Here is a 72,089-nt window from a genome sequence, read left to right as displayed (position 1 = left end):
TGAGATTATTTTTTGAAATGAATCTAAACCCCCATTTTCAAAAATACCTGTGTACATGTGGACACTGCCTGAGATTGACAGCAGGCAGAAGCAGGAGGCGTGACACAGAAGCCGGGTTAAAGTGGTTATTGAGGTGCTTCTTTGTTTGTTTAAAACAATTTTACCTCACTGTACCCCAGTGGTTCCCAAACCACGCCCCCCTTTTGTTGATTTTGTTGAGTATTTTGAAGCCCTTCCCACACACACACACGCACACACACAGAGTTTAATTTAAATATCGTCTGTAATACAGAACTGCAACTTCAGTGTTCAGTGTCTCACTAAACATGGACTACTTCGACGCTAACCTTATACTAATTCTAAAATAAAACCTGGAATTGCTCATCCTAGCTCCTTTTTTCTAATCTTTAAATCCATAATGACATTTTGTCCTCATGGGGATAAAAACTAGAAGGACCGACACTCGTGTTTTCAGAGATCACTCCACCCTGTGTCTGCCCGCCCACCAGCTACAGTAATTACATTGAGCCAGAGCAAACTCCGAGGGAATCTTGGCAGGAAAAAGAAGAAGCAGTTTGAGTTTTTGATTTCAAGGTCAGCCAGTAAGGTCTGAGTGAAAATCGAGGCAGCCTTGCAGAGAAGTACCATAGAGGAAAGAGTGCAGACAACCCTCTGAGCACTGGGACCACTCTATAATGAAACACTATGTGCCTTTGAGGCCCATTTCAGCTGGGAACCAGCCAAGCTTAGCAGCAGAGGTGTTACATTGAGGGATTTTCTGCATAACTGTATTCTTATTTGAAACAGATCTACTGAAGGTGCGGGCAGACAGCAGTGTGCTTTTCTGCTCCTGAAAGTGTGAGTGATGGTCGAGGCCACCCAGACTGCCTCATATCAGGTGCTTTATGGACCACCACACGTGAAAGAGTGTCCTCAGCCATGCATGAAATGGAGACACCACGGACAGCTGCTGACAATGCAGAAAGAGTGAAGATGGTCCCTTTTTAAATGTTCTGATTGAAATAATTTAGCAGCGGTGAGGATGAATCATTGTGTTCAGCTGTGGACACGCACACACAGTCAGTCTGAGGCTTTGTCAGAGTGCAGAGCAGCAGTTTCTAACTATTGATTCAATACTGCTGCTTTCTGCTGAATGTGCTGCTCTATTTTGCTTTGGACATAGAAATGTGTACACCATGGATAACTTACATTATAAAATCACAAATTTTGTCTCATTTAGTCACAGCCCAAAACAAATCTTTTTATTACTTCTGCTACGGTGAATCTTAAATTATAATATTTAGGTTCACCCTGATAAATTCAGTCACTTTACGCATTACTAGTTTACTCTCGTAAAGTCTTCCTTCAGAACACTGGGGTGAAGGGGTATAAGCAACCAAGAATGATATCTCAGTTTGGACTGTTAACAGCAATAAACACCACTCAGTTCTTGCATTAAGTTTGACTCAGTTTGACACTGCTCTGGGGCTGTACATTTTCAGAAAGTTTGCAGAAGAAGAGAATGATTGAATGATCAACAAGTGCTGCAAATATTTACACAAGGGAAACAGCTTCTTTCTTCTGCTATTATTACCCTGAATGAATCTGTCTCTACCACTACTTAGTATATTCTATATTTCTGGTTTTGCTGGTGACTAAGAGGCAGGCAGCTGCGGGTGGCAGCTGTTCTGCCTACACTATACTGGAAATAAAACAATGACATTAAGCAGAAAGCCATCACAACATCATTGTTAACTGCAGGAATCTGTCAGCCTTCAGTTATTTATGTCTGTCACAATCTGCCTCTTGGTCCCTCCATTCAGTCACATTCCCACCTCCTCAAACACACTTACAGTCGTTCTTCATTTGTCCACCAGTGTCCCCACACCTTCCCTCCTCACCTGATCACCTGACCAACATCACACCTGTTCTCACTTCTTTCATCAGCCCTGCAGGTACCTGGCCTACTCTGCCCACTCCCCCAGCTGTCTCCACTCTCCTTCATCAGCCCTGCAGGTATTTAGCCAGCCCATTCCCACTCACACTCTGCCAGTCTATCCATGTAGCCCTGTTGGGTTGTATTGTTTTGGCTAGTATTTAAGTTTCTCTAAATGGACCTGTTTTCTGTGAAGCTGCCTGTCTGCCTACTGTTCTGCATGTAAGCTTTTCTGCAGTAACACCTTGTCCACACGTACATGGGTATTTCTGAAAACGAAGCTTTTTCTATACATTTTGGCCTTCCATACACACGTAAGTGGCGTTTCAGGTCACTGAAAACTGAGCTTTTGGAAAACTCCTGCCAGGGTGAAGATATTCAGAAATGCCGTTGTTTATGTGTAGACAGGAAAACCAGGTTTGTTTTGACTTGTCTCCTTTGTTTGACATAGGGGATGGCTGCTCGCTGTGGGTGTGATTCCCTCGTGATGCCCCTGCCTGGCGCATTTCCTCCGCGGCGGTAGACACCAGCACATGTTAGTTACAAAAACTATTAACACATTATTGACCTTTTTGACCTAATGTTTAGAGGTGATTCTGTACTTTTTACACTTGATGTTCCTTTGTAACAAGAGACAATGAAAGCGTATTGCCTGTTAAAATTCTTCTATTACTGTGGTCAACAATATATGTACAAGCTCTGTAAACCAAATAACATGTTCTGATAAAACAAACCAGTTGGGTGGTATTGTGGTATTTACTCGGTTTGATTCATTCGATTGCACTGTGCGACTTTTATTTTCACCCATTTGTATACATATACTGGGCTTGTTTAAGATGAGCTGTGAGCGGCCAAGCAGACGAGAAAAAAATTTAGTTGGGGGATGTATCAAAAAGGGTGTGTGAAGTCAAACATCTTGGAGTTGGCTACTGATGTTCTGGACTTACGATGGCCGAAGCAGTACTGGCATTCTTCTTTGCAAATGAAGTGGATGCAAGTTGAAATCCCCAAATTGTAGGAGATGGACATTACGAGCACTGTCCATAGAGGTAATTACTGGCAGTATCAGTATATATTTAAAAGTATGATGTTATTCCTTGTCTGATTAATTGACATTACAGATCACTGTACAAGATCAAATTGTACAAGAAACATGCAACACATCTAATTTTTCTGTAATTTCAAATGGGTCAAAAGCTATTTAATTTCTAATAAGTTGAAGTAGCAGATCCAAAAGCAACCCCAAAACTGAGATGCAGTTTACTTCAGAAATGTAATTTGTGATCTGTTTTGTAAAGTTGAAGTAGTTGCATATGAAATGAAAATTATAGTTGACCCTTTAATTCAGTGTACAGGACATGTTCAGGCAGTGAAGCTTTGCAAACAGATTACAGTCAGCTCCAGTGATTGTAGCCACATTATTAAACAAAGGTCTCTTCTCTTTCCAGAGAAATGTTCAAAGAAAGGGAAAAGACAGGAGTGTGGCTCAACACAAAGTTTCAAACATCATAATGGAAGAAAGGCCTGTGTCCCAGGCCTTCATGTTCCCAAGCTCTACAAATAATCATGCTCCTGTAATTCCACTGGGTGCACACATGGAGCAGAGAGCAGCTCTGCCAGTCAGCTTCGTTCCCACCCTCACTGGACGTGGTGGAACCACACCAATGTCTCCAAAAATCATCAACAGAGTCAAAGATGTCTCCCGCTGTGAGGCAGATGTTGTGAAGCACTGCACAGGTGGTGATGGCACAGTGGACAATGGTGGTTGACCTCCAGAATCCTGGTGTCTTGATGTGGACATGGCAGCCATTGATGACACCCACACACCTGGAGAATACTGGGCTGTTGGCCAGCTGTGCAAATGTCTAGCCAACCTCATCCAGTGCTCCAGGTGTGGGCAGTTTGATGACCTCCTGGCGAAGGACTGCAATCTTTTCCACTCCAGTGTGCACCAGTCTGCAGACTGTAGACCTGGGAACATCAAATGCCCGGGACTGTATGACAAGCCAGGTGCCAGCCAGTAGACAGTTACCAATATACGCACCTCATGTGATCAGCCTTGTGTGTACTTTGATAGCAGAAACCCAATGAGCGCCTCCATGGACTGATACCCCTCTGACCATCAAAGTACACATCAAGGATTTTCAGGGGCTGATGATTTAGTTTTAAAGAACATTTGGTTCTTTTTTTTTTTTTTTTTAGTAACTAAATTCTACAGACTATACAGGTAAATGATGGTTATGCCCATGCTTGACTTATGAAAAATTGTCAAAGGCTTAACAAAACATAGAGGCCATCCAAAGACTCCCGTGGGAGCTAGATTCGAGGAGCTTGGAGGTGTTCCTGCTTTTTTTCATTTTCTCACTGTCTGCACAAATTAAACCATTCAGACATGCCATATTAAAAAGCTATTTCTGTTCCTGCCTCTTCAACTCTGCCACATTTATTCGCTATTCACTCGTTTCTTTTAGAGGGGAGGACAACCTTCCTGGAGACAGTTTTCATATCAGCCACTCAAAAACAACTGTGGACATAATAAAACTAAAGAGGTGAAAAATAAAGATGGGAAAAGATCAAATGATAAACATTTACTGGAAACAACACATCCACCAGTTGTGTGTCAGCATAATGTAATTGCAATAGTACTGTATGTAATTCCTTTAAACTGAATTTCAACCTGACATTCACAGAACTCGGGCAACTGAACTTTCCAACATGGGTTGGAAATAAAAATTCAATATACTTCTGGACATTAAGTTGGCTCTCTTGTTCTTGGGACCTTCCCAAGAACTAAATATAAATATGTTGGCTTGGACAGTCTAAGGGCCTTTCTCAATATGCAGTCTTGTCTGTTCCTGCGGTCTCGCCAATGACGGTTAAATTTCCCGAAGTGTTCTTGACACACCCATTTTACTGAGGATGCATCGGTTGGTAAGTTGTGCGAACTTGCCAGCACAATATCCCAGAATTGATTTCAGCCTTCGAGCGAGAAGCAGAAAGCCGCTGAACAAGAGGCCAACAACAAGAAGTTTTGAATAGTTTTCAAATGTTATCTCATCACGAAATTCATTCTTATAACTTTTTTTGTGAGAAATCTATGGTGTAGATTTGGAGAATCATAAATGTGCCCCAACATTTTCAGAGTTGGGAAGCTCTGGCGGGGTCGTTAGCCTCTTGGCAGAGTCGACAGGCCAGGCACGCCCACTGCTGCTTGAGTCCATTGCAGGTTATTTTATTAACATGTTCCTCAAAGATTAATTATTTCAATGAATTATTTTACCCACCCACACCCCATCCCCTATTAACCAGAATGATAGTCCTTATGACTTGTCCTGCCCTCTCAGCAGTCTGAGATTTGCACACCACATTACGCAGACAGAGACGCACCACAGCGCTCCTCCTCCAGTTAAAGAGAGCATTTTGCTCATATACAGTCAAACAGAGTTGTTGTCGTCATCTTTATTGATTATTGATCACTATCAAAGTCAAACTCCATGTAGAGAGATAGGACTGTCTGGTAGCTTGTAGCCACAGTGCCTCCAGCTGATTAACGAGAAATGACGCTACCTCCAGAGGGACGACTGATTCTTTCCACTGTACAGCCCCATGCATTCTAAAATCCTCCTTACTGTATACATACTGATTACAATGTCACCCAAGTGCTTAGTAACAGCAAAATCTTGCTGTGTCTTATTATATTACATCACATTATAATGTGATAGTGATTTTTCCTTGTATGGCAGCAATAGGCTTCCATATAAAGGGTATTAACTGGACACACTGAAATCTTAAAAGTAACTTAGTAACTACAGCTGTCAGACAAATGTAGTTGGGTAAAAAGTTTGCCCCCAAGATGGAGTGGAGTACAAGTTCAAAGTTGCATAAAATGGAAATGCTCAGGTGCCTTAAATTTGTACCTAAATACAGTACTTGCATAAATCTACTATGCGCGCAATTTAGAAAATGGAGAAAAGAGGAGCAAGAAAAGAAATCCCAAGATAGAGGTATGTCATCTTTTATGTCATTAAAAACAACACCATGTTGTATAAAGACGTTTCATTTGTACGAGCTAGCTTAAATTAAGCTAGGTGCTGCTGCTGTTCAGTGTTCCTCCTCCTACCTAGAGTGTTTGACATTGTGCTGAAATTTGCTGACCAATATGGACAAATAATTCTGTCAGGCATGTGTAACTTTTTAATTATAGTGCAACCATCCAAATCCTTATCTTGCGTAGGGCACCAAAATGGCTAGAGCCGGCCCTGCATGAACATAATACTGTATGATGAATGGACAGTACCCACATGTGGTGAGGGTTGGCAGGATGACAGCTGAGGTACAGGCAGCAAACAGCAATATGTTTAGCATTAAGGCAGGTAAAGTCTTTGGCCTGATGTTGCTGCTAGATGCAGCTTTTAATGCAGGCATATGGCAACTCTGTACTGTATGTCATTGAGGCAGCATTGCTGATCACACACCAGTCAGGCAGAGTGGGAGGAGAAGGAGACATTTTGTCTGAGTGAGGGTTCATTTGCAACGATAGATCCCCCTGTAATTTGTTTCTTTATATGAGTGTGTGTGTGTGTGTGTGTGTGTGTGTGTGTGTGTGTGTAAAAATCAGGAAATATCAGACAAACTGGTGTTGGATGGTTGAGATAAGATGTGGTGTTGGTTTATTAATTTAAAGGATAACTACCGTTCTTTACAACCTGAACCTTATTTCTAGCATAAAATACGATTATTTACTCACCCAGATAACTTTGGTTTCATTTGTGGCTTTGTCGTTCGGACGAAATTAGATCCAGTGTAGCGCTGCGTATATCCATATAATGCAAGTGATCCAGGCACCGAAGCGCAGCCTCTATGAGCATTATCTGCCGCGAAACTAGTTCATTTCACCAATATTTTGTTACGATATGCTAGTGCTATTCCCCTCTGAGTCCGGGCTCGTCTGTTGTCAACATCCGGGGTCTGTAGGTTGACCTACTACCTCTGACCTGGAAGATGTCGTCTCTGAGCTGCGCGCGCACCCGCGACAGCCCGGCTTGTTTACCTGTAGCTGCTACTGCTAGTTTGACCCCGGATGTTGATAACAGAGGAGCCCGGACTCAGAGGGGAATAGCACTAGCGTATCAAGACAAAACATTGGTGAAATGAACTAGTTTCGTGGCAGATAATGCGTTATATAGAGGTTGCGCTTGAGTGCCTCGTCACTCGCATTATATGGATATACCTTTGCTACACTGGATCTAATTTCATCCGAACGACTTCAAATGACTTCAGTTATCTGGGTGAGTAAATGATCATATTTTATGCTAGAAATAAGGTCCAGGTTGTAAAAAATGGTAGTTATCCTTTAAGAATGACTTTTATCCATCTTAGCAAACAGACCCTTCATTTAAACATAGACACAAAATCTGGTAACCACCTCCACCTTCATGGAGAGGAGGATGTTTTAAAGTGTAGCTTGTGAAATTGATTACAAAGCATTTAATGTTTAAATGAGAGTTTAATGACACTGTTAACAACACATTATTTATCCATTGTTATTAGATGTTCACTTGTGGGGGAATTGGATATGCGATGAGCCTGAACTCCTTCTGCTCAACAGTAAGCATTCAAGAATAGATTAAGATACAAAAATGATTCAAAACTAAATATGTAATTGCAGTCAATTAAATGGATTCATATTTGTGTCATGTATTTGCATTCAGTATCACATTGTGTACCAGGGGTCATCATGATGGATTCTGAATTTTCACATTATCCAGAAATATCTATATTTATCATACTATAAATGGGTATGAAATTTGATATTCATGGTTTCTAGAAGACAAATCCTACTGCCTTTCATGATCCTCATGAAGTGCCACCTTGAGGTCAACATGGTTGATAGTGAATTGTCTTGACAACTAATGGAGGAAGTGCCCTAAAATCTGGTACATATACTACACATATATGTTCCCAAGAACAGGAATCCTATGACTGGTGACTATTCCCTGACTTTTCATCGGGTCTCATTTTAAAATTGCCCATTTGGTTTATGACTGAAAACTTGACATGTAAATATCATAAGGTGTACTTGGGGTTTAGTACTGATTAGCATACTATGGTACACTCAAGATTGTGAACATGGCACACAATACTTGCTAAATATAAGCATGTTAATGTTGTCATTGTGATCATGTTAGCATGATGACATGTTGATGAAGGTTCTCAGTCATCCAGGTCATGGTAATTCTAAATGCTATATCATAGGCAACTGGACTTATTTCAGTTTCTTGAAGACCTTTCACCTCTCGTCCAAGAGGCTTCTTCAGTTCTAACTAACTGGAGGGGAGTTGCTGGCTTTTAAACTGTGTGGGAGTGTCCTTACAGAGTCGTTAAGAACACGTGTGAGCTCTGAGTTTCAGAGTCGTTAGGGCCACTTGTGGGTTGTTGACCCGCCCAGCCTTAATGTGGGTTGCTAGGGCTAGGAGAGCCAAGGTGTGAATGGTTGTTAAGCTGTCTTGGGAGGGAACTCAGTACTGCATTTTAGGTTTTCTTTACTTCATTCTAGTCTCTCCTGATTGAAATGTTGTTACCATCTGATGTCCATATGAGAGTATCCGAGTCTGCAAATGCAGACCCCACCTCTATAATAGTATGAATAGAACTGCTTGTGCATGTGCTTTCTACTGTCCACATCTGTGTCCACGTCTGTGTTGAACAATGATCAAAGCCTAGGCTGATGTGTTCATTGTGAGATCCCACCTTCTCTTTTTATGTATTGGATTATTAAACCAATTATTGCATTTATAAGAACTTGCTATTTTATACAATTCTATCCAAAGAAATCTTAATAAATCTTATCTTAATTTACCATTTACCATCAGTATAATAATAATATGTACATTGGTGTGTCCAAATTCAAAGGCTTTACAGATACTGAGGGAGTCTACTGTAGGTGGAAAATTCATATCACAGCCACCTACAATTTCAATCCCCATATGATATTCCTATAATATCCATATCAGGTGCTCGTTCTGTACACATCAGATCATTTATCACACCACAAGATTCATTCTCTTGGTCTTCTAACCTGCTTCTAGTCAATGGACTGTTTATCTACTCCACTCACACACGTTACTACAGCATTTTTCATATTCTCCATCATCCAGTCACAAGAGGCCTTTTTCTGGATGACACACACACTCAGCCATCTTGCATCTGTCTAAGAAATGCTGAGTTATCCTTTCCTTTCCAATAGTGTGTGTGTGTGTGTGTGTGTGTGTGTGTGTGTGTGTGCGCGCGCGCGTGCGTGCGTGCGTGCGTGCGTGTGTGTGTGTGTGAGGGCAGAGGGTTAATCTTGTTGGCTGTGAATGCTCTGCAACCTGCTGCCCCCCTGGGACGAGCTGCCAGCCATGTCAGCAAACACTGTGTGTGTGTATGTGTGTGTGTGTGTGTGTTGTTTCAGAGCAAATGTAAGATACAGTTCAGTTTGAACCCAATCCACGAAGTGCTGGTTTCTTTTTACACAAACATTTTTTTCAGTAATGTGTAAAAGCAACCAAGATGGTATCATCAAAAGCAACAATTCTGCCGTTCTGCCAGACAGCCCATCCTCATCAGAAAAATGGCTATATACAGAAAGATGACTTTAAAAGCATTTTTTTAACGATGTTTCAGTTTCTTGTTAGGCAGCGACTTCTAGTGGCTGTAGAAATGACTACACCAGCAAAAGAAGAAGTCAGGTGCCTTGAGTGGTCCACAACGGTGTTTGGATGGGTTGGTGTGTGGGTGGATATCACTATGAACAACATGACCGTTGCGGCATAACAGGCATACCGGACCTTTGTGTCCTGCCCAGTGTGGTTAGGATAAGGAAGGAAAACTACTTTGTTAGGTTTAGGAAAACATTGTGGTTTGGGCTGAAGTTACTTCTGTAACTTCTGGTACTAATGTACCTATATTACCTTGGTTATTTACTTTACATTATGTATGAGACGTTCATGTAAGTTAAAAGAACTCACCCTGTACTTCTGGTTTCATACTGGACACGAAACATCTGTCCACCATCCCCAACCTCCTCTCTATTCTGACTTTTCACTCTTTATACTACTTCTCCTCACTTCCTCCTCTGCAGTCGTAATAATTCATACATCCACGCTAGAGGGCCACCTAACAACAAATGTAAATATGGATTAATGACCTGCTTGAATTTTTGACCTATGTGGTCATTTTCTTAGTACTGACAAGGCTTTTCCTACTCAAAGGTCAAAAGTCCATAGAACAGTGTTGCCAATGATAAATAAAAAGAAAAATGTACTTTGAGTGTTCATAAAATTGCACTTGTCTATATCTACCACTTTAAATGTGGTAGATATAGACAAGTGACAGTTGTATCTGTCTGATACAGTTGTATCTGCTTGGGTGCAGACGCTTTTCCGCTTGCTCTCGCTTCTGCTTGCCTTTTTTCCACTATTATTCTTTTTTTTCTTCACTGAGAGATTACAGGCAGTGACTCCTGGATATTTAGAAACCACTGGGAGCATAATTTATTGGAGATAAAGTACATTGCTGGCTCATTTCAAATTTTTTTTCCGAACTCTTCAACACTTTCTGAACGAGGCCTAAGAGGTAGCACAAGCCTGTTAGCAGCTAACTAGCAAGCTAACCAGCAACAGGATGCCACCCTTCACCACTGACGATTTCCACAAACTCATGCAGAAGATCACTTTGTTGGAAACTAAAATCCACAGATTAGAAGTTAATGTGGAGGTTAACGGACTGTGTGGAAATGAAACCACTCTTCCTTTCAGCGGAAAAGAGAACGCTAACACACAGCTACCTAGCACTGATAAGAAACGGGAGAGCCGTGATCTCCGCAGTAAATCTCCACATGGAAGTCCTCCCTGGAACACTCTTGGGGCAAAGCCAAAGAAGAACTCTGCTCCTTGGAACATGGATGGAAGAATAACAGGAAGAACCGTCCACCCGGAGATCTCTGATGCTACCGGCTGGCCAGCACTACCATCCTCCTCCTCCTCTACTCCAATGCAGAGCAGGACACAGCCGTGGTCAGCTGCTAAAGGAAAGACCAACAGCAAACATCCCGTACAACAAACTATCAAAGTGCAAAACAGATTTGCTCCACTACGCCGAGATTCCGCATCTCCATCTGATGACCTGTACCACTCATCGCCACAGAGAAGGGTAAGGTCTGAACGTAAATCAGAAGCTAACAGGCCACAGGCAAAGCTAACGACTGGGCCCCAAACTCTGATTGTGGGAGATGGCACTGTTAAAGATGTGAGATTCATGTGCGGTGAAAACATGAAGGTTCTCTGTTTTCCAAAGGATATGGTTCCTGACATGACAGCGAGAATCCCTGGTATTGTTGCAGCAAATCCAACTGTCAAAAAGATCATTTTGCATACGGGGATGAATGACATTGTGAAGCAGCAGTCTGAAATGCTCAAACAAGATTTTACTGATCTGTTGAACACAGTCAGCTCCCTGGATGTTGAGGTTTTAATCAGTGGCCCCCTTCCACCAGTCAGAAGAGGTGCTGAGAGATTCAGCAGATTGATGGCACTGAACACATGGCTTTCCAAAGCATGTAATGTCCATTCTATGTATTTTTTGGACAACTTCAATTTCTTTTGGGACCGCAGACATCTTTTTAAGCAAGATGGACTCTTCCTAAATAGGTCAGGAATCAAACTGTTTATGTCCAACATATCTTTCTGCCTGCGTCACCAATCTGTTCCCTCCACCAAGGACAAGAGGCAAGACAGGCCGAAACAAACAGGAGATAATCACAAAGGAAACCGAGCACAACCCCCAGCTGAAGTGAGCTCCACTCATGACAGATGTCAGGACAAACAGGAAGAGGATTCTCTCTGTGAGGTTCAACTGTCTACACCACCCCAAACCCCACCCAGTTCACCATCTACTGTGGGCATGTTGTCGCCTTCGTCCCCCCTCATGGAGTTCACCGACCAAATGAACAAGCTGGTCATCGCTGGGACACAGTTTACCCCCCGCCCTACTGCAATTTTCTCTCCTCTCATTCCCCTGAAACACCCTCAGCCTTCGGTGAAGTTAAGACACACACCACCCCCACCCTTTTCACACAGGCATCATCCTCCCCAAGCTGATAAGAGCTCAGCACACTTAGATCTTTCTGTCTCTTACTGCTGATGTTTTATGGGTCCAGGCTCTAAAGATGTCACTCCTGACTATTCCCAGCGAAAGTCGGGGCCCAGTGTACTGGAAGCTTCTTCAGTTCATGTTATGATCGGTAATAGAAAAAGAATGTTTAAATTGCCAAGAAAGAGTGTAATGTCAAATTTAACATTCATTCCGGGTCCAGGCTACGAAGTTGATATCTTTAATGTCTTCCCCCCAGAAAAGCCGGGGCCCCTTGGAGTTCAGGTAGTCTCCTCGATTCCTGTGTTTACAGGTAATAGAAAAATGGTAAATTTGCTGAGACACAGGAAGTGCCTTAATAAATCTGCCAATCTATTAAATTTAGCTCCCATTCCTCGTCAGCCACAAACTGTCACAAAAGATTGCACAGCTGGTTTTGACTCTTTTAATTTAGCTTTATTAAACATCAGGTCTCTGGCAGGAAAATCTTTTTTAATACATGATTTTATCATCAAACACAATCTTAATTTTATGTTTTTAACTGAAACCTGGTTAGACCAAGACAACAGTGCAGCTGTTCACATTGAATCAAGCCCTCCAAACTTCTCTTTCATAAGTGAGACTAGAAAGCATAAAAAAGGAGGAGGTGTTAGTATTCTGTTTAATGAGTTACTCAAATGCAAGCAAATGTTTTATGGAAATTTTACTTCTTTTGAATATGTGGCTCTTCAGTTAAACTCATCTTCTCGGGCTATATTTCTAAACATCTACAGGCCACCTAAATACTGTACAGATTTTTTTGATGACCTTGTTGAGTTACTGTCTCTTATCTGCACTGACTTTGATTGTGTGTTAATTGTTGGTGACTTTAACATCCATGTCGACAAACCTGAGGACAGATGGACTAAAGAACTGTGTCGTGTCCTTGATAACTTTGGACTCACTCAGCATGTGATGCAGCCCACACACAACAGGGGCCACATCCTAGACTTGGTTATCTCCAAGGGTCTGAACATTCCTAAGGTTCTGGTATCTGATGTTGCTCTCTCTGATCATTACTGTGTTCTCTTTGAGAGTGATATATGTGTGTACACAAATGTTCAAACTGAGGTCGTCTCAAAGCGTTACATCACTGAAAACACCAGTGACATATTCATTGAGGCTTTCTCCTCCACACCTCCCCTCTCCAGGTTCTCCGTCAATGACCTTGTAGATCACTTCAGTTCTAAAGTTACAAATGTTATTGATGCCATTGCACCCACTAAAGTGAAGGTGGTCTCTGGTAAGAAAAAATCTCCTTGGAGAAATGCCACGCTTGTCAAAATGGAAAAAAAGGAATGCCGAAAGGCAGAGCGCAGGTGGCGCAAAACTAAGCTCCAAGTTCATTTTGACATTTATAAAGAGAGACTTTACATTTTTAATTTAGAACTGAAAAAGTCAAGGCAGTCCTTCTTTTCAGACATTATCACCAAAAACAATAATAATGCACGTGCCCTGTTTGCTACTGTCGACAGGCTAACAAACCCTCCTGTGCCAGTAGCCTCTGAACATCTATCTACCAGGGCCTGTAATGAATTTGCATCCTTCTTCACTGACAAAATTCAGAAAATTAGACAAGCGGTCTGTGCCACCGTACCTAGTACAGGAGGCGTGTTATCCATGTGTCCACCGAAAACCAACTCTAACACCATGACACAATTTGACCAAATCAATGACAAAAACCTGCAAGAGATAATACAACATTTGAAATCTTCCTCATGCTGCCTTGATATTTTACCAGCAGGGTTCTTCAAAAAAGTTTCAGACTGCATGACTCCAGATCTGCTACAGATTGTCAACATGTCTCTACTTTCAGGCGTCTTCCCCCAAGCCATGAAAACTGCAGTTATTAAACCACTCCTGAAGAAGAACAATCTAGACACATCAGTAATGAATAATTACAGGCCCATATCGAACCTCCCAATTTTAAGTAAAATCATTGAAAAAGCTGTTTTTCAACAGCTGAACAATTACTTAATAGTAAATGGCTGTTTTGATGTCTTCCAATCAGGATTTCGACCACATCATAGCACTGAGACTGCTCTAGTCAAGGTCCTCAATGACATTCATTTAAACACAGACAATGGCAAAATTTCAGTCTTAGTATTACTGGATCTCAGTGCTGCGTTTGACACAGTCGACCACAACATACTACTGGACCGACTGGAAAACTGGGTGGGACTCTCTGGTACAGCACTAAACTGGTTTAAATCCTATCTAAATGATAGAGACTACTTTGTGTCTATTGGTAATTACACATCTGAAAGGATGAAAATGACAAGCGGAGTACCCCAGGGCTCCATTCTGGGGCCTCTACTATTCAACATTTACATGCTTCCTCTAGCTCAGATAATGGAAAACAACAAAATATGTTACCATAGTTATGCAGATGACACACAAATTTACATAACCATCTCACCAGGGGACTACAATCCCATACAAACGCTAAGTAGATGCATTGAACAAATCAATGATTGGATGTGTCAGAGTTTTCTTCAGTTAAACAAAGATAAGACTGAAATAATTGTTTTTGGAGCCAAGGAAGAACGACTCACAGTCTCTGCTCAGCTTCAATCTATAATGTTGAAAACTGCAAACCAAGCCAGAAACCTCGGTGTAATAATGGACTCAGACCTGAACTTCAGCAACCACATTAAGTCAATTACAAAGTCGGCCTACTATCATCTTAAAAATATATCCAGGATAAAAGGACTTATGTCTCAGCAGGATTTAGAAAAACTTATCCATGCATTTATCTTCAGCAGACTCGACTACTGTAACGGTGTCTTTACAGGACTCTCTAAAAAATCCATCAGACAGCTGCAGCTGATTCAGAACGCTGCTGCTCGAGTCCTAACAAGAACCAAAAAAGTAGATCACATCACTCCAGTTCTCAGATCTTTACACTGGCTTCCTGTCAGTCAAAGAATAGATTTCAAAATCCTGTTGTTGGTTTATAAAGCACTGAATGGTTTCGGGCCAAAATACATTTCTGATCTGCTACCACGTTATGAACCATCCAGACCTCTGAGGTCATCAGGCTCAGGTCTGCTTTCAGTCCCTAGAGTCAAAACTAGACATGGAGAAGCAGCGTTCAGTTACTATGCGCCACACATCTGGAACAAACTCCCAGAAAACTGCAGGTCTGCTCCGACTCTCACCTCTTTTAAATCAAGGCTGAAGACCTTTCTGTTTGCCACAGCCTTTCACTGAAACAATTTTAAGTCTTTGAACTGCACTGTGACTTTTATTTTTTCTCTATTTTAGCCTACTTTCCTATTTCTTAACTTGTTTTAATGTTTTGTTTTAATGTCTATTTCTTAACTTGTTTTAATGTTTTGTTTAAATGTCTATTTCTCAACTTGTTTTAATGTTTTGTCTTAATGTATCTTAAATGTTTTACTGTAATTGTATGCGCCTGTAAAGCACTTTGAGTTGCCCTGTGTCTGAATTGTGCTATACAAATAAACTTGCCTTGCCTTGCCTTGCCTAAATGCTCTAATATGAAGTTTATTTGTGCATGCACTGGTTTACATCTTTGACCCTTATTTCTCTGCCATGGAAATATGTAACAACAAACATGTAAGCAGAAGAAAAGGAAATGTAATGTAACATTAAACATTATATTCATGCCATATATTTTCATAGATGAAGCAACATACCTCATGACTTTTACTTTGACAGGGAAAGTGATTAATGCTTTACTTGCTTCAGTTTGGAAACGGTTTTGTGAATTTAGCATGAAAAGAATTCCTACCCCAGCACTGTTTACAGTGAACAGTACAGTCACACTTCAAGTGAGCACTGGTGTGTCGGTTTTCATCTTGTTTGGATCTCAGCACAGGGTGTCCAGATATTAAGTTAATTGCACATCCTGCATCTGCATCTGTGGCTGTAGCAATATAAATGAGAGAGAGCGTGTGTGTGTGTGTGTGTGTGTGTATGTGTGTGTGTGTGTGTGATGACATAATCCAAAAGTCTCTCAAGAGCAAATCTTACATTCTCATAATGTCCTTTTACATTTCTTGCGGCGTGGCTTCTCCCTCTGTACTGTAGTACATTTAATATGGACTCTTGAGATAGTCAATGGGACTGAAGGCTGCAGGTGGGTTGACAGCCTTGCAGAGAGGCAAAGAGGGGAAACTTGGCAAACTGCAGCTTTGAAATCTGTGAAACAAGTTTCCTGCCTCAGGGCTTGATGTGATCACATCAAAGACAAGGCTGTATCCACATTCTCTCTGTGGGGAGTTAAATATGCCCTCTGAGAACGGAAGACAGAGAGACCATAATGAAAAAAGCCACCCAAGAGGAAGAAGTTAATCTGCTACCATACCTCTGCTATTCTGCTTCCATCCTTTCCCCCCAAGACCCTCTGGGTCCTGCCTCACTGAGATGTGTGTATTGTTTCATTCGACACAGGAAAGATGGATGATGATCCAAGCACTGTAAAGTGACCATGAATTGTATGACTACAAGGCTACACTTACTGTATATAATACACATCTCCATCTGTCCTTGGTTGATCCTCAGATGTAAGTGTATCCCCAGACTAACAGACATATTTACTGTGCTGTGACTATGGCAGAAAGAAAAAATTACAGAGAATCATTATCATATCCCCCTGCAGGGCCCAGGACCCCATGGTGCCAACTTCAACAAATTGTCATATCAAGTATGTTATAATGACATATTTAAACTGTTTTTAATAATATATATTTAATTTAGATTTACCAAGCCTAAAAATCATTTTTATTATATGAATCTCAGCTAGGTTCAATCAGCAGAGCTCATTCATTCACAATTCTCTCTCTTACTCTTTCTCTCTCTCTCTCTACCCATTTCCTAATCAGCTGACTATAGGCATTTAATCTTTCAGTTAAACCAACAACATTTTGCTACGATATAAATCAACCAACCGATTGTTACTGTCAAACTCTACATGTGTTTTTCTCTCTGCTGTTGTCAGCTGTCATTTCAGTGCAAAGTTGTCACAACCACTTCTCTACCCCATTCCCATTCACCCCCAATTCATCTTATCCATTGTCCACTACCCAGGTTGAGCTCATTAGAGTCCAGTCCTCATCACATCCAGATCATCAGTGGTTCATCTTCATACCACCACCACCCCCACCCCCACCACAGTCTAGACTCCATCTGGGGATTTTCTATACTACTCACAGCTTCACCTCCCCTCTTAAAATATACTGGACATCACAATTGGGCCTAATTGCGAAAGACTCATTTCTCATCTGTTGTGCACATGGCAATGAAAATATAATTTATTCACTCAGAAATCTCTCCTGATTAAAATGACTGCAGTGGGAATCAACTTGAAGACTCGGTCCACATGTGCTGCATTACAAATAGTCTAAGAGTGTGTATGAGGGCAAAGGCAGTTAGATTAAATCTTAGATGGAAAGTTTATATAAGCTTATACACATAAAGTAGGTGTTTAAGCAGGTAAACACTGGTCATAACCCCAGAGCCCTTATCCAAAACCATCAAACCCATAATTTACCCTCTTCTTAGTTGGGCTGTCACACAAAACTGACAAATTTGAAATGATGCGCAATTTGTTTCAATTGTGCGCGACTGCAACAAATCCTTATTTTCAATACTTTATTAACTTTACAGCCTAACATCACACCAATCAAATGGTTTTTTTTTTTTTACAGTTGTATTAACTTATTGTTTCCTATATGCCTTTCCCCTCTACCTTGCCTTACTTTCTATCTCATCGGTGATGGTCTTTATACGAGTTTCTGGGAGGGGGGCAAGTCTACCAAAACAAGGTTGTACACACCTTTGCTCCACTTGCCTGTTGTGCCTCCGCTCCCTTAGTTGGGTGCTAACCAAGCAGGTGAGTCCGCAGATTTGTTGTTGCTGAAGGGTAAAACAACTACTTTTTACAGTCGACATCATTATCTTTGATTGTGACTATGCCATCTACGGAGTAGAACCCAAAATAATTCCACACACTGTTTCTCAGATGCTTTAGTGTTGGTTCTGTCCACTCAGGATGGCGCAGCTCGCTATTGTCTGCAAAACAACACAGCATTAATGTTAACTTGGCCCTATTGACTGATTGGTCAATAGGGCCATCGGTCAAGCTGATAGTTAAGTTTTATCCTCTGCTGGATAACAAGCATACAACATTACAACAAACAGCATAATGCCCTTATGGACTGTATATTTAAAAGAGGTTATTACAGAGAGAATATTAAAGTATAACCCCACATTCAAATGAATGTTTGAAATTAAAATTGACCTGGTGGTGAGGGTAGTGGTAGTAGTGGAGGTGGTGGTGGTAGTAGTAGTGGAAGTGGTGGTGTTGGTTGTTGTTCTAGTGGTAGTGGAAGTAGTGGTAGTGGTAGTTGTACTAGTGGTAGTGGAAGTATTGATAGGTAGTATTGATAATGGAAGTAGTTCTGGTTGTAGTAGTAGAAGTAGAAGTAGTGGTGGTGGTGGAAGTAGAGGTAGTGGTAGTGGTAATGGTGGTGGCAGTAGTGGAAGTAATGGTGTTGGTGGTAGTAGCAGTAGTAGTGGAAGTAATGGTGGTGGTGTTAGTGGAAGTAGTGGTGGTAATAGTAGTGGAAATGGTGGGGGTAGTAGCGGTAGTGGAAGTATAATTGGTAGTGTTAACAGTGGTGGTGGTGGTAGTAGTTGTAGTGGAAGCATTTATGGTGGCAGTAGTGGAAGTAGTGGAAGTAGTGGATGTAGTGGTGGTGGCGTTGGTAGTCGTAGTGGTAGTAGTGGAAGTAGAGGTGGTAGTAGTGGTTGTGGTAACAGTGATGATGGTAGTAGTAGTAGTGGATGTAGTGGTGGTGGTGGTGGTGGTAGTAGTGGAAGTGGAAGTAGTGGTGGAAGAAGTAGTGGAAGTAATGGTGGTGGTAGTAGTGGAAGTAGTGGTGGTAATAGAAGTGGAAGTTGTAGGGGTAGTAGTGGTAGTGGAAGCAGAATTGGTAGTGTTAACAGTGGTGTTGGTAGTCGTAGTGGTAGTAGTGGAAGTAGAAGTAGTTGTAGTAGGTAGTAGTGGTTGTGGTTACAGTGATGATGGTAGAAGTAGTAGTAGTAGTAGTAGTAGTGGATGTAGTGGTGGTGGTGGTGGTGGTAGTAGTGGAAGTGGAAGTAGTGGTGGAAGAAGTAGTGGAAGTAATGGTGGTGGTAGTGGTGGCAGTGGTAGTAGTAGTGGTGGTAGCAGTAGTAGGAGCAGAAGTAGTGGTGGTGGTAGTAGTGAAAGTAGTGGTAGTAGTGAAACAAAAAGTTAATGTCCTGTGTGTGAGGAGTCTACTGTCATTTCCATCACCTGTTTCCTGATGGCACGGAGATACAACTACTGAAGGGAGGGTTGAGGAATCTTTCTATAAAAAATCAAAAAAATGTGATATCACAGATAAGGCATACAGGCCTTGCCTGAACTCTTGCTGTTGTTTTGAATGAAGAAGTATAACAGGCACATTTGCACAGAACACAAAGCAGTAGAAGACATGGTCAATCTATATTGTATGTCCTGGAAATCTTTGAAAGTATTGCAACACTGAAACAAATTTGGAATAATAATGAAATTAAATGTGCAGATGTTTGTGAATGTGTTAAACTTAGTGTAAACTTGTGTGTCTTCCTTATGCTGGGCTTTCAAACATAGCAACCGAAACCCAATGCTTTCAGTATTAGTGGATAGAGGATAGCTATGAATTATTCAACATGGCCCAGATAGCAGTCCCATTATTTGCTCACCAGGATTGGGCAATATGAGTCAAATATGCAAAAATCAGTGTCCCAATAACACCTGCTGCTGTGCCTTTGCAGATATCCTTCTCGTCCGGCTAAAGCAATCACACCTGACTCTGAGCAGATGGCTAGATCTATAATATCAATATCGCAACAGTGTGATATTAGAATATAAAGTAGCAAGGCCCCTAAGGCAATCCCTATTATTATAGCTGTGACTGCAGTTCAAGTTGGTGCTGATAAGAAACTGTGTTCTGTCATTGCTGGGTTTAGTTTTCTATTATCTTACTTTGATTTTATGTAAAAGGCCACTGATTTATATACAAACTTATTATGAAGTTTGATACTGCAGCAATTTTGTGTTGCATTTCCTAAAACTTGGCAACAGAGGACGATGGAATATACACATGGCCAGCAATATTTGTGACATCATATGTTGGACCAAGTGTTGGACGAATAGATAGATAAACTGATCCTTAGGCTCAGTCTATAAAAAGGCTAAATCTAATACAACAATGTCCATGACTGGTGTGTTAGTTGTCAGTCAGTTCTCTAACATAGATGGGTACATTATATGCAACAGGGATACTCAGTCACAGAGGTTCATGTAAACAGATTAACCTAATTACGATTGGCACTGGAATATAACCAACAGTGGGATTAGTTTGGCATGTATTCATGAAACACTATCTGAACCGCTGTGTTCATTCCTTGGCTTCAAATTCGCCCTCGACTCACTGCTGTTGCTGCTATCAGTCCTGAAAAAGAGAAAAGAGACTAGGGCCAGACTCTGAGAGGGAAACTAAACTGTGAAATGGATAAAAGCTGTGGTGAAATTTAACCAGAGGTTAAGCAGTAGTAGTAGTAGTAGTAATAATAACAATAATAATAATAATAATAATAATAATAATAATAATAATGATAATAATAATAATAACAAATCACATTATCTCTTCAAGTAAAAACTACAGATTCGTGAGATACTGACAGGTAATCAAGCTGTGCAGCAGCAGGCATTTCATCAAGAACCAAACTGATAATAATTAAGATATTTCAGTCTAAACCCCAAATGCCAACCAAATGATGGCCAGTGTTGGGGGTAATGTGCTAAAAAAGAAAAGAAAAAGAAATGCATTATGGTGATATAGGACTGTAACATATTAGTAGTAACAGAGTATAATAATGCATTTGTAATTAAAAATTACTTTTTTAGGATGGTAATGCGCTACCACCCTAATTTATTTTATTTATTTTTTTCAATTTTTTATATAATTTATCCACACCACGGCACTTCTGCCAGTGCGCCACCAGAAAAATATCGGATGCCACAATGGCTGCAGAGTCACCCCCTGTTTTCAAAATGGGTATACTCCCATTACTTTGAGTTTATCAGAGCAAAGAACATTATAGTCAAGTGCAATCTATGTATTGGGAAGCCATGGGGAGTATAGCAAGAATTAGAAGTTTTTTGCAAGTATTCATAATTGATCAGACTTCGATCCTTTGACTGCAAGCCCATACCAGTGTTCAAGGCTATTTATTCACTTAAAAAGGTCTAGGCTGTTAAATTGTTCTATATCATTGTCACAATACTATAATATATGGAGGCGATTTTAATACGTAGTGGTAACCACTGCATGTGAATGCATGAATGGGTCGGCTCTGCACTGTGGAGGAGAGCCTTCATTAGGATATACAATGTCGCCCACCACTGGATTTGTAATGAGTGCGTTAAACTTGAGCTTCTGTTCTTTGATTACCCGCTATGAAACCATTTTACCCTCTTCCATGTTATAATGCCTAGTCATAGTTAGACATATAGTTGTTTTGGTGAGAGTAAAGCAAATGCAGTGCAATCAGTAACATATTATTCTACATAGACAGTAACATTATAAAGTAACGAGTAAACTTTAATAAATAACACATTTGGAAGTATTTTGCCCAACACTGAAGGCAGCAACAAAGAAAAAATCATGGTATCACCAAAATCAGAGGGATTCATTGTAAAAGAACCATCTATGTCTGTACTAAATTCTCTACCGATTTACTTGTGAGAGCAGTGAGAGACAAGTAAAAACTTTGACTTGCTTCTAGTACTTAATGAAAGGTCAGGAAATCATCAAACTCCCACGGCCCATGAATATCTGTATCAATTCTTGAGACATTTCATTCAATGCACTGACACACACACCCGTGCAAGGTTACAGTGTGTGTGTGTGTGTGTGTGTGTGTGTGTGTGTGTGCGTGTGTGTGTGTTGATCTGTTATCTTCTCTCAGCTTTGGAACAGTTCTGTTATCCTAAATTAATGATGAGAGAGCTGAAGAGCAGAAACTTGACTGTAATAAACACTTCGGTGAACTGGGTATACTGGTTGAAGATGACATGGTGAGTGAGATGCCACTTCCTCAGGGGGTAGAGAAAGGTGGTGGGATATGGAGGGGGACGTGTTAATGAAATCACAGCATCCAACACATATTAACCACTCGTTTTCCTCTCTCTTAAACTCTCCCTTTTCAGCACCTGAAACAACAATGAGTGGGTGTCTTTATGTTCTACTTTTTAACCTCAAATAGCGAAATGGAATTTGGAAAGATATATAAGGCTGCATTCTCAACGTATTTCTGTGGGAATGCTGTATCATACTCTAAACGTCATTGACTTGAAGCTGAATTATATGTAATGCCCATAACCAACTTAATAAATTGTTGTGTAGTAGAAAGTGTGACTTTGGGCATCCAGGGTTTCAGTCCTGTCCATTTATCACAGTCAGTGACTGATGGTTGGAGAATGTCAAGGCTGAGATGGACATGAAACTGTTCTGGTTGAATCATCAGTACTAAACCCCTAAACAAATATCTGGTTCTTTTATAGAAAATGAGAAGCACAAGTCTAAGTACATAAGAAATGTAAGGACAGAAGTTAATCAGAACTAGAAAGGAGCACGTCAGTAGCAACACATCCTCAAACCATGCCATACCAAACCATACCATACCTAAGAAAATAAATAGGTCTATTGCCAGTGACTCTCCAAACAACATTTATCACAGTCCCCAATACAACAAGAGATTTGCACCAAAGGCAGCAACACATGAACTGAACCATCCTCTGACGGTCACAATTGGTTAGGTTTAGGCACTAAGGGCCGGATCTACTAAGATCCCAAATTGCTTGTATTAATCTGTGTGCGCAATCTAGAAATTTGCGTGTGGGGTTGAACCGCAGTTTGCGGGCGATTTACTAAGAGTGATTGCGTTAATGACAACATGTGCAAACGTGTTGTAGACACGCCTATTTAAATGAGGGTTTAGCGTGTTTCATGGTTTTCAGCATGGCGAGTTTGAGAGAGCGAAAGCGCAAAGTGAAATTGGACCCTTTGGAATTAGAAGTGTTGGTAGAGGAAGCAAATAAACATTTCAATGAGCTGCAGCAAAGGAATCTGATGGTCGCGCAAAGAAACACCGTGTGGGAGAAAATCGGTGAAAAAGTTAATGCTGTTGGAAAAAACAGGTGAACAGTGGATGAAGTGAAAAGGAGATACCAAGACATTAGAAGAAGAACAAAAGAAAAATTGGCGTATAATAATATAAATATAATAATAATAGTAAACTTGCAAGGAGTTTTGTTATTGCATTGCGTGACTCCTTCTCGTAGCTGGCTCCAAATCTGCTCTGATTCCTCCAACAGCTCCAAAATGGCAAGGCTGGATAGGCGATATGTTCTAATGATAGTTTCCTCATTCATCCCAAAAATGTTCACACGAGGGTGAAAAATGCGTTCTCGTTGTCTCCTTCCATTGTTTCGGCGTCTCCTTCTTGCAACAATAACGGCAGACATGTGTGCGCAATTACGCATACAAACCATTTGCACCTCCCTTTGAGACGTGGTAAATATAGACACAGTTTCTATTGGCAAAATTGCTTTCCGGTTTGATAAATCACTTTGCGTGTGCTAAATTAATATATTTACATTTTCTCCACCCACAACACGCACAATTGCGTGTAAACGCCCCATGTTGCATAGTCATTGCTGCAAAGGTACTAACTGAATGCAGACGCGCTGTTTTGCACCTTTGACAGACGCAACCCTTTTTGCGCACTGTTAGTAAATCAGTTTGTACATTTTTTTGCAAACTCCTTGCACACGTTTTAATACACGCAAACCTTTAGTAGATCTGGCCCTAAAAGTACTTGGTTAGGTGTAGGAAAACCTTGTGGTCTGGGTTAAAAGAAATATGTGACTTATGTAACCTCAGTTACGAACGTACCTACTGTACATTACTGTACAAACGTAACTTCAGTTACATATTGTATTGTTAATGACCAGCTCGAGTGTTTATCTGTAGTTGTCAGACTTTAATGAAACTTGGCGGGGAAACAGACCCAGCATACTGCAGTTACCTCCGTGCATACAGGTCTGGTACACATGCTCACACTCACCTTACTAAGCTTTGACCTCTGATCACGTATCAGTACACAGTATTAGCTAGTCCCTATTATTAACTAAACTTGCAACATTACACATATGTGACTAAACTTCACTACATTAATAAGTTAAAATAACTCACTGTTGACTTTTGGTTACACACTGGACAGGAACTGTAAACTACTGACTGAAAGTCCTGTTTGTTTAATCTTTCCTGCATCCACAAGCTCCTCTCTATACGGCCTTTATTGCTGTTTATCTACTTCCCCTGGCTTCCTCCTTTGCTGCTGTAATAATTACTACAGCCACTAGAACGGGTGTCTGAAACTGCTGGCCCCCAGCAAAAATATAATATAATCTGGCCTGCAAAATGTTATTTTTTATTTTTTCACACTTATTCAAACAACACCTTCACATGCAGTTGAAATAAAAGCAATTCTAAAAAGCAAGTTGACTTTTTTTTAAGTAGACTCATCACAGGAAATGCAATGTGTTCAGTTAGCACTTGTGGAATCTGTGGACAGTTATCAATTCTAAATATTCTGGGAGTAGTTTTATTCCGTCTTCCCCACCATTGTCTTTTGCAAAAGTTAAATATGACTCCTGTTAAACTGGTAGCCAATGCTGATCTCACAGTCCTGGTAATGGAGTCCCCCGTTACTAGCTAGATTGTTCATCACTGTCAGTGGAGGTAGAACAAGCAGGCCAACAGTACTACCAATGGTGCTAGCAAGGGTCTAAATCTGCAGTGAAGGCTGCGCAACCAATTACTTGATCTTGCGAGCCTCGCCTCAACGCCAAACAGGGGATAAACTCTGCATCAACTGCTGACAAGGCCATATTAATACTAACACTAACACACTTGCTTTCAAGCCTGGGGCTAAAACTTCATCAAAGTTATCATGAGTAGAGATGAACTGTTTTAACTTGCGGACACGTCTCTCTAAAGAGAGACACCCTATCTGCAACAGCGGAACAGAGTCTACACAAACCTCCATAACACAGTTAGGTTAGAGGTTGCATTCTCTTATCATGAAGATAAGACACAGAACATTTCAAGCAAAATTAGCAGCTTCAGAGTTTGCTTTCTTCTGTTCCTGTTCGAAAACCAAGAGAAAAACACAATTTAGATCATCTGTGGGAGCTGCTTATCGGTCACATCATTCTAAAACAAAGTGACCAACATTCCTAGTTCTAACTGGCATTACATACACATACATGGGCTTTACTATCTCAACATCTTATACTAGTGTCCTTTTCCTGTTCTTCATGCAAGCACACACATCTTTCCATTTGTCAAGCGCTCAGTAAGATCTACAGCAAGCTGTAGTTACTTTTTGATTTATTGTTCCAATAGGAAACCTTTGAGCTGTTAAGTCACAATTTATATCCCACACTGGGTACACAAACATGCACACATAAACACACTGAGATACACAATGGCATGAAAACAACACACAAATACACAAATATTGTCAATCAAAAGAGGGAGAGGCAGGGGATAACGTGCACTTTTAATATTTAAAATAAAAAAGGAGGCCTGCTGAATTATGTTGTCTCATGACTCACAAAAATCAAGCTTTCAAAAAGCTATCCTGAATACAGAAAAGGACAACACTATTTATTTTAGCCTTTGTGGTTGATCTTTCTGATTAATTATTTTTTTGTCAATTTGATTTATTGAAATGATCAGGCCTCCAGAGGAGTTATTACAGGGATGTTGAGGAAGGTAATGTTATTTTGTCTTCTGTATTAACGTTTATACTTGCATCCCACTACACACCCACATACAGAAAGAGAGAGCATCACCCTTTACACAGTCCTGCTGTTCTTTCAGGACTTCAGTTGAAGCTCCACAAAAACCTCATGCCTCTGTGCTTCTGGGCCCATAGAGCATGCATAGTAGATTCCTTTTCCAGCTGAGGGCTTTCTTTGAACAGAGGAGGGGGTGACCATTTCCCCCCATGGCTTATACTGTTTAAAAGTTCTATACCAGTTACATGATATGATGACTAAGTCTTTTCAATGACAACAAAGCAACAAAGCCAACAACTCTATACACTAATGAAAACCGAGATGCAGGTGACAGTTCTGAGTTCTGAAAAAGCGAATAAGTGGAACCTGGATGTAACCTTATCAAATAGATGTTTCATTGCATTTGAATCAAATGACTCTTCAATTATAAAAGTGTTTACCTGTTTACCTTGAAATCAGGAAGACTTATCACACAACACCGAAGCTCTGCCAAACATTTTAGCCAGAGTCTACTACATATGAAGTAAACATCTCCTCACACCATCTTTTGGAAAGTTAGTCTCTCAAACTGTTGTTGCCTAAACTTAACCAGCCGTCATATTTACAGGCTCTGACAAAACTATTTTATAAGGACATGTCTGGCTGACTATATGACATACAACTCTTGTGCTTTTATGCAACATTATAGGGAATTTAGGTTACATTTGGCTATAATTAATGATTATCAGGGATAATTATTAATAATGTTATATGATAATGTCTAATTTACAATGGATGGCCTCAGGAGCACCACCCTTGAAGACTTTTTGGTCAGGTGTAGTTTTCTGAGAAACTCATGCTACAAAACTTCATGCTGGATAAAATATAACATACAGCCCAACATTTGGCCTTTTATTCAGAAGAGCAAAAGACATGATGTTCTGACAGAAAATGCTGTAGTGATGGACAGTCCCACTGGTGCTGTAACAAACTGAGACATTAACATAATCCATGGTGGTCCATAAATATTCATGACTCAAAGTTAGCCCCCGCAGCTATACATTAATAAACATTTGTGACTGTGATGGGTGCCTTCAACACAGAGGTTGATCACATGTTTAGGCTAAAATAACCCTGAGTAAATTATTCAACAATGGAAATAACTCAGTGTCAGTGTAATTTGTGCCTGCTGGAATAGGGTCCAGGACCTCCCAGATTGGGACTGGCACCTTGGTCACTATCAAAAACATTTTGTGTAATATTTAATGTTATCTATCCTGTCCTTTTATTTCCCACTCTAGTTTCTCAAAAATCGCTTGTTTTCCAATTTTGCAGGCATTTAAAATCTGTTTTAAAAGAGAGCATAGTGAGTTATGTGCACGCTGGCATGTGGTTTATGCTTTTCAGTAAATATTTTGGCATATGCAAGTAAAAGGGCATTTTCGCTGAGAAGGGATGAAATGAGTATGGTTAATTTAAGAAGTGGTGCAAGGTGTGACGCTGTCTGAGTACTGAAATGGAATCGGAGGAGATCAGTCAGACAGACAGACAGAGCATGTCACTTAGTTTGGTTTCTTAGCTCAATGCTTTTTATAGTTGTTTGCAGATCTTTTAGCCTTAAAGGTGCTGTTTGTAAGAAAAGCAGAGTTTGAGTCTCATTCCCAAACTGACACTTTGGGAATGAGACATACAAAGTGTCACTTTTTGACCAGTTGGGAATCCTAGAGTGTTATTATTTGATGAGTTAGGAATGTGATTCAAAATTCAACTTGTCTCACAAATAGCACCTTTAATTCAATTTACCCCCATTGTAGCTATCCACAAACAGGGGGAGACGAGTCAACAGGGCGGTGAAGGGAGAGAGAGAAAAGAGGGAGAGAGAACGTGCAGACTAACGTTAATCAGCTGTTACTACAAACCTCTCCCTGCTGATTCTGAGTGATTATTGTGAATACTCTGATTAATACATGTAAATACACAAATAAAGCTCAGTTTGTAATAACACTGCCAGCCCTGTAACCTCCAGGCATTGCAGATCCATGACTTTTTCGCTCCCCCTGACCCGCCGTAACAGCATCCTGTCTGTGCTGTGGGACCTTTGGGTTTACCAATGAAGCAGTAATGACATGTATAGAGTAGGTAGTGTCACTGCGGGCTTTCGGATTTTACAAGTGTAGCAAGAATACCTTCAAGGGTCCCAAAGAATGAAACGATAATTAATAAGCCTCACATGGCTCACCAAGACATGTAGTGAATATGAGGTATAAAAGGTATGAGAATACGCCCTGGTACAGAAGATGAAGTAGAGTGATTGCACTTAATATATCAGAAATAATCAGTATTTTCTCTAAATTTCATGCAAGCATTTCCTGCATTAAATTCATCTTGAGGCACACTTGAATTAATTTAGTCTCAAGTTGGGAGGTTGCTACTCAGTTCTTGACCCTTAACAGAGACTGTAATATTTCATATACCCCAACCACATCATTAAGTTATCTGTAAGTGAAAGGTCTCTGCCTTTTTTTTTTGACATAGACGCTAACACATTTATATCAGATTCAATCCATTGAGAAATGCTCGCCCGGCTCATACCCCCAAAATTTTCAGCTTCCAAAATTACTTCCTAATTATGGGGCCCATTAGGTATGCATGTAAGAGTCTCCAAGTAGCCTGCACTCAGGGCTGTAGTAAATTATAAAGTGTCCGCTGGCTGAACTTTCTATAACAAGTAATGGATTACTCATAAAAAGATTAGTAAACCCTGTTTGATTTTATTTAACTGACTTCATGTGCGTTCTGCTCCCACTACAGCTGCTGCACTGTCCCTCTGCACGCACTCCTCCCACATCCTGCTCGCTATTTAAGTCACTACTACAGGCTGCAGCCGGACACTCATCTCTTCTGAACAGTTGGATTGATTTGGGGACAGTGACATGGCTGTTAGCTGGCTTATCTTGTTGTTTAGCATGCTGTGAAATTATATTCACTGCTTGTCAATGCAATGTTATTTACTTTGAATTCTGGCTAACAGCTGAGACGAAGGGTTCAATGAGCTGAGCGGACTACTTTATCTCCCGCTGCTAAGTCGTATCTAAGGATATCTAGAGTAGTCAACATCGTTTCCATTACATAAGAACCTGATGGTCTGATGGAACAGCCTAATTCATTTTAAATGTAGTGATGACACAGGGAAGAAAGAGGAACTGGAATTTTCTTTTCTGACTTAGAAAATGACTCCTAACCCTTCATGTTTCATAGATACCAGGTTATATAAAATAGTTGAAAAGATACAACGTGCTAATATGTCTTTAAACTAAGTATCTACCAATAATATGCCATTCAAAATAAGAAGATACTTTAAATGTAATTCTTATTTGCAATACAAAAAAACAGAGGTATTTCTCCTCAGTGATCAGAGGAATCGTTCTAATGAGGTCACTGTAACGTTCTGGGACACACAGCTCTATCTGTGCCTCATTTCCCGTCTGCAGAGATTCTGCTACATGAAAGAGCAGCACGGAGAGAAAAGGGAATCATAAAATAGTACCATTATAAAACCTGTAGCAGCACAGGGACCCAGGAGAGACTGACTTGTGTCTCATATGCGAACATATTGTAACGCAAGGGTTCATTGGTGGTGACTGGACTAAACTTCGGACAAGAGACAGCAGGATGGAGACGCATTTAAACAGTCATTGAACAGTGTTTTTATACTCCATAAAAAGAACCGCTTCACATCCCAACACACCACTGCCTGTCTCTCACACCCACATGACACTGAACCATGAACCATCCAATCAGGAGCCAGCAGGACTTGTACCAAGGTAACTGTGAGGGGAACCTAAGCCTAATGACTTGTTTTGAGTGTATAACAGGTGCAATTGGCCACTTTAATGTTTGGAAATGTATATATTGAAATTTTTAATATCAAGATTCAGAAAAAAAGCCGAGGACATGACCTAAGAAATACTCGTCAAAACACTTCATTTGAACTAAGGTCCCGCCTCACACTGGGCAGATAGCCAATCATACATTAGGGTAATGAGTTGGCACTTTTGGAGTGGCCAATCACCCAAACAAACCCAAATCTTGCCCTATTGTACTACAATACAGTGAATGTGTCACATAAATATTGCATTAAAATTGCATTGAGTCCTACTGTGGGCTTATTGTTGATACAGAAATATTATTCAAACCAAAGTTGAACAGATGTAATGAGAAATATTGGTTCACCTTCATTTTCCTCCTCCTCCTTTCAGCTCTCTCTCTTTGTTGCTTTATTCCCCCCAACACAGTAGAGGTCATCTGAGGACTCCTCCAGTATGTTCAGGTGATTTCAGAGTTCTGCCAGTTGAGTTTGAACCGGTGTAAACCCAATTAGGGTGATTAGGGTGTGGCATTTTGAAGGCCCGTGTTTTCCAGGTGAGAGTGCTTGTCGGTGTAGAAAAACGTGATGCATAATTTCTATTTCAGTGAAAATATATATATATTGATACATGAGCCTGGAGTTTTCAGAGCTGTGTGCAGGGTTCCAGTTTGTGTGTTTATCTAGTGGAAAAACTGTGAACTTGATTGAATGTGGAAAACTACAGTGGCCCTGAGGGCTCAACACAGTGCAACTTCATACTTATTGAAAAAGATGTTTTCCTAATGTGCTTCTGTTATTTTTGTTTATCTGTATGTGTTTTCGTAAGTTGCAGTGTGTTGAGCTCTCAGGGCTTAAGTAGAAAACAGCCTTTAAATGTCAAAATCTGCATATTCATCATTCTGCATGGACAAACATTCAAGTGAAGAATCTATGAGCAAAACAGACTTTTGAGTGGAGGGGGAATGTAAGTGTTTCAGTTGAAGAAACATCACATCTCTAAGCTCGTTAGACAAAATAATCTGAACTCAAGGTCCTCTCCCAACTGCATCTCATTGTCTTTATCAGCGCTCTGAGTTTGCTCAGTTGTCATAGAGATGAGTCAGCTGTCATCATGTGACCTATTTATGGACTGTCAGTCGTGTTGACAGGCGGTTGACAGCAGGGTCCCTCAGCTACTAAATGGTAATTTTAAACACAACTTTACCACGTTTCGTTTTCATTTACTTGTCCATTAATGTTTGTTGTTACAGAATTCTTTCTAGAGAGTGCTGAGTAGTTAGCGAAACCTGCCTTTTAATAGCTCTTTATGGCTACAGCATGACATAAAGGACAGAATACTGGCACCTCTGCCATGACTCAAACTGTCAGCACACTTCACCAAAAACATGTCCCACAAAGAAAATTGCTAATTCCGTTGAAAATTAATAACATTTTCTTGTTTAAAATAATCATGGTTGATCATGTGTAACATTTTTAGATGTTTGTTCATAATTGTATAATTTATATGATTATATGTCAGCCCAGTACTCAAAAACCAAGAGAAAAACATTTCAATTTGATTAAAAAAAAAAAAAAAAACGGTGAACAACTCATGTAAAATGTATAAAACATACTCCAAATGAAAGAGTAGAATGTAAAACATTCAACAGAATTTTCAACAATATTTATTCTCATGTTGTGGTTTGTCACAAATGTGTCTCTAGTTTCTGTCAACACCGTTTCATATTTATGAAAAAGTTATAAAATCAGGCCCCTGTGTGGTCGACTATATTCCCGAGGACCTCCTTTCCACCCTCCATGTTTACTAAAGGCAACAAGGTCAAAGAAGCTGCTTTAAGTTTGGTATTTTCTCTAGAATTTTTACATATTTATTGCTGTGTCTACGTCACAACCATGACATGTCAACAGCGTCTCTTTTGTATAGAAAGGACTATTTTAAATTATGACATTAATGTATGTATTTTAAAAAGAAGCCAGAGGCAGCAAGCAGCAAACAGAAAGAAACAAGATGGCTCCTGTTTACAACTCATCAAATCATCCCTAAATGGAGCCTTGAATATAATTTAGGGATCAATAAACAGTAATATGGCTTGTAATGTTTCATGTTAACCTCTTTATCTATAATATACATGATTTCTCCTTTATTTCCTCCATAAACAGGCCTACATATCCCAACATGAGTGTGACTCCCAATGACTAACATTGGCCGCGTTTCCCAGATTCGTTAAGAAGCTCTTAAGTGCTAAGATCTTCTTAGGAGCGCTCTTAAGAACGCTGTGAAAGAAGGATGTGTTTCCCAGAGTCGCTCTTAGCTTAAGAAGATCTTTCACTAAGAAGGAAATGTAAGATCGAGCTGACCCACTCTTAACAGCCTTCTTAGTGACCGAATGCTCAGTGATCAAGCGCGTCAGGGAAATTTATATCCTCCACTTTGCGAAATAATAAAACAATGCTCAGTGTTGAAATGCGCTCATAGCTGCGGACCACTGGCGCAAGAAAAAAAAATAGAAAATGGTAGATGAAAAAAAACCTTTTTATTGAATTACACGTTTAAGTTTTCCGCAACATCTGCATATATGAGTTTATAGTACTACACATAAAAAAAACAACAACCCTGTGGCATTTCACAGATATCAAGGGAACAGATGTATTAAACTCAGCTGAACCTCATCCAGAGAGGCTTCCCCTGCTACTCTGCGTTGCCAAAGTCTGCGCATGTGAGAAACCACGGCTGCAATACAGCACATTCTCCCTGCGAACCAACAGCGTCGCCGTGCGCGAAGCCAGACGGTTTACATAAATGCATACGTGCGTCAGCACTTCTCCCCACTGGACGTGCTGTCGGACCGGGCTGTCCAGGCAAAGTACCGGCTGCCCCGTGCGGAGATCCAACGGCCTGGACAGCCCGGTCTGACAGCACGCGCACACACACACACACACACACACACACACACACACACACACACACACACACACACACACACACACACACACACACACACACACACACACACACACACACACACACACACACACACGCGCTGATAAAGAGGTGGGTGATCGATTTGCCTGGCATCGATTGATTCAGCACAGCAGCACCGCGGTGGACAGCTCCCACTAAGAGCTTCTTAAGAAGCTTCTTTGGCTTGATCTTAAGGTTCTCCTAAGAAGGCAGTTAAGAACGCATCTGGGAAACACCCGTATCTTAGCGCTCCTTCTTAGCCGAACCCTTCTTAAGAGCCTTCTTAAGTCCTTAAGAACGATCGAATCTGGGAAACGCGGCCATTATAAATGACTGTAGTTGCACCGTTTCACAACCATTTTATAAAATTTCACCAAATCTTACAAATTAAACACAATTACCTTCATAGTCACTAATTTAATTGTAATTCCATTAAATTCTGACTTTTCATTTGTTTATTGTAGGCAGTTATGGCGAGACAGCAGCTGTCTGTAGAGAGGTGATACCAAGAATTCAAGAGAATACCAAAAAATAAACTTTAGGTGATACTAAGAGAGATACACAAACTGAAAAGCATTGGCAAAAAGAGCAAACTGGAAGTTAAACTGCAGCCCATCTTGTGATGGGATCACATCAGCAGCAAAGCCATCACGTTGACGTTCCAACCCATGAGTACTCGGTACTCGACTCATGCTCTTCTGCAACTCCATTCAAACATTGAATCAAGGTGATATAATGTAAATGAAAAACAATGACTGTCCAGCTTACGATGGAAGTCCATGGTTTTGGTTGATAGTCTGAAAGGATTCAGAGGCACTCTGAAAATAATAATGATTAAAATCCTTTATGAAATCATGAATAAACCAACATGTTTCAAGTTGAAGAGTCCATATCAGGGCAGTAATGGATTCAGGGCATCAGAGCAGTCATTGATTTACCAAATGTTGTTTATAATTACAAAAGGATAAAATGGGCCTGAAAATTGTAAAACTAAACTGTTGTTTAAAGTTATTAATCAATGCAACACTGACTTGAGTGATGAAAATTGTTGACATTGTTTGGTGTAATTAGGCCTCAGTCACCACCGACAGCTCCATGTCAACACTTTCAAGTCTGAGTCAATTTAATAAAAAAAGTACAAACTCAGGAGGTTGCACCGAAATATCTGTGTGATTGCAGAGACCCTGTTCCATCAACATATAACTTTAGATTTCTTAATACTTCAACTTTTTTCTTTTCAAAATTGAGACCCGTTTTATCCAAATTCTCAAGAATCATTGAGCAGTGATGAAGAGTCTATTGGTGTTAAATGGAAAGTCCACTTTTGAGTTTGTTGACAACCACTAGTGATTGATTAGCTACTCATCATCCTCATACAGGATTTCATCGATGAGCACATCATTGTCGTCAACAGGAATCTCCTGACACAGCTGCTCTTTGAAGGCCAAGGCGATGGTGTAGGGCTTCCCTTTGGGGTGTCTGATGCAGCGCTCTAAGTAGGTGTCATAGAAGCCCTTCCCTCGTCCCAGACGCTTCCCCAACCGGTCAAAACCCAGGCCTGGCATCAAGATCAGGTCCAGACCTCCTGCAAAATGAGAGCAGATAGTATAATCAGTGATAAATGTCTGGAAAATGTCTGCCTTTGCCTGTAAATATAAAAAGTGAACAGCCAAACCTTACGAAATGTTACTGTGTACGTATTTTATGTCTTCAGATATGTCACTCAGTTAATACTTTGAACAGCTTTGGTGCGACTCTTTCAGGACGACTACACAATATCATCACAATGGTAACACAAAACACTTTGCCACGTCAGCAGCATGACTCCTGTCTGTTCAACCTTTATCCATAAAGTACCTCAACAACTTTAATCCCCATTCAGTTTGGTTCGCCAGAGGATGAATCCCGATACATTTGGTGATCCCCTGACTTTTTATCACCAGCAGACTAATATTTTCATGTATCCAGTAAATATCTAAACATGTACTAGTGGGCCAGTGACTAGGTTAGACACAGTGGTTCTGTTGGCCTGGCAAAAAATAACTCCTTCTTAATATCCAGAAAATTAAAATTTAAAAAATTAACTAACCTCTTGGGACCCGCTCACACATTTAATCTACTGCATCCTGAGGTACACATCTCTTCAAATTTTTCTCCTTCTGTAGCAAACTGTTGTGAAGGAATAGAAATCCTAGACAAATTAAAGTGCATCCTCCTCTGAGATTTTTGATTATTTTGAAAATGACCTTTAAAATGCTCAATGAAAGTTACTTTTACGTGCGTGTTTTCATCCTCTTTACTGCTGTCTTTTTAGTGACTGAGTGATTGATAGTTGGCTTGTCAAAACACTATTTAATTCATGGGTTACCATGGCAACATCCCGCTCAGTGTCCACTTCTGCTGTTCTGAACACTGTTAAATCTTCAGCAGGAGACGTGCTTGAGTTAGAACACAGAATGTTGCTGGGACTGCAGTGCAGCAAGTTGTGAACGGTGAAGGCATGTGTAATCAGAATCAGAAGGAACTGGCTGAAATCAATGTGGGAGAGTTTACAGAATGCACCCCTCTCCTTATTGCATTTGGTACATATAATAGGAGAAGACATGTTACACAGGATGATTCTGTATTCTGCTGGATTTATTTGGAATTTGAGTGAACATTGTCTGCCACTGAAGACCAGGTGTGAACGAAGAAAATCCTAACAGGGAAAGAAAATGTGAATTATTTATTGGACTGAATATAATCAAAAAACAATTACTAAGACAATTAATAAACACAATATATGATTACTGAGACACAAACAAATAGTGGGCAGATGTTGTGGTTTGTGTTCATAAAATTTGAATTTAAACATGATCATCAACGAACTGCAAAATTACTGCAGCCTGCAACAACCTTTGTTTCTTTTGTTAAGGCATTCAAGTGTGTGTTTGGCTGCCTTTACCTCAGTATTAGCACCTCTATACAGTACAGACTATTTCCACCTCCACCTGCTCCACTGACTGTGGTGCCTTGTTATTTTTTGTGTGTTTTTTTATGCACATTTGATTTGTCTTATTTTGCTGGAAGAGGTCACTGTGAACCTCTAATTTTTTGGACATATATATATATATGCATATATGAGTAAATATAAAATGGAATTCAACAGAAGTTGTCACATAATCTAATGTAAAATCTGACAGCTGATCCAGCTGTGCTACTACAATCAGAAACAGAAGTCGCTTAAAAAGACAGTTAAGAAGAAAGGACGTCCCAGTTCTCTAGAGATGTTTCCTCGTTTCCTCTATCTACAAGAGATGGAAGGCGAAACAATTAAGGGAAGTGGCATGTACCCTCTCTTTTATTTGATCCTCACATAGTTTTGATCAGGCGATCAGCCTGTGGCACTGCTGAGGTGTTATGGAAGCCCAGGTTGCTTTGATAGTGGCCTTCAGCTCATCTGTATTGTTGGGTCTGGTGTCTCATCTTTGTCTTGACAATACCCCATAGATTCTCCATGGGGTTAAGGTCAGGCAAGTCGGCTGGCCAATGAAGCACAGTAATACCATGGTCAACAAACCAGTTACAAGTAGTTTTGGCACTGTGGGCAGGTGCCAAAACTACCTGCCAAAAGTCCTAGTGTCAAGCATGGTGCTGGCAGTATTATGCTGTGGGGCTGTTCTGCTGTCAGTGGATCTGCTGCTCTAAAGAAAATAAATGGAATAATGAAGAAGGAGGATTATCATCAAATTCTTCAGGAAAACCTTAAATCTTCAGCAGAAGATTGGGTCTTGGATGCAGTTGAGTGTTCCAACAGGACAATGATCCCAAACACACATCAGAAGTGGTAAAGGAATGGATCAATCAGGATAGAATTGAGGTTTTGAACGGCCTTCCCAAAGTCCTGACTTGAACCAATCGACAACATGTGGACTGTTCTGAAGAAACAAGTCTGTGCCAGGAGTGGATGTACATTTTTCACCACAACTGTAGTGTTGCCACTGTGTTTATTTAGAGCAGCAGCCTCTCAGTGGTTGATTCAGATCAATGTTGGCATTGATGTTGCTCTAGCTAACAGGAGCTAACAGGCTAAGTCTGTTAGCAGTTGCAGCTGTTTTGAGCTTTTTCTCAAGAGGAAAGTGGCATGTGATTGGATAAAAAGTGGGAGAGTGATGATAAAATCCACTGTCATGAAAATGTTATTATGATTTAAAAAGTGTCGATATGATGACCGACATGAAAAGTGGCATGAAATTAAAGTGTTCCTAAATTAAAGATTTCTATTGTGTAAAAATAATTAATGAAAATGTTAATGGAAAATAAGGATGAAATAAAACTTCAGAAGAATTTAGTTAAGATTATTTGACATATTTTTGTTTCATTTATATATTTTTCAAAATTAATGTGATCATTTATCATTATTTATCCAGTTATTTATCAATATTTATTGATTTATTAATCAATAAATTGAACCCTGATGATTCATCCATTTCCCTACCTTATCAAAAGTCACATGTCAATCATTGCTTTATTGATTTAAAATTAGCTTGTTCTGCTAATAGATACATTCAGATGATGGCGTTGTGAATGAGCATACAGTGTGATCCTTGCAAATTTGCACCAGACTTACTGGGAAACCATAATGCTCCCATACAGTGGAGCAGCAACACTGCATGAGCTTCACTAACCTGGCTAAGCATGACTAGCATGCTGCAGCTGATAAACAACAACTGGTGCTTTCCCAAAACCTACACTATAGAATAAAATGAACACTTGCACAAACATGAGTGTAATAAGAACGACCTAAAATGACACAAACCATCTTTGGGAAACATTTAAGAGGCGTTAAACTGCAATCAGCCACCAGGGGTCATTGGTGATGTTTTAGCTTCACTTTTACAGAACTGTCATGTCATCCATCTTTATATACAGTTGATGGTTCATATTGTTAGTGTGTACTGCCCAACACTGAGTTAAGTGAGACAGTGAGCTGGGCAGAGGAAGAGATACATCCCGTGTTTTCAGTGGAGATTAGGGGTGGGGGAAAAAATCGATTCTTAGATGCATCGCGATGTGGACGTGGACGATTCTGAATCGATTCACGAATATCAAAAATCGATTTTCTACATATGAATTGATAACGTAATGTTGATGGAACGCAAAAGGCGGAACTCAGAAGAGCAGAAGTGCAGCGCCCTGACAGTTGATGGCGTGCACATAACAAAGACACAAGCGCGAAATCAGACCGGCACCCTCTGCATTAAAAGCTAGCGTATGGAAGCATTTTGGCTTCTGTGAAGTTAAAGGGGAAACGGGACCTGGACAATATGCAACTTGTGTCAAACTAAACTAAAATATCTTGGAAACACGACAAACATGAGAAACCATATTACACGTTTCCACCCAGAGGCCCAGAGGAGGAAGAAAAACACCCAGTTGTAGTTGCTGCCAACCAGAGGACCATAGAACAAGCGATATCAAAGCTTCCACCCAACTTCCATTACAAACTCTACTGCAACTTTTATTGCCAAGGACTTGCGTCCGTATTCAGTCGTTGAGAACCAGGGCTCTTGCGCTATGTTGTGCACTTTGGAGCCGAGATACAACGTCCCATCTCGAAGATATTTTAATGACACAGCGATCCCGACATTCTACAACAAGACCAACTCCGAAGTCATGGAATCACTGAAGTGATCCAAACAAGAGCAGTGAATGAGAGCCACACGGGTGCAAATATGGCTGAGCTATTAAAGAATGCACTGCCAGGCACTGGTATGATTTCAATGTGGCCTATTTCATATTTTTTGTATGAGAGCTGCTTTCTGTATTGTTTAGCTGTGACATCAATATACTGTAAACAGATGTGCAGGTAAACCTAGAGTCTTAAGTAGGTTTACTGTACTGCCCTCCACAGAGTGTATCAGTGCAGCCATTTAGAAAATGTGCCACAACATTTTGACTTTCCTTTCTGCAGATGTTTAAGTGCCTAAGATCTTTTTTGTATGAAAGCTGTTTTTCATTGTGGTATACAGCTAAATGTTCTGTTTGTTTTTTGGTAGAGTGAGAAGTCTTTGACTCTTTATATTTATTTAATAAGGGCAGCTTTTTCTGTTGTTAGTTATTCAGAATATGCTGACAAAGATCTGCTGGTATAGAATTCTATATTTTTGAATGAAAGCTGTGATTTTGGTACAGCAAAATGTTTTGGGTTTTGGTTAGAAGTTATTTATAAGTTATAAATTATTTTTTTTATGTTAATAGAGTGCAAGAATATGCTGAAGCTGTATTAATTCACTACATGTATGCTGCTACAGGCACACTTTTCTTTTCCTGTTGGTTCTTTGCGAAGCTGGGATATTTGCTTGCAAATGTAAGCTTCCAATTGACTTGCCACATCTCTTCCATTTGTTTTATTACTAAATGATATTGGAAGTAAATTCAGTATGGATCATTACAAATACTTTGCTTTAGTAGGGCTATGGCCCTGCCTGATCGTGGATGCGCCTACTGCTATGGCCCTGCCTGATCGTGGGTGCGCCTACTGCTATGGCCCTGCCGGATCGTGGATGCGCCTACTGCCATGACCCTGCCTGACACCCACCACTACTGTCGCTAATATTAGTCACATCTCTGTTACATACGTTCCACTACTATTATTGTAATGCATTACTACATACCATCCTTACCATTAATCACTACTACTGTTATCACTAGTAATCACATTTCCATGTGCATTTCATTATTATTGCTGTAATACATCTTTATGTACTTTCAGTCCTGTCAACCATCGCTTATAATTGAATACATTGTGATCTCGTTGATCTGCTCTGTACATGCGACATCTATTGCACGTCTGTCCGTCCTGGGAGAGGGATCCCTCCTCTGTGGCTCTCCCTGAGGTTTCTTCCGCATTTTTTTCCCTGTTAAAAGGGCCTTTTTTTGGGGCAAGTTTTTCCTCACTCGAATCGAGGGTCGAAGGACAGAGGGTGTCGTCTCTGTACAGATTGTAAAGCCCTCTGAGGCAAACTGTGATTTGTGAATTTGGGCTATACAAATAAAATTTGAATTTGATTTGATAGTAGTCACACACTGAGAAAAAAAAAATCCTGTATATAAAAAAAGATGCATTAAGATGCATCGATAATCTTTTTATCATCGCATCGCAGCCCTCTGAATCGTAGTCAAATCGAATCGTGAGGTCCCTAGAGATTCCCACCTCTAGTGGAGATGTCAAACATCACTACTGTGTGTGGAATACTGCACAATACATGCAGGATGTGGTGCTGATATTGGCTCTGTACGAAGCTGTAATTGAATCACATCAGTGAGTCCAGTGACAGCCTAGAATTATTGTCTCATCCATGTGAGTGTCTTGATTTACAGTCCAATGCATTTGGCTTATTGGTGAATATTATTATAAGGTTTAAGATGTTTATTAATTCTGGCATCATATTATTGCATACATAATAACCAGACCCGACAGACAAAATGAGACTTTTCATGACATCACTTTACCATCTGGCATACATGCAGATTCAGCTAAAGCCAATGGTCAATAGTCAAAGGTTCAGCAGTCTTCTGATTTCTGAATTTTTATGTGATACAGAGTAATGGTGGCATAAAATTCAGCTGTAGTCAGTCATCAGCTTTGTGATTACTGTGGTCAAACCTGATCCTCCAGAGGAATCTCATTCAGGAATGCTGATGTTTTGGTACATGCAGAGGACAGGGGAACAGACAGTATGGATGAGTGACCAAGCACACAGTTTTTCCATTGATGACAGCGGGCAAACCTCATTGGAGGAACAACAGCTCTATCTGCTGGTGAATCTATGTCATTTTGTTCTGGATCACACATCAGAAATGCAGCTGATTAGGTCAGAATTAAAATAATTGCATGATAACTGAGGAGAGGCTGTATGTGACAGTGAGAGTCTATGTTAGGCTCAGTACAGGGTTGAGCTGTGGAGGCCGATACCTTTATTTTTGGACTGAACATATCAATACAGCATCTGCAATTTACAACACTGAAAGAACTGTAGTAGAAAAACTCCCTACATGACGTATTTATGAAAGACTCCTGATTGTGTTTTCTTGAATAGGTTTCACCATAGAAAGAAGAGAGGGATGACTGGACATAAAAATACCTGAACATCAGTCCACCATAGAGACAACATCCATAGCCAGTTATCTTACAGGGTTTTATTTGTGTGCCCCGTTTGATCATTAATGTATTCTTTGTGACCAATCCCAGCCAGTGTAAGTGGAGCAATTGAAAGGGATCAGAAATGTGCTTATAGCCAATATGCAATTGCAAATCTACTTGATGAATCTTGAACAACCTGACTGAATTATTTTGATTATTTCAAGTAGCACTGTGGCGGTTAAGAAATGCCCCTACTGCGATAAAGATGATTCAACAGCATGGCGTGCTGTATTCATTTTATTTTTGCAAATCAGGCTACTTTATAGTGGAATAATGTTTCATCTCATTACCTGCTTTTACTCATCACCTGCACTCTCTCGCCTCCTCCCTCCTCCCTGAGCTTTGGCAAATTAAGATAATTAGCAGTCCAGTCTGCATTTTCGACTAAATGTCTCCAGTTAGGAGATCCAGAGCGAGTGAAGCAGAGGCTATAAGACTTTCTGTGGTCTGGTATTCCCATATATATATTATATATATTCCCAGGAAACATTCTGTAAATTCGGGGACAGAGCAGAGAGGGAATCCTCCTGTCTTACAGTGCTTCTGCTGTGTTTAGTCTCTTTAGCATTTCTGCTCTGTGATATACATTTAGCATATTGCCTTGTCTCAATTGGCTGGCTTTCCCTTTTCATTCAGTTGAAAGTCAAAATGTACCCAAACTGGCAACTGATTGACTTGTTGTACAACTCTGTACAGTAATCTCTCTGCAGCTAGATTGAGCCATTTTGAGAATACACATAACACTGGAGTAGAAGTGTGTGACCTGTTGGTCAGCAATATTCAGATTAAAATCTAGATTGTACATTGTGTGTGTGTGTGTGTGTGTGTGTGTGTGTGTTTCAGAGATGCCAAGTCTTTTTTGCAAGTCCAAGTCAAGTCTCAAGTCTCTTATAGCTGTAATGAGCATTCTATCATCTGCTGTATGCCATCAGTTATTTGGTATATGATCATTTTAAACAGGCAACACACGATGAAGCTTTTCTTTAGAGTTCATAACTGTACTTTGCCTTGTAACATGAACATACAGCTACAATATAGAGTGAGTATTGAGGACCTACTTACCCACTTAACCAGCAGATGGTGGCAGTGGAATGTGGACTATTGAATTACCTGAACATTTTTACAGTCCTGGCAAAGCCAGCACTATGTGAACAAGTGTGGCAAACAAACACTTATTTTTTCAAAATATTCAGCCAATGTCAATCTAATCGAGCAAGCTAACATTAGATAGCTTAATATGGTGAGCTAAACATGTTTGATGCTACAATGGATGGGCAGTAGGGATGGGGGAGGGACACTCTGCTGTGAGTTCTGCTGCGATTGGTTGTTACTGTACCTCATCAGTAGTTTACAGTGTAACAACTAATCAGAGCAGTGTTAGAGTTTCTAACAGAGATTTCAGCATGGAGGACTTCATCTGTATCCGATGCACTTACGCTAAGATCAAATATTCTCTTGTTGTGTCTGTGTGTGTTTTGTGGTGGCTGGTTTGTATTACAAACAACCAGTGGTGGTGGTGGTGATACAGCAGATTACTAGCTGTACTTTCCCAAGAAAACACACTCTTTAGCTAGCCGAGCAAGTTTGCAGCTGTGTCTCTGGGCCGGGTGTACACATGGCAGACTGCCCCTCCACATGCACCAAGCTTGGACAGGAAATGTTTCATAGTTTCGGCAAGGCAGGTTTTGCCACCGGCTGCTCGTAAAGGGGCAGCCCGGACTTCAGACACCCAGCCTGTCTGCTCTCTCGAGCCCAGAGACACTCTGCCAGCGTAGGGCGGCCCCAGAGGAGGAGTGTAACCCAAGAAGAGCAGCAGCAGGTCAGTCAGGAGGAACTGTGACAGATCACGATCCCTTTATTAGTACTGCCGCTGCTGGCTGTTTGGTCTGTTAGGTCAGCTTGCCAGAATTAAGACGAAGACTGTTCGCTAGTCCCAGAATGTGAATCTGAGTCGAGTCTCAAGTCTTTTGAGTTTCAATTCTCTGTGTGTGGCGAGTTAAGTGCAACTCGAGTCCAAGTCGCAGGCTCGAGTCCCCACCTCTGGTTTGTGTACATGCTTACCTGCAGCCAGGGCTTCCTCTCTGCTTGTGTCATCTTGAGCAGGCTGTTGTATGTTCCAGGATGTCAGAGGCAGCGTCTCCATGTCCTGCAGACTGTTGAGCTTCAACATGTCCATGTGGTTGCTGGTGCTCTCATATCTGGGAATGAAGCAGGTTTTACCCCACTTAAACACGTCTTTGATGATTTCCTCAGTGCGTACTTCATCATCCATGCTGAGAAACACTGCAATCCGCTTACAGGACACATACTTGGGATGTCTGAACAGCTAAAAGAAAATACAGAACTTTTAATTAGTAACATGATCAGAGAACATGACAGGGGTCAATTATAAATCCTCCATGACTGATTCACAAATAACAAAGCTTCATTCTTCTGTGCAGATAACATCATGGTTTCTCCTCAGAGAATGTGTTAGTGCTGAAACAATAGTCAATCAATTAGTTGATCGACTGAAAAATAGTCAACTATTTCTGAGTCCTCAGAGCTGGAGAAATGTGGTTGCGAAACGAGATACAGAGGCGTGCCAGAAGATGAGAGAATCTGTGAATACTGTGACCGAAATGAGGTGGAGACTGAAATTTATTTTATTTTATACTGTCCTTTATATCATGATTTACGACAAATATCTTTTAATAAGCTTTATTAATTCATTCATATATGTATGACTTTCCTTTGTTACTGAAGTACATTTATTGCCATAAGATTACTTTAGCTAATTAAGTACATTTAATGTCAGGTACTAACACTTTAATTCAAGTACCATGTCTGTACTTTATCTCTTTTGGGTCCTTTTTACAACAATGTTGAAATTGTTCTGCTGTAATGAGTCTGGTGTGGCATTTTCCAATCCTTAAAGAAGCTTTTAAATAAGGAGCCCGTGTATCTATCAGAGTGAGACAGCAAAGTGTGAGTATGAGTGAGGGGGTTATTATGTAATCATCATTAGTTCAACTGTAATAGTATAGAGCTTGCTCGCAAGTGGGTAATTAATGGGTATTAATGATAATTAGTTACACCTGTGTTTTCCTTGCTATGAGCAGACACAGAAGGCTCGTTTCATGAAGTCTCTCTCTCCTGAAAAGTGTCCGTGAGCAGATGGCGGCAGCAGGGGGCTCTGACAAAAGGCGGACAGTTTCCAACAGCCTTCACAGTCTGTACAGGAAGTCACAGAAACACTCACATCCCATTAGATTAGTCTCTGTAAGGTGCAGCATATCGTAGTGCCAGCTGCTGTCCAGGTACTTTGTAAGGTTCCTTTGATATGAGCTTCAAACATTTTATCACTATATCAAACTGGGCTCCTGACATCCTCAAGTAGAACCTGACGTGACCCTCCACTATCAGCTTGTAAAACCCTTCTCTTTATTCTTCAGAAATACACCACTGCTCGAGTGCTAACTTTGAAAAGGAATTTAAAACATGAGCAGCCAAGGGGCAGTCAGGAAGGAGAGAGGGACAACTGTAGACACAACAACCTGGACACCATCCTCACTTGAAGACAACATCTATGGGTAATTATCTGATGAAGTTTTGTACAGTGTTTCTTGCAGTATGGATGCCCTGATTACACTTTATTTATTACATTTAATTGTATTTTTGCCACCGATCTCACTACCAGTCGTTTACTATTGAGAAGTGCATTACATGTAGAAAGGCACTGTATTAACAGTTATGAAATTGAGCTTCAAATGCAGTTTCACATTGTTTCACTCACAAGTTTTTGCAGACACAGAAGCCAACTGACTTCTTATGAGATTCATGTGCTTGATCATGTTCTCTTCTACTGTGCCACAGAGCAAAAAAGTTATCTGCAAGTGAATCTGCTTTGGACATCTTTATGACCAGATTTAATAATGTTGTTCAGCTATTTAAGTCAAAATTATATTTAAGACAATTGTATGACAATAACTTATTATCATTAATCAGGTTCATTTCAGTAGGGGGCGATGACAAGAAGCTGCAGTCCACACAGACAGCCTCTGCAGTCTGTACAAGAAGTCACAGAAGAAGCACCTATCATAGAGTGGTGTGGGGATGATGTATGTTTGTAGGTTAACCCTGAAGTTAGCACGGCCCTGGTTCTCTCGTCAAAAAGCTTATGAGATTGTCGAACTGGATTTTGGAATATTTCAGAAAATATTCTCTGTGACAAACACAAGTTAATGATACTTACATGTTTTGTTCATCAGGATAATCTTCACAGATGAACACCACTTTGTGATTTTTTAAATGTAAATTAAATCTGTAGCAGTAAAAAGCACGTGACTTAAACGTCACCACCACTAAGCGTCTTACTACACACTTTCTATACAGTTTTTCTATAAACTGTTAGAGTTGTGTAATCTCATTTAGACACTTGTTAGCAACCACTGCTTTTAGCACACGGAGGAGCTTTATAATTAAACTAGGGGACATTAAATGATGTATTTTATGTCATAGAACAAAACGTGTAAATATCTTCAGCCTGTGGTAACCACACACCTTATTTCACACATTTAACTGAAAACCAATTCACTTTGAGACGAGGGAACCAGAAGTGTTCAGGACTTCAGAATACACCACAGTATAACAGCTACAGCAGCTTGTTCAATAGTGATATGGGATACTGAATTGATAAAGTGTTGAACAATGATTCTGAAGCAGAGTAAACAGTGTGTCTGTGGTTGTGTCTGTGTTTCTTGCAGTTGGTTTGTAAAGCAGCAGCGTCAGTGCTGATACAGATGTGCAGATTATGAGCTGAGGATCCAAATGATCTCTAACGGCCTGGCATGTTGTGAACAAGCTTTACATGCACATACAGTGATGAGACGGGACGAGTCACGTCCACAGTCGCCATAGATAAACTCAATTAAAAATGTGCCAACTTCAGAGTTACTTTAATTATCAGCAGTGTTGCTATCTGTCAGGTGGTGACTTTGGGAAGGATAGCTGGACACACGTGTCCGTTCATCGTGGTTTATAACACCCAGGTCACTCGTGCCCAGCCCCGCTGTCAGCTGGCTGGCGGGAGCTGTTTCCCTCCGTGAGGTCGCTGTGTAGCTGAGAGCTGCTGCATGTCACACAGAGTCCGACCGACTGAGAGCTGGACCTCTGGACACAGAGTACAGTAAGTACTGCAGCCACACTGTACCGCAGGTAGAACATGTTTTATTGGGGTTTGCGTTGACGTTCAGTCCCGTTTAGAAAAGCGGCGGAGGGAAACATGCTCCGGCTGTAACTTGGTGATAGGTTAGCCTACTTGGTGATTGCTAGCATAGCTAACAGCCTTCTGTGTACCATGTCTCACCTTCTGTGACACGACCAGAGACTGGCGCTGCTTCTCCGCGACACTCAGCGCCGAAACCCGCCGCTTGATTTCTTTCCTCAAAGCCTGCTTGGCTGCTCGCAGGGTGGCCATTCTGCCTCTGGTCGCTCTAAATGAAGGGCAGGATGGTTTAACGCTGACTGCGCTCTGTGGACGTGTTTTGCTTCGGTTCTGGCTCTGACTGGACCGAGTTGGACATACAGTCTGCCGTTTTCTACACTAGTTAAACATTAACACGTATGTAAACACATGACAGGCAGACGGTCTCTCATCACTTTGACTGAAGTCTACATTTACCCACGTGAGGCAGGCTCCGGTCCTGGACAGACTCCGCCCATGACTGTGATGTCACAAGCGTGCCGGAAGTTGAGCAAATAAAGGTCCAGTCCTGCCTGTTTTTCCCTTTAAATTTTATTTATTTATTTTTTATCATTATGTTTAATTTATACCTGTACTGACATACGCGCTTCATTCACTTTATGTCTCATATGTATGTATTTATTATTTATTTCCTAATGTGAGATGCCAGACTTTGTTTGTATCATCCAAGGTCATTGTTCTGACTGTAATTGAAAATTGTTCAATAAAGTGTTAAAATAAATAAATAAATAAATAAATAAAGGTCCAGTCCCCAAAACCCATCAGCACCATGGACTCACAGCATGTTGTGTTTGAGCCTCGACTGAGCAGCTGTCAATTCTACATTAAACTGGAATATATTATTATTTTGACTTTTTAAATTTGAATGTAGATAAAATAAAATAACTATATCTGAGATGTAGCCATGTAGGCTGTCAACACGTTAAAAAATGTTCCCAAAACTGGATATAAATATATGCATCCCATTTAAATCCCAAATAAAAATCAGTGCTTTCCTCTCAAAGAGAGATAGCAGTTCAGCGTTAGCTGAGCTGAACTTACTGACCTCACAGGTCTGCAATTAGTTGTCGTAAGAAAGGCAGGACTGATTAAAGCTAATGTGTCAATTTTCCCCAAATAAGCACATAATAGAGAAAAGTTCAAAAGAAGAAGAAGAATACACGTTCTAATGTAGTAATACACGGTTCTTTTGGCTGAGAACCTTCATCATCAGGAACACACGTAGTTATACGTGCAGCAGAACCACTCTGTCCTCCCCTCAGTGGTCGGACCCCTGGATTTAAGTAGTTCAAACTAGCTTCTCTGAAACTAGCTACAACTTATGCATTAAAGGAACAGTTCACCTAAAATTGAAAATTCAGTCTTTATCTACTCACCCCCATGTTGGTGGAAAGTCAGATGGAGTTTCTGGAACTCCACAGCAACACACTGCTGCAGCATTACAGTACAATCCAAGTCTCCAGAAGCTGACAATCCCAAATATGATTTGAAAATATGTTATTTACACTGTTTAAAAAGTGTTAGCATGCACCATCTGAAGTGGATGCACAGACTCAACTGTGCGTCAAGGGTGTAAATAACGTCTTTTCAAATTATTTTGGGCTCAAGGGAAAAGTCCCATAATGTTTCAAAAGTTATTCATTTAGTTATTTACTTTATTTACTTTTGTTTGTTAAGTTATTTACTTTTTACTGTGTAGAGAATAAATACCAGGAGAAAATGTCATTCCTGTCTTCCCAAACTTTCTGAGAATGATCTCAGAGAGTTCCTAGCTCAGCCTGGAAACTTCTAGCAAGGAGTACGAGCTTAAGAGTGATTAAGGAAACTTGAGCTCTATCTTATGCTCTGCGCAAAGTGGCGCACAAGTGTCATTTCTAGTTTCAGACTGAGGCAGTTGTCATTTTCACACCCAGCGCCCATGTTGTGTCGCAAATGTAGCAAATCTACCTGCCCTTTAATCTATGCACTATAGATACTAAAAATGCAGTCTACGTGAAAACGGGCAGAAAATGGATAGTGACATCGATTTTTTTACTTATTTTTTTTACATTTCAGTTGCCTACAGTGGCCAAATATCAGTGTTGTGATCACATTGCTGCTGTGAATAACCTTTTTCTTTACAAGGAGCTACTCTTATTTTTGAGGAAGATTTCTTTGAAAACTAGAAAGAATTTTCATAGAATTTCATCACCAGGAGCAACTGTTAGTACTAGGATGCTTTATGAATATGGCCCCAGATGTTATGTAGTGATGTAGAAAAGTTTCCATTTGTCAATATAAAAAAATTTAATAATGAATAATTAAAGTATCCAGATTATCATTGCTTTTTTAAGTGTAACCCATCCTCCTTTTCCTTCTCCTTCTTCTTCTTGTTTTCCTTCTTCTTCTTGTTTTCCTCCTCCTTCTTAATCTTTTAGTTTTAGCATGAATGCATCTTTCTGGCAAACCTTCCAGTAAGCTCACAGACTTTTGAAAGGACAACAAAACATGGATGATGGATTTAAAAATGCAGATCATTTTTTTGTTTTAGCATTTAGTTATTTGTTGAGAGGTGAACCCGATGAGACTTTAAACAGGATTTGATTGAATGATATTTAACCACATCCCTACATTTGAAACTGTAATCTCAAATAGTCTGATGTATAATGCATCTTTGCTGACCAAAAATATGTTACCTCCCCCTCTCCAGAGTGGCGTGGTCTCTTCCTAGATGTGTGTGACAGTACTGACCTGAGCACCTCAACACTTGTCTCCCCAAATGGTGCTGCAGACCAACCAGAGCTCCTCTGCTCTGTTGCACAGGCTGTGGTGTCTGCGGCAGTCCAGGATCAATGTATGTGTTCACAACAGCATTTGAAGTATAAGAAGTTAAAAGAAACACAAAATATATGAAGTGCCGTATTCCTGTTAACATTTTACAAAGCCTGTGTGCATACCCACACACACTCTGGTTATCCTGTGTGTACAGGCCACTCATCAGAAATGTTCTACATGTTTTCAGTTCGGTTGAGAACAGCTGATTGTGAGTGTTTATACATGTCACAGAGCATGATGTGATGTTAATTGCATAATTATCATGCATTACACCTGTATACTAATTAACAGTAGGTGTATCTCTATCACAACAGGTCAGGTGCTCAGGGAATAGGCCAACATTAGGACCATTCACCAAATGTCCACAGCCAATAACAAACAAGTGCTAAATCAATTCAGAACTGTACAATAAACATCAGATATTTGTAATAAGTCATCATTCACCCTAAATGATTGCTACAAAAGGTTCAGGGTTATGTCTTGATCTAAGCATGAAAAATTAAACACTTCTCTTCTTTCATATCACTCCTTCACACTATAGACTAAACTGAGTCCTGTTTCAAATTTCTGTTTCTCTTAAACTATTTCTAGTCTCCACCATCCCTTCATGTTGGTATGTTTGAATTAGGTTCTCCCTCACTAAACTGCTGTTAAATGAAGCAATTTAAAAATCTGGGCCTTTCTCTCAACTTTCCTTACAATTTTGCTTAGTCATTGACCAGGCTGGTTTGCATTAACTTTCAGGTCTGGGTTAGGGTGGATTCGACAGGCAGCATGTGATTGGCTGTGCAGAGGGAGGCGGGCCTGTCCAAAGTTAAACATCTGGAAGTGCTTTCTGCTGCTGCTGCTGCTGCTCAGTCACTCAGTAACTCAGTAAGGTTGAGTGGAATACTACTGCCAAAGAGAAGATGTCGTTCATAAAAGTAGATCCAACGTCTGATTTCTCCTTCCACAACCTCCCATATGGAATATTCTCCACACCTGATAATGTAAGTACACTTTTCATTTTCTACCAGGCTTGCAAACAGACAACAGAGCTCCTCATCGAAGCATGCAGTGTTGTCACATTAGACGCATTGACGACTTATTTTTCAAAAAGTTTCTGTTCATAGTCACGATCACAGTTTGCTGATGTATACTGATGTGTGTATGGCAGCTATGAGTGCAATGATGATCTCAGGCCAAGCGCTTTGAGCAGTCAGTAGACTGGAAAAGCGCTGTAGAAATGCAAGTCCATTTACAATGATTCAGGCTGACTTCTGGCTGGCTGGATGAAACATTTTGAATGAACATATTTGGAACCAATAGATAAATACAGGGTAGTGGGAGTGTGCTGTAGATCATCTATCAGAGTGTGCTTTATTTCCTCAGACCAGACATCGCATTGGTGTTGCAATCGGAGACCAGATCCTGGACCTCAGTGTGATCATGTCTTTGTTTCGAGGGCCTGTGATTTCCAAACATCAGGATGTCTTTGACCAGGTAAGTTTAATGACTAGCAGTGATCAGGGAAGAGGCACCATGACTCAGTTTAGCTTTATCAGTCTGACATCAATCAGATGTGCTGTGCAACATCATTGGTGCTAACCAGCAGCAAACCAAACCGTTTCAAGATGTACTGTACCTTGCACATTTCCAGAACCCAGTGAAAAACAGGCTCAACAGGTATCAGACAGACAAACAACCTTGAAGTCAACACAGTATAAACATCTACTGATGAAATGAAACCACTGAATGTTAAAGTACGAAACATTAGGTGAAGCTAAAAAATTATAAGCAAAATGGGGGAGTAATATAACATCTTTGAGGTTTTGATATATGTGCAATGAATATCAACACTGTTTCTAAAGTTTAAAGGAAATTAAAATAATCATTCTTGGGAAAATCTACAGTGAAAATAACCCAGAAATTGTGTTTTTCAGCTCTGAAGCTACATTTAGTGTAACAAGATCTGTGGCACGGCTGTCCACATTCAGGACCATAAAACTTCTAGATGTGACAGAACTATATTAACACTACACAAAACTATATTAATACTACACAACACTACATTAATACTACACTGAACTACATCAATATAACACAGAACTACATTAATACGACACAAAACTACATTGATACTATGCAGAACTACATTAATACTTCACAAAACTACATTGATACTACACAAAACTACATTGATACTACACAGAACTACAGAGATACTACACAGAACTACATTAATACTACATAGAACTACATTAATACTACGCAAAACTTCATTAATACCACACTTAACTACATTAATACTTCACAAAACTACATTAATACTACACAGAACTACATTGATACTACACAGAACTACGTTAATACTACTTAATACTGAATACTGAAAGAATGTTGCCAAGTTTCCTTTGGGTCGCTTTGATGTTCAGGACAAATTTCAACCCAGTCCAGTGAAAAATGAGTGAATGGTGAGGTAGAGTACACATACAGAGCCTCTGAGGGCCAAACTTAAAAAATTCATAACTTAAAAAGTATTTGGAGCACAGCTGTGGAGATGAATTTAATAGAAGTTTCAACATGAATCTTTTCAAGGAAATCCATGACATGAACTGGGAAAAGTTCTGGATTTTGGGTGAGTTGGCATGGAATGACCCATTTGCCAAATTTGGAGCTGCAGTTCTCATGACACCCTTGAGTGCAGACAGACTTGTCAAACACATCCATTAGAAAAAACAAACGCCAATAGTAGAACAATGAACTCCAGAGCACCTTAAACTCTTCATGTGTGCACATCAGCCAGGTTGAACCAGGTCATAATCACTGTTTACTATGTTTTGGTATGCACTGAGTAGCAGGTAAATATAACCATTTGAAGTACATTTTGGTATATGGGTGAGTAGCAGTCACTGGAAGGGACGGGCTGCCATGTTCAGACACCCTATTTTCCTATTACTCATGTTGTGTGTTTACAGAATCATTTTGCAGTCTAGAATATGTAAACTGATTGTAGGAAGGGCTGCTTTATGAATCATATCGTCATTTTAATCTGTCTCCCTACAAGCCCACACTGAATGCTTTCATGGATCTTGGTTATGAGGCCTGGAGGGAGGCCAGGAGGACCTTGCAGGTGTTGCTGTCAGCCAATGAGAGCACACTGAGGGATGACATCAGCCTTCGGAGCAGGTCAGTCTGTACATACGCAGTATGTTGTGCACAATCTTCATCAGGCTACCGCTTTCTGTGGTTATGCTCTTGTCACAGCGCAGTCAGGGAGGACACAGCAGGTCATAGGTAAAGGTTAATGTGAAGACAAACTGGTGAACAGGTCTGGGTTTAGTGGCTGTTAAACTATGAATTAAAGAAAAAATCACGTCATCTTTTCCGTTATTAGTGTCTCATTCCGGTGATTCGAAGTACAGTGAACATGATGCATAATATGCCACACTAGTTAATGTTCTGCGGCATAGAGTTTTATATGAAGTAATGTGTTTTTGTGTTCTCCTAATAACCTGTCAGTAAGTATTGGTTGGCTCAAAGTTTCTGCTATCGATTAGTCAGACTGGCTACGCCAGCTATGCTAACATTAGCCATGTTAGCTAAGGCTACCTCTTTCAATAACTTTGAGTAGTTTACAAGCAGAAATGAACCATATTACTTGACTATCATATCACAAGCATCCCACATGGCCTTACTGTCTATATGCATACATTTCTTTGTTATACCCTGTTTGTCTTTAACATGTGTCGGCAGCTTTTTTTAAATACAGTGTACAAAAAGACACCTGAGGGATCACCTTGTCATTAGAAGTAGAATTTGCGATGACCTCATGCCTAGTCACTTCAGTAAACATCACAATGCTAATGATTCTTTGTTGTGCATAGAGGGCGTTAAGTACATCAAACCTCCACATGTTTTCACTGCCTTTTGTTGTATCTTAATGTATTATAAATATGGGTGTTTTTTATGTATGTTGTGGGCATGTAAACCTTTATGTCATGTCATTTTTGTTATCTCATGGTTTCATTATTTTCTATTTGTTTCACCTGATATGTCATTTATACTATCTGGGTTGTGTGCTTGCCTCCTGTGGGCTGTGGCTATTAAATACTGTAGGTGAGGCCACACTGTGCTGTTTGTTGTTTGAAGCCCTGATGAAGCCCCTTTTTTAATGACTGGCCCTTTCACAATTTAGCAAGTTTAGTAAAGCTTTGAAATATTTACTTCCCCATTTCTTATATTTCTTATATTTCTTATATTTATATAGTGCCTGGAATGCCTCTGGCGTTTGAAAGGCTGTTTCTGCTTCCAAAGTAGGAAGGTAAACTGCAGAAAGAAACAATCATAGAACAGTCAGTGCTTAGGTTTCTGTGTAGGTAAATATTGAATTTCTAAATGACTGTAAACTAATAAACATTGTGCACATGATTTGTTCAAATAAAGATGCTAGAAGCAACAGTAAAGTCAAAGTAATCAGTTTAGTCAAATACAATGGTTATTAGAAAACCTGTGTTAAACACGTCATGTTTAGACATAAAAACATTTCTTTTACATGTAATTCCTATCACTGGTGTGTAAAGGTGCTTTTGTTTGGTTTAAAGCCCTCTGAAGCACACACAATAAATATCTGAGACAAAGTCATGCCAAATGTTCTTGAAAGGTTCTGGAAAAATACTTCACAAACCCAGTCTTCAAATCTCCAAAAGACTTGTAGCCTTATCTGTTTGCTGGCTGATTGTAGGCCCTGTCTTGAGACAGATTATTTCATCAGAGGTTTTTTGTCTCTCTGTCCTTGTCTGTGCAGAGCATTTGTCCATCAGAGTGCAGCCACCATGCACCTTCCTGCAGACATCGGTGAGCTTCTCTTCAGGGTTCAAACTCTATCACAGCTGTTTGTTTCATCAGAGGTCACCCTGTCAGCAGATACCTCCTGAGACTTCCTCCTTAGCATCAGCTCCAACATGGATGCCCCATCACACCCCCTGACTAATGCATTTGGTTGAGTTAGTAGGGCTTTCCATCGTCTCACGTCTCACCTTTTAACATCCAGAGATTGTTTCATGTGGCTGTGTTAAATGTCACTTTGTGTTAATGTCAACAGCTGCCAAAGGCATCGTTTCTACTGAGATAGTTATTTTTTTTTAAAAACCCCAGACAATGTCTTTAGAATTTTACAATACACTTTCACTCTCTTGAACTCTAAAACTTTACAGAATACAAATATCTACAGTGTAGGTGGCCTTGGATTGTTATCATGTACTCACCAAAATGTCCAAAATGAGCCAGTGCTTTGGGGACTTCCTGGGTTTTGCCTGCACACGAAAATGTGAAAATCATATATATTTTGGACCTGGCTCTATGCACGGGGGCATTGTTATTTTAAAACAGCAAAGAACCAAGCACAAACCATTGTTTTGTTTTCTGTTCTAACTTGTTTTTTTTCTGTAGCATTGAAATGTAACTTCATTGTAACTAAGAAGCACGTATCAGAAAAAAAACAAACCAAGCAGTCAATGAAATCTTTAGTTTGCTTTTGTTACACTTGCAACACAATCAAAGGCACAATGACAGTCAGGTAGCTATTGGCTTGTTTGCCTTGTAGATGTAAATGCAGTGGAGTGAATGGGAGGCATATCAGCACTAGGGGGCACTGTTGATCAACATACTATATTTGTATTGCTTATGATTTGGCTCATCCACTCAGGTTTGTGCTGATAGAATTTACTAATTAAAGAAGTGCACAGGCAATAGATGTGAACATTTCAGCCTGCTGGCTTCTGAACTGTCCTCTCTGTTTTTCACAGGCGATTACACCGACTTCTACTCCTCCAGAGATCACGCCACCAATGTTGGCACCATGTTCCGGGGGAAGGAGAATGCTCTGATGCCAAACTGGTACTTTTTTAATCAAAGCAGCAGTAAACACTAACAGCTGTTGATAGAATGAACAAAAGGCTCACTGAGAGGCCTTGATACATTCCCAGTGTTGGGGCCGATATTGAGAGACAGCTTGAAACAAATCACTCAAGGCTCTCTGCAAACAGTGATCTGTGGAGGGACACTACAAGGTTTCTCTAATTGATTTGGGCCTCAGAGCGTCAGTGTGCATTTAAACAGTGCAGCAGGGCAGTGGGAGCATCCACGCAGCACAGACAGCCTTCATTTATTCTCAGCCCCTCGTGGGAGGAATGCTAAGGTGGCCCGGGGTGTCTCTGTCTCCCGCTGAGTCTGACACGCTGCTCTCTGGTTAAGCAGCTGATTGGCAGGCTGCTTTCACCGCTGTCAGAATCTCTGCCTGTGTCAAATTTCAGGAATCATAAGTTTAGAGCAGGAGTTCTTTGAAGATGGACCACAAGTTTGTGCAGTATACATAAAAAGACCACTTTATATTGGGCTGCAGTGCCCTCATTTAAGTTCTTTGATCCTTGTTTTTTTTTTTGGAGCTGATCCAAAATAGTTTGGAAAACCAAACCGGACCCAATGAGCATAATTTATTTTCAGAGAAAGGGCTTTGAAAGACTTTAATACATTAAAAAACAGTATAAAATAGGTCTGTTCCATAAAGCAGGGGGCCTAAAAAGACCCAGACTTAGAGAACAGCAACACTGTCTGCAGCACTGTGTGTAAAATGTTTGCCACTATAGGATGTTTTTCAATTCTTCTCATGGCCTCACTACCTTTTATGAAACTACCACTGGGAACACCAAGGTCAAACCCTTTCAAACTGCACACCTTTTGAGAAAAAAGTATATTATTCTCTAATTCACATTTTAAACCAGCTACAAATGAATATTTTTATAAAAACAATGTATAAAATGAAAATGTGAAGACATTGTTGCAATGTGAAATAAAGTTGCCTGTAGCAATGAAAAACACTGTACCCTACCTGCTCAGCCCCAAACACACAGTGAGTCACTATAGAGGAGTATTTCACAGCTAAAGAGCCATATATTTCCCTCAGGAGTCGGTAGAGACAAAAAAGAAAAAACGGAGCTTAAAGAGAATTTATATTGTACTTAAATTTGACAGGTAGCCAGGAACAGTAATGAATAAAAATGTTGTTTCCCACCGTGGTCACTGTGGTGCTGATGGGTATTCTGCTCTGCAGGTTGAGGCTTCCAGTGGGATACCATGGTAGAGCATCGTCAGTGGTTGTTTCTGGGACACCCATTCGCCGGCCCTCAGGCCAGATGAGACCTGACCAGAGTAAGAGCATTTTGTTTACCAGCATCAGGATCCATTACTCACATCGTTCATTTCTCCTTACACAATTTAAATCTTTGCTCATCACGTAGGCGTCAAAGTTTGTTACAAACACATTCTCTATGCTCCAATGCTTCACATTCCTCAAACATTGTTTTTTCTTGTCATGATGATGATGATGATGTTGGAATTTGGGTGTTTTATAAAAGTCGTGGTGAGCATAAAAGACGGCAGATGTGTTGTGATGGGTTGAGAGCGATCTCCAACTCTTCTACAATCACAATGTTCCATGTTTTATTCTGATAACTCTGCTGTTTGGTATTGGGCAGGTACAGTGACTTTGTAGATTATAGCCACTTTAAAGTTGCACTATTTTATATATGTTATATTCATGATGATATGTGTAATGGGAAAGGTGTGGCTTGTGGTTAAGACCCAGCAGCAGCAGGCAGCTGTGTTCAGTGAAACAGCTGTGATAAACCCACTGTTACACTTCCTGCCCAGCACCATGCAGCGGTCACAAAGCGCCTCAGATTTTGTGGTTGTTGAAAATAAAACCAGAGCTTAAAGGAAAGTGAATATGGATTTTTGGACACAAACTTGACTCCAAATGAATGCTGATGTTGCTCCCTGCTGCTGGATGTGTGAATAAACAACTGTTTACTATAAATATACTGAAGCCCTGTGTGAACCACCTTTTCCCCAAAATGTGAGTTTAACCTTTTTTGGCTTTTCTCTGCTTTTAGCCAAACCTCCGGTGTTTGGCCCGTCCAAGCAGTTGGACATTGAGCTGGAGATGGTGAGTTTAGTGTTTACATCATCTAATCAGCTGTACGTTTGTGATGTTTGAATAGATGGTGAAATAACTTCATTTCAACATCTGAGTTGCCCTTCTCTGCTGCCCTTTGTTAGTCTGTGTGATCGTCAGTGTTACTCACTGCTGTTACATTTGCTCTTTCCTCTGATCAGGCCTTCTTCGTTGGAGGACAGACTCAGCTCGGGGAGCCCATTCCCATCAGCAAAGCCCATGAGCACATCTTTGGCATGGTACTGATGAATGACTGGAGTGGTAAGAACACCTGCACAACACATCACATCAAACCAACATCATCCTTGATGTTAATATCAGTTAAGTTTCTGATGGTAGAACTGGTTGTTCTGTGATGAAGCTGATGCCAAATCAACAGCACTAATTAGCAGTGACATTTCACTTAGATGCACACATGTTCCTGAATTTGGCTCTGCATTATACATGTCGAGACAGTCACTTCAGATTTAGTCAGATGGTGATGGTTTTAGATTAAATGGCAGAGTCAGTCCTCATCAAAGCATAAGTGGAATATGTATTATTGATTTAGCTGGCAGTCTGTGGGGAGGATATGCATGATGCTGTTGCTCTCTGACTGTCATTCTCTCTAATATCCCCCTTCCTTTCCTCCTGCCTCAGTCATGCTGTAGCCTGCCAAACACTTTACTCCCTCTCTGCCCACAGAATTAACTTATAACCAGCATTACAACAAAAGAGCAGTATTATCAGACAAATCTCATTTTGTGTTGTTTAAGGATGAGCCTACTTCCTTGTCTCATGTCCTTTGACAAACCCAGATTATTAGCAGTTTTCAATATTTAACCTCAATAAACGTTTAAAATAAACACAGTAAACATTAAATGTGTTTTATCCATGTTCTGCATGTATTTTGCTGCACATGTCAGAGGTCCTATGTTTCAGTGTCCTGGCCCTCAGAGTAATAGATCTTTTTAGATAAAGCCCTTGGGCTCGCAGTGAACGACATATTGATTTAGAACTGTCAGAACTGTCTGTGGTGAGATAACACTGCAGATATGTGAGATTAAACAGTTTCTCATTTTGACATGGACTTTCTCAGAAAAACCCCACACTGGATCCTCCTGCATATCTCATCAGCAAGCTGCGAGGAACAGAGGACATGTGATGTCAGACTAATTTTACACTCGAGTCATCACACCATATGTCTGAGGGCAGTAATGGCTCAAATCTAATACACTGTGAGAGAGCAGTCAAATGTGAAACATCTGGAGGATTGATGACTTAAAATGAAGTCCTTCTGAGGTTAAAATAAAATGACTGGTGTGCAAAACTTGAAACAAAATCCTTTCTTTTAAGTCTGTTAAGAGTAGACTGTATTGGCATCATATGGTTTGTTTGATATATAATTGGATGAACAAAACACATCAATCCAAACATGTGAGACATGTTTCCAACATCGTCCCACATGTTAAAAATACTTGAACTTGCCAAAATGTCTGTACACTCTTAGAAGTAAAGATGCTAACTAGAACCATAAAGGGTTCTTCAGCTTGTCCCCATAGGAGAACCCTTTTGGAACCCTTATTTCTAAGAGTGTTTTTGAAGACCTAAAAAAAAAACTAAGCAACTGACTATTTTTCTCCAGAACTGCTTTAAAAATGACATATAGTTGCTTTAAAAAGCAGACACAAAAACCTAACGTGAAATTAAATAATAGTCTTAAAAATCAAGATTAGATCAATATAGAACTACACCAACGAATTGAACATCCACTTCAAAACACTTACTTATGATGAATAAAAACCTCATGAATAACCTGCCAACTCATTCCATATGTATATATTCCATTCCACAATAAATAAGCCCAGGGCCTCTATGATCAAACTAAACCCAAAGTTACATTTTGAACTTAAGTGAATATATTACTGCTCAGGATCAATAATACATTATCAGAAGCAATATAGAACTATTTATAGCTGTTAAAAACGACGAGGTGTCCATTATCAGGAATTAATGGTGGACATGGAGGCCGGAACCGTCCGACGTGCCAAGTCCATTCATTCCTGATCCAAAGAGCATTATCCCACTGTTACCATGGTCACTTGCCAAATAAAAAAAAATATTTAGACAATAAATGTTTATTTTCATTTGTTTTGTGACTAAAACATAAAGTTCTTCACAAGCCATAACTCTGTTTCCTTGGAAACATCGGAGAGTTTGACTTATAGCTGAAACAATCATTACAATCCCTTCAGGGCCTTATGTAATGGAAATGTTGTTCACTGTCCACTCAGTTCATTGAACCCTTTGTCTCAGCTGTTAGCCAGAGAGCTAACGTTATGCTAGCAGGATTCATAGTCAGTACTACATGTACGTTGTTGTAAGTGTTGTAATAAGATATTCAGGGTTTTATTGTTTCTAAATTAGACTTATTTCTAACATGGAGGTGTCTGCAGTCACTCATTTTAGAGACAGGCATAATACGCATGAACTAAGAATGGTGACTGACGGTCTCACTGGGACTACTAGACGAGTTCCAGAGCTGTTTATATCAAAAGTTCAATGATACACCGCAGTCAGTTAGAATCGAGTATTCAATCAGACCATGGTATAATCACTGTTAGAGTATAGAGAATAAATGTAATCACTAACTCCATCCTCCTGATTTTCCCTGATGCTCAGTTCATTATGGTGGCCCTCTGTAATCTACTGTACTGCCTGAACTTGTGCCCTGCCACAGCCTGACTGGCTGTGATTTAGCAGCTCATTTAAAGCATACAGCGAGTGGCATTTCACCACAACAGCTACTTTTTATTTTCTTTTATTAGTCCTTTGACAGAGAGCAGATTAGCCCTGTGTGAAGAAAGCACGGCAGCTAGTGCTGCTTTATGGCCCGCGACAGAGAGAAGTGTGAGATGGAATACAAAAGTGTCGTTCTCATTAAGCTCTCAGTCTGCACTATCAGCTTCCATATAACTGCATGGCATTGCATATACAGTATGTGGAGTACAGCAGGTCCACTCACATATACTGCACATGAGTTTCTTGTTTTTGAAGACTGTACTTATAACATATTCTTCCTCTTACAAGTGAAAACTTGTTTATTGGACCTAATGAAACAAATTCTGATAAAACAAATATTCATGTCAACATGTTTTGTAATGTCTGCGTTAGAGCCAGAATGACACTGTCAAACTATGAACATCAATTGGAGATCCCCTTACAACCGTTGGGGCTTGCCTGTGGTCCCATTCCACTCACTCTCATTATGTTTCTAATGATGATGTCAATGAATCAAGTAACTGACTCAAGATAATCTGGGGAAAGGAAGGACAATTCATTATGTCATTATCTTGTAATTACACTTTGTGTCCAATGTTCAGCGTCACTTGAACCCTTTTATGTGTGTGCACAAGGTCCGTAAGCATCACTGCCTTGTCACTAATGACGGTAAAGCTAACCCTTCAGTGTAATATTGCAAATATACAACTGTTACCAAGAAAATTAAAGACAAAAGCAAAATGTATCCATGTTGTGGGGCAATTCACTAAAATAGAGAAATTAAAAAAACTTTTTACTAGTGTTATAACATATCTCAGTCAACATATTGTAACTAAATGTTGACTGAGAGACCAGATAACCCTGTTTTGTTTCAAAATTATGAGCGCCTGTGAGTGTCATCTTAACTGTATACTGTCTGGTCTGTGTGGTTGAGTGTTATTTTAACTGTATGTTGATGAAGGTTCTGAGTCATCCAGGTCATGGTAAAAAAGTGCTATATCGTAGGCAAATGGACGTGTTTCAGTTTCTTGAAGACGTTTCACCTCTCATCCAAGAGGCTTCTTCACTTCTAACTAACTGGAGGGGAGTTGCAGGCTTTTAAACTCTGTGTGGGAGTGTCCTTACAGAGTTGTTAGGGCCACTTGTGGGCCACTGACCCAACCGGCCTTCATGTGGGTTGCTAGGGCTAGGTGAGCCCAGGTGTGAATGGTTGTTTAGCTGTCTGGGGAGGGAACTCAGTACTGCATTGTAGGTGGGTGATAAGTAATGTCTTAGGCCACCTCCACTGTTCAAAGACATAGATGGATTCTTTTACTCCTCTTTCAAACCATCTGTCTTCTCTGGACAAGATGTTTTCATTGTTGTCCTCAAAGGAATGATTTTTCTCCTTCAGATGTAAGTGGACAGCAGAGTCTTGACCTGAGGAGTTGGCCCTCCTGTGTTGTGCCATTCATTTATGGAGAAGTTTTGTTTTGTCTCCCCAATGCACAAATCTGTGCAGTCCTGGCTGCATTGAACAGCATAAACTACATTACTCTGTTTATGTCTGGGTGTTTTGTCCTTAGGATGGACAAGTTTCTGCCTCAAATCAAATCAAATCAAATCAAATTTTATTTGTATAGCCCAAATTCACAAATCACAGTTTGCCTCAGAGGGCTTTACAATCTGTACAGAGACGACACCCTCTGTCCTTCGACCCTCGATTCGAGTGAGGAAAAACTTGCCCCAAAAAAGGCCCTTTTAACAGGGAAAAAATGCGGAAGAAACCTCAGGGAGAGCCACAGAGGAGGGATCCCTCTCCCAGGACGGACAGACGTGCAATAGATGTCGCATGTACAGAGCAGATCAACGAGATCACAATGTATTCAATTATAAGCGATGGTTGACAGGAGTGAAAGTACACAAAGATGTATTACAGCAATAATGATGAAATGCACATGGAAATGTGATTACTAGTGATAACAGTAGTAATGATCAATGGCAAGGATGGTATGTAGCAATGCAGTACGATAATAGTAGTGTGTTGGTAGGTTTAAAGTGAACCGGGATATGATGTTTATTAAAGATCCTCCTGAGTTTCTCAGATGTTCCAGCGCCATAAGCAATGACAATGTTGTTACCTTTTTCCATCTCTTCCTCTCTGTCTGCTCTGGATCTTTTAGAGGTTCTGACAAAGGTCCAGTTTGGGCAGCCACAGGTTTTAAGTGCTCCCCTGATGTGCTTCTGTTCCTTTTCCTTCCCCTCTGTCTTTGTGGGCACAGACTCAGCCCGATGGTTTAGGGTTCTGATGACACCCAGCTTGTGCTCCAGTGGGTGATGAGAGTCAAACAGCAAGTATTGATCTGTGTGTGCAGGTTTTCTGTACACCTCAATGTTGAGGCTTCTGTCTTCTTCAATGTGTACTGAACAGTGCAGGACTGTCTCCTCTGACACCGTCCCATGTGAACTTGATGTTGTCCACAGCATTTATATGTTCTGTGAAGGCTTCCACTTCCCTTGCTCCGATTTTGACCCAGGTGTCGTCCATATACCTGAACCAGTGGCTAGGAGCAGTTCCTGTGAAGGTAATCAAAGCTCTGCTCCCAACTTCTGGCCACTACTAAGCTAATTGCATTTTAACTATATTTTGTCTGGTCTGTGTGGTTCAGGTTGCTGCTGGAAAACACAACGGTCATTTTGCGTGTGGGCATGTGAATGCGTGTACACCCTCAATGTGGTTATCTTTCGGAGCCGCGGTTCATTAACACCGCTGCCTGCTGGCATTTATCAAACATAATAAATAATGTGAGGTGTATTTCAATCTCAGGTTTTTCAGGCACAGAGTCACAGAACTGTTTGCTCTCTGAGGCTGTAGCAGAAATACAGCTGCGTGATTTGAATTTAAAAAACATGAGTTCATATTTTCTCCTCTTATTTCCATGAAATGTGTTATTTCCACCATCATGTTTCATAATCTGTCTCTAAAGAAATGATATTTTGAGGTATCAGGTTACCTAAACTGTATTTTGATTCAATACATACAGACTACAGATGTATTTGATTACTAGATTACTATATTCAGTAGACATACATCAGAAAATGACATGTAGCACAAAGATTTTGGAAACCAGAAGTTCCAAAACATTTGGATTTAATCTAAATTGTGGAGTTATTTGTTGCCTTTTAAAATGGCATGCACAGTCCATCATAGTGGTGCACAGATACTTCTGTAAAATAGAACCCAATTGTTTTTTTCTCACCACAGCACAGTGTGAGAGATTGTTCAGTCGGTGACATTTCTGCTGAATGTGCAGCGTGAAAGCAAACTGACATTGCTTTCATTTTGTACTTGCTGAAGCCCTCAGGAGATCAGTCTGAGCAGAGTTCACTACAGGCTCTCTTTGAATATTTGCCATGCAAAATTTCTACCATACGACTGCACGCTAAGTTAAATGCCGTCCCCCTCTCCCCCTCTGTTCTCAGTGGTTTAATTGAATAGTAATTCTTAAAGGCTCACAGTGGGTGAGGGAAGGCTTGGCCAATGAGCCGTGTCTGTGTGTGAGGACAGATGAAGATGCAGACTGGCATTAAAGCTCTAACAGTAAAAGATGATCTCACTGTTGCTCCATTAGCTTCACAGCAGAGGAGATGTATAAGATGTGGCTGTAGAGAGATTCTGGCATTGCTGAGCATGGTAAAGTTACATTACATTGCTGTAACTGTGTCCCGTGTTCCATACTCCATATTAACTGTATACAGTATGAACTATAACCAAATACAACTACATATTTCAGACACAAACGGTATGTCTCTCTGTACAGATCCAAACAGCTAGTTCAGTCTGCTGCCTTACGTATAGGACCTGTAGGACTGAGTACCTCAGTGTATTTAAAGGCCCAATGTGTAGGATTTAGGAGGATCTGTTGGTAGAAATGGAATATAATATTCATTATTATCTTTTCATTATAGTTTAATCACCTGAAACTATAATCATTGTGTTTTTGTTACCTTAGAATGAGACTTTTATATCTACACAGTCCACCATGTTGCGCTGCCATGTTTCCATACCAAACAGCTAGATGCCACCAAATCCTACAAACTGGGCCTTTAAGTGATCAGTTCTCTCTTTGCTGCCATACTGCTCACCTGACAGCTCTGTTGTTGTTTGCCGATACTGCTGCTGTTTAAATAGCAATAAAAAAGCTCCACCTTCACCCCAGTGTCTGGGCCGATGAGACTCAGGGTTGTGTGACTTTTTGGGAGTGTCAGTCCGTGGCCCATTTGTATGACGTGATGCTGTGAACCTCCTGTGTCCACACTGCTGCAGCTCAAACACACTAACCACATTCAAATGAATGGAAAGACTGGTGTTTTTACCATAACGACTTATTTGTTTTGTATGAGGCCTTCAGCTTCAACTCTATATTAATATTATCATAACTCCTGTGCTGAGCTCGGTGCTTCCTGATGGAGACTGATGATCAAAGCTTGACACCAAACATCAATGCAGTACTTGCCTACCCTTTGTACATTGCATCATGGGAAAATAGAGTACATCAGTGACAAACTTAAAATTCACTTGACATATACACAAAGCTCATGAGTGCAATGCAGTGACCAATGAAAGAGAGTCATGAGAGTGACAGGAAGGGATACCAGTCTCTCAATGAAGTAAGGCTCCGTCTCAGCAAGAGCAGGTTATTGAATATGAATCAACAAATTACAGCAAACATTATGTTGTATCTGCTACGAAGCACAGGCTCATGTTTTGGTTGCAGATGAATTGCCTCTTGAGCAAATGTTGTATGATTACAAGACAATGGAACATTTTTCTTCCATTTACAAAGTTAATGTTCTGACGAGAAATTGCACCAGTCACTTACTAATTCTAACTTACTTCCCTGTCCTTGGAGCATCATGCAGTCCTTTGTGTCTACAAAGTGATACAACATTTGTGTTAAAAAGTTCCATGTGGTCATGTAATTTTTGTTTGTTAACCTTGCTTTGCAGAAGGGTTACAATGATTCCTGGCCTCCTGGTAGTTTAGAATCTACATTTATCTTCTGTGATACACAACTTTGAAGACTCCCTGGCGTTACCTGACAATAGCTTATCTGCATTACAGGACCATAACCTGCAGTAACATTTGTGTTCATTCTCAGCCAGGGACATCCAGGCGTGGGAGTATGTTCCTCTGGGTCCTTTCCTGGGGAAGAACTTCGGGACTTCCATCTCACCCTGGGTCGTCCCCATGGAGGCGCTGTTACCCTTTGCAGAGCCAAATGCCACCCAGGTCAGTACGGGGTTAAACCAGCAAAGAGTGGCTCAAACCCAGTGACGTTCTGCCCATCAAACTGCTCACAGGCCTAACAAAAGATTGACCGACTTCACATTTGAGACCTTTGCATTGGCTGTTACGTGCCAGTCCATAACCCAAGTCTTTAGTTTTGTTCTAAATTAAAGCAAATTGTTTGAACAAACCTTAAGGCCGTTTTGCAGACATGTCATTAATGCTCTCAGCTCACTTCGGAGCAGTGTTCACAACTGGACCTTGCTGTGACATAAATAGTACAACAGAGCAAAAGTACTGTTTTTATAACAAAATGTTGTGAGTCAAAACCAAAAAAATTGACATACAAAAGTTACCTAAGGGAACCCCGGGAAGTTTTTTGACTGGGCTCCATATACGCACATTTTAATATTTGGTAAAGAAACAAAAATGACTTGGGTGTTATTATTGTAGTCATTCATTTAGTTATGTTTATATTTAAGCTTGTCTAATTATATCTCGGTATTCATATGCAATTAGTTAGTCATGTACTTATAAGGAAAGTATAGCTAATGACATTGGGTTAAAGTGATAGTTGGGGTCTTTTGATGTGGGGTTGTATGATGTATTTATCCCCAGTCAGTGTGTTACCTGCAGTAGATGACTTCTGTGTTGAGAAACAGAGCGTTCCAGAACACAGTTCAGCCTGAGGAAAGTCTATGAGGAAATGTGGAGCTGAGCCTGGCGAGCTCGGCCTAGATGTACACAGCACAGGCATACTGGATCTGTACAGAAACTCCTTCGGATTTTGAGATCAACATGTTTTTTTCCCCTGGTGCTACCTGTAGGACAAACATGAATACAAATTGAGTTTCTTGTCTGACTAATGTTAAGGAGTTAGGAAGAGAAAAGCTGTGTTTTCTCTCTCCATTGTGAACAGTTGACCCTCATTTGAGCTCATATTTCAGTTAGTGTTCGTCTTCTCCCTGCAGGATCCTGAGCCCCTCCCCTACCTGCAGCACCATGACCCCTACACCTTCAACATTAACCTGTTGGTGTCAATAAAAGGTACTCTCTCTCTCTCTCTCTCTCTCTCTCTCTCTCTCTCTCTCTCTCTCTCCACATCCCTCTCTCATCCATGTTGCTTCATATGTTACCACCCATGGAGTCCCATGCCTCCACTCACACATCATATCATGAACCTGACACTCATACAGACACACTGCATACTGTACAGTGTTATGAGCAGAGATGGGGGAGCAGAAACCTTTCAAGTAAAAGTAACAGAAAATGTAGATACTTAAGTAAACTACAAGTTCCTCAAGGTTGTACTTAACTATAGTGCTTGAGTAAATGTATCTGTAACTTTACAGCATGGCTGAATGAGTCTGTGCACATCATGGTGGATATCATATAAAACCTTGATTCAACTTTTGCCCTAACACACTGTTATATCTCAGCAGTTCTGAAATGAAGTGAATGTGTCTTTCAGTGAGTAAAGTAACTTTGTGCTGTTTGCTCTTCAAGGACAGGGCATGGCAGAGGCAGCAACCATCTGCAAGTCAAACTTTAAGGTGAGAACTTTGTGTGCTGCCTGGCAGGACCCACTCTAACACTCTGTACAGCATATACAGGTTTGTTGGTAAATATGTTGGTTCCCCCAAAGCACAAGCCTTCACAGTTCTTCACAGTCCAAACCAGAGATATTCCATCTTTACGTCAGTCACAATGATATGAAGCAGTTACATTTGGATCTTTTTTCTTGATAATTGAATTAAATGATTAATAAATGACTCAGTGGCAGTGGGAATTAAAAAGTAACACAACATTTGATTATTACGCTCTGCTTAAGGGGATGTGCTCGTGTTGTGAACAGAGATTTCCCATGATCTAGGTCACAGGTCATCAGGAGCAATTGGGTGCACCTGTGATGTCCTCCCTGACTGATTGCAGTCAGCTGGGAGGCTTTAGAAGATTGCAGTTCCCCTGCTCGGTTGGTTGTGTGTCTCCTGGGAGTCAACACCATCAGTTGGTTTTCTGCGTTTTCTGTTTGAGTGAGAATCTGAGTTGAGGTTGTTTGAGATTCTTCTTTTGGCCAGTTTCCATACATTTTGTGTTTTGTGACCGATTTCCAATAAAAAGGGTGATTGTTTACATATCACAAGTAACAGCCTAGCAACACTGAATAGTCTGAATCTGCAAAGTAACTAGTTACTAAAGTTATCAAATACTCAAGTATCTCAGAATAGTACTTAAGTACAGTACTTGAGTAAATTATAGTTAGTAACTTTCTATCACTGGTTATTCTAAATGTTGACACCAAGACTTTCATTTCATCAGCAAATATATATCAGTTCTGAATAACGGTCGTAGTTCTCCTTGATTACTAATAATCGCTTCCAGTATCGGCCCTGAAAAAAAGCGTATTGGTGGATACAGTCTGCCTATGTTGTCACTTGTACAGTTAAAATAACTCCTGGTTTATGCACATCCTGCAGGGGCCGGTCTGAAAAACATAGCTTGTTAATAGCGCAGCCAACAGCACACTGCAGAGGCAGGTCGAGCCCTCCGCCTCCTTAATGAAAATGGTGAACCAGTGTGGCGTCTTACAGTCTGTCTCTCTTCACTCATGTTCTGTCTCTCTCTGTCTCCAGTACATGTACTGGACCATGAAGCAGCAGCTCAGCCATCACACAGTCAACGGCTGCAACGTCAGATCAGGAGACCTAATGGCTTCTGGAACCATCAGTGGACCTGTGAGTGCCTGCATGTATAGCAGCTAAGCTGGATAGTTAGATAGATAGATAGTTAACATAGATTTACTTTAAAATCGTGTATCTGTGTATAGTGACTTATGACTGTTTAAGTCAGGCTTGGCATTTCATGCTTACAATGGAATTGAATATCTTATGTAGTATGAGGCAGATCTAGAAAGAACTAAAGCCCCAATGTGTAACATTTTCAAACTGTGGACTTTGATAATCCCTAGTTTACCTGTCGTTTTCTGTCTTTCCCACTCTTTTTTCTCTTTGTTGTATAAACGTATATGCGGGTGATTACAAGACCTTGCTTTTATATTTTGTCATGTTTCTTTTAACCCCTCTTTTCTTTTTCTCTCCAATGTAAAGCACTTTGTAACTTCTGATTTATGTTTGACGCACCATGGATCTGACCTGGTGACACAATACAATAATACAATAATCTGACTCATTCAATAGCTGCTAATCAAATAAAATGTATGCACCAGGACTTTAAACTCGTAGCAACAATAAGACCAGTTTCATGTTGGATGATGTGTTATCACCAACAGGTATAAAGGAAGAATGTTTGTCTTTTGTTAAGTTACATGTGCAGTGCATTTGTAGTGTGCAATTCTTTTACAGTATGTACTGTATCCCATCAGGCTCCAGAGAGCTTTGGCTCCATGCTGGAGCTGTCATGGAGGGGATCTAAGAACATCGATCTGGGAGGAGGAGAAACCAGAACGTTTCTGAAGGACGGAGATGAGGTCACCATCACAGGTTAGACCAGGGCTCTCAAACTCAAATTAGCTTGGGGCCACTGCTGGTATTGTCATCTCGTAGGAGCGCCTCTACAGAGCTCTGTACTACGAGAAAGCACAATATTTCTGAAAATTCAGGTTTAATCTCCATTATTAATATATTAATACAAAAGGCAAACAGCAGTTAGTATGCATTTTTATATGATTAGCTTTTAACATTTTCCCTACTGTTAAATAACTTATCAAAACTTTGCACTGAACTATCAAATGAAATACATCTGTACTTTATTTCTTGCCAGACACCTGCAGCACTCCTGCTCATATCTTCTTCATATTTAACACAAAAAATGCCAACAGAAGTAAACATCTTTCTGCACATTAGTTTTAAAATTGCAGTTTTTTTCCTTAAAAAGAATTACTTTTTCAAACCTTGCACTAGGCTTGCCAAGGTAGTCAGTGTTTCTGGTGTTACACGGTGGTCGGGCTTACACTGGTTATATTACTTAGCCACCGCCCCACTGTATTTTCCTTTTTTTTTTAAAAATCAATAGTCCAACGACAGACACTCCGATTACAAACTGCTGGTGGCGTCTACTCCGTGCAGCGGGAGGGGGCAGAGTAACAGGATTCACATTAACTTTTGGCGTGGAGAGAGTTAGGAGCTGACTGCAAAAGGCAGTGGTGGAGGAGTTGATGTCAAAGCGAAAAGCAAAAGCTCCTGTTTGGCAATATATCAGTTCTAAACTCATAATGAAGAACCTGATATCGTTAATGAGGGAAAAGGAGTTGTTACCTCACTGAGAAGTTGGAGGTGTGCAGCCTGATGCCTGCAGCTCTTCATCAAACAGCTCCTTCTTGTTCATTTCTCCCACAGACTGAATGAAAGTTTGAGACCCCTGGGTTAGACTGAACCTTCAGCACAGCCGCCACATTATGGGATAATTCACAATTGCATTCTTTTCTTTTTTCTTTCTTTTACACTGGCTTTCAAACTGTCACTTGGGAAAACATATCAAGAAGCAAGTTTACATTTGGTAGTTTTTGATATTTTTGGCATACAATCTATACTGCAGATATGAAATATGCAATAAAAAGCAGGAAAGAATACAGATTAATTTTTTTTTTACTTAATAAGAAATGAATTCAGGTTAAAGTTAAATTACTTAAGTAAAAGTTAGCGTTAGTAAAAATGTACATCCCTGTGGTACATTTTAAATTTGAAAGCATCTTTAACCTACAATTAGATTTCTTTTCTGGCACTTTGCAGCCTTTGCATGCAACTGGTTATGAATTATAAGTACACAACTATCTCCTCAGTGTAGCCTTATTAAAATTAACCACAACAAAATCAAAGCTCAAACAATTACAAACGAGTAACAAAGTAACCGAGGCAGACAACATTCAGACAATACAGACTCCATAATGGCTGCAGCCCAAAGACACACACATGTTCCTCAGTGAACATGTGAGTCACAACCGGAGGAACCGTAATGAGCATTTTAGCATTTAGCCATACTCAGCATGCACCCACAACATATCACCAGCAAATGAGATATGACCTCTGTGATTTCAGGTGCGCTAACTTAAAACTATCATACTGACAATCATGTCCATAACCACCTGTTAATCATTATTAATGTCCCATCTCCTCCTCTGTCTAGGCTACTGTAAAGGAGATGGATACAAGGTGGGCTTCGGAACCTGTGTGGGAACCATCGCCCCTGCCCTTCAACACTGAAACACACTTAATGTTACACAGTGTGGAGCATAAATAAGTGGAAGACACAAACTTAAACACCTACATGATCTCAGCCTGCTTTGATCGTCTCTATCCATGACAGAAGACAACTGTTGAGCCTTCCTCAGATTCTCAGAGCTCTGTAGAGTTGTACAGTTTTGTGGCCTTGTTATTATAACCTTTGTACTATTCATCCAGCAGAGGGATTCTCTCACATCGCCACACAATGTTACTGCTGTACCAGGATCAGTATTATTGACGTTTTGTATGTGTTGGCTCCTGATTTACAATGAAATCATCCATTTTTTATCTCATTGTGTTTATGTCCTTGTTTTCTGACTGTACAGTCTGGTGCAGACCCACAACAACAAAGATTTGATCTCATAACAAGTATTAAACTAAACTAAATCAAGTCATGAAGTCATAAATATAAAATGTGTAAAAATACAACAGCATAGTCTTAAGTGAACCGAGCTGTTCACTGCTTAAAATGAAGAAAATGGAATGTGCAGAATATTGACTAAAGACTGTACAGTACGAAGAATATGTACATTTAAGAGTGTAAGCCCCTTCAGACACATTTGTGATTTATAATATTTGGCTGTATGAATAAAATTGACTTGCCTTGATTGGCTTCAATTGTCAACATCTAGCAAGATGTTGTTAGATTGTAGCAATTGTAGCCAATCACCTTCTCAGTGGAGTGAATGATACGCTGAAGTCGAGGTTCAAAACACAGGGTTGTACAGTGCAATGCAAGCTGTGGTACTTAGAAAACAGAAAACAATATTAGAATTGTATTTATCAGAATTAGAATAATAAGAAAAATATTCATGTGTGAAGATAACTTCAGGAGTCTCACAGTTTTTAGGAGTGAAGCTGCTCTGTAGTCTGGTGGTACAGCAGCAGATACTTCTGTACCTGTTGTCAGAGGGCAGCAGGGTGAACAGACTGTGGGTGGGTGGGTGTTGTCTTTTAGTATCTTTGAGCTCTGTGCAGACTTCTCACTTCACTGATGTCACTGATGCTCTGTAGATGGTACCAGTGATGTTCTGGCTGTTATTAATCAGCTGCTGTAGAGCCTTCCTGTCCTGGGCCGTGATGAACCATGCCAGTTTGTGATGTTTCCATGGTTTCAACCCGCTTTAAAAATCAACTGAACTGACAAGAAGAACTTGGCACAGGAATTTTCCAGAGTCACTGGTTAACATATTTCTTGATTACCATGCATGCACACTCTGTATAAAGGGCAGAAGCTGTTATCAGGCAGAAATCCAAGTGAACAAGGCAGCGTTTATTCATAAAAATGAACCCGAGAAGACCAACAGAAACAATTTAGCTGACTGCAGCCTCACAGTGTGCTGACACCTCCTGTCCCTCTGTCTGCCATTTAACTTCTGCCCTCAATGGAATGCATCACCTGCTCAGATAAGCAAAGGGACAAAGGGGAAGCTAGACGCATACAAACATTGAAAAAATACACAATAAGAACAAAGTATGAAGCATTCTCTGGATGCCCTTTAATATAGAACAATTTTACCCTCCCTTTACAGCCCAGGTCCTCATAAGCCCTCTTTGACATTTTCACTTGAAGTGCAATGAAACCATCTTTTGTGTATGTGTGTGCTTTAAAACATCAGGGTTCAGCAGGAACCAGTTGGTTTGGGTCTGAGTTCCATAGACGAGGTAGGAAAACTACAAAGTATTGACTTCACCAGTAACTGTTTATCAGACATATTCAACTTCAGAAGCAGCTATATTAGCGAGAGTGGTGTCAAAA

General features: G+C 40.3%; 2 protein-coding genes across 5 annotated transcripts; one reads left to right on the top strand and one right to left on the bottom strand.

The window, feature by feature from the left end:
* Window positions 1-33,649: 33,649 nt before the first annotated feature.
* mthfs (5,10-methenyltetrahydrofolate synthetase (5-formyltetrahydrofolate cyclo-ligase)) lies at window positions 33,650-46,715 on the bottom strand. Its single transcript, XM_084358846.1, has 3 exons — window positions 46,357-46,715; window positions 43,071-43,335; window positions 33,650-34,409 (listed from the first exon to the last, which is right to left on the bottom strand). The coding sequence occupies exons 1-3, from the start codon at window positions 46,465-46,467 to the stop codon at window positions 34,183-34,185; spliced, it is 603 nt and encodes a 200-aa protein (XP_084214972.1). The 5' UTR covers window positions 46,468-46,715; the 3' UTR covers window positions 33,650-34,182.
* On the top strand, window positions 46,019-70,623 carry fah (fumarylacetoacetate hydrolase (fumarylacetoacetase)). 4 transcript variants are annotated; one of them, XM_084358806.1, is made up of 16 exons: window positions 46,019-46,171; window positions 48,944-49,087; window positions 49,813-50,057; window positions 50,440-50,550; window positions 52,115-52,236; window positions 53,855-53,904; window positions 54,855-54,945; window positions 56,159-56,256; window positions 57,000-57,052; window positions 57,223-57,322; window positions 64,963-65,093; window positions 66,062-66,137; window positions 66,597-66,643; window positions 67,724-67,825; window positions 68,473-68,590; window positions 70,233-70,623. In XM_084358806.1, exons 3-16 carry the CDS (start codon window positions 49,977-49,979, stop codon window positions 70,307-70,309), a joined length of 1,257 nt encoding a protein of 418 aa, XP_084214932.1. In that variant the 5' UTR covers window positions 46,019-46,171; window positions 48,944-49,087; window positions 49,813-49,976; the 3' UTR covers window positions 70,310-70,623. The 4 variants fall into 4 exon arrangements, with proteins under 4 accessions (XP_084214932.1, XP_084214931.1, XP_084214934.1 ...); XM_084358805.1 differs by having other exon boundaries at window positions 46,019-46,176; XM_084358808.1 differs by lacking the exon at window positions 48,944-49,087.
* Window positions 70,624-72,089: the final 1,466 nt, after the last annotated feature.

Source organism: Pagrus pagrus, assembly GCF_965226575.1.
Source record: "Pagrus pagrus genome assembly, chromosome: 1".
In the NCBI taxonomy this organism is placed as follows: Eukaryota; Metazoa; Chordata; class Actinopteri; order Spariformes; family Sparidae; genus Pagrus; species Pagrus pagrus.
This window is presented reverse-complemented; position numbering and strand designations above follow the sequence as displayed.

Coding starts and splice junctions, on each gene's coding strand:
- mthfs (XM_084358846.1), bottom strand. CDS start 46,467: ATGGCCACCCTGCGAGCAGCCAAGCAGGCTTTGAGGAAAGAAATCAAG. Junction 43,336..46,356: donor CTCTGGTCGTGTCACAGAAG/GTGAGACATGGT, acceptor ATTTTCTTTTAG/CTGTTCAGACATCCCAAGTA. Junction 34,410..43,070: donor AGAGGAAGCCCTGGCTGCAG/GTAAGCATGTAC, acceptor CTCATTTTGCAG/GAGGTCTGGACCTGATCTTG.
- fah (XM_084358808.1), top strand. CDS start 49,977: ATGTCGTTCATAAAAGTAGATCCAACGTCTGATTTCTCCTTCCACAAC. Junction 52,237..53,854: donor GACATCAGCCTTCGGAGCAG/GTCAGTCTGTAC, acceptor TTGTCTGTGCAG/AGCATTTGTCCATCAGAGTG. Junction 66,138..66,596: donor CCTGTTGGTGTCAATAAAAG/GTACTCTCTCTC, acceptor TTGCTCTTCAAG/GACAGGGCATGGCAGAGGCA.